At 35.2% G+C, this 72,089-nt stretch overlaps 3 protein-coding genes, 2 long non-coding RNA genes and 1 pseudogene across 7 annotated transcripts; 2 read left to right on the top strand and 4 right to left on the bottom strand.

The window, feature by feature from the left end:
• Nucleotides 1-2,309: 2,309 nt before the first annotated feature.
• LOC101250754 (protein FLOWERING LOCUS D-like) lies at nucleotides 2,310-3,537 on the bottom strand (annotated as a pseudogene).
• A 2,853-nt stretch (nucleotides 3,538-6,390) lies between these two features.
• On the bottom strand, nucleotides 6,391-8,092 carry LOC104645567 (uncharacterized). Of its 2 annotated transcripts, none has more exons than XM_019212162.3 (2): nucleotides 7,620-8,092; nucleotides 6,391-7,286 (listed from the first exon to the last, which is right to left on the bottom strand). In XM_019212162.3, the coding sequence occupies exon 2, from the start codon at nucleotides 7,256-7,258 to the stop codon at nucleotides 6,653-6,655; it is 606 nt and encodes a 201-aa protein (XP_019067707.2). In that variant the 5' UTR covers nucleotides 7,259-7,286; nucleotides 7,620-8,092; the 3' UTR covers nucleotides 6,391-6,652. The 2 variants fall into 2 exon arrangements, with proteins under 2 accessions (XP_019067707.2, XP_019067706.2); XM_019212161.3 differs by having other exon boundaries at nucleotides 7,611-8,073.
• Nucleotides 8,093-8,280: 188 nt separating this feature from the next.
• Nucleotides 8,281-11,977, top strand: LOC101250461 (uncharacterized). Its single transcript, XM_004231647.5, has 8 exons — nucleotides 8,281-8,511; nucleotides 9,120-9,193; nucleotides 9,607-9,648; nucleotides 10,227-10,268; nucleotides 10,417-10,500; nucleotides 10,853-10,940; nucleotides 11,526-11,623; nucleotides 11,818-11,977. Exons 1-8 carry the CDS (start codon nucleotides 8,328-8,330, stop codon nucleotides 11,836-11,838), a joined length of 633 nt encoding a protein of 210 aa, XP_004231695.1. The 5' UTR covers nucleotides 8,281-8,327; the 3' UTR covers nucleotides 11,839-11,977.
• Nucleotides 11,978-26,578: 14,601 nt separating this feature from the next.
• On the bottom strand, nucleotides 26,579-29,400 carry LOC104645619 (SNF2 domain-containing protein CLASSY 3-like). The gene is made up of 2 exons (XM_069294275.1): nucleotides 28,525-29,400; nucleotides 26,579-28,402 (listed from the first exon to the last, which is right to left on the bottom strand). The coding sequence occupies exons 1-2, from the start codon at nucleotides 29,398-29,400 to the stop codon at nucleotides 26,579-26,581; spliced, it is 2,700 nt and encodes an 899-aa protein (XP_069150376.1).
• A 3,883-nt stretch (nucleotides 29,401-33,283) lies between these two features.
• On the bottom strand, nucleotides 33,284-37,098 carry LOC112940909 (uncharacterized). 2 transcript variants are annotated; one of them, XR_011214571.1, is made up of 3 exons: nucleotides 36,899-37,098; nucleotides 33,969-34,072; nucleotides 33,284-33,599 (listed from the first exon to the last, which is right to left on the bottom strand). It is a non-coding gene; the product is annotated as an uncharacterized lncRNA (long non-coding RNA). The 2 variants fall into 2 exon arrangements; XR_003245189.2 differs by lacking the exon at nucleotides 36,899-37,098 and adding an exon at nucleotides 35,825-36,301.
• A 25,498-nt stretch (nucleotides 37,099-62,596) lies between these two features.
• Nucleotides 62,597-63,796, top strand: LOC104645565 (uncharacterized). The gene is made up of 2 exons (XR_739441.4): nucleotides 62,597-62,737; nucleotides 63,007-63,796. It is a non-coding gene; the product is annotated as an uncharacterized lncRNA (long non-coding RNA).
• The last annotated feature ends 8,293 nt before the right edge of the window (nucleotides 63,797-72,089 follow it).

Genomic DNA, 72,089 nt, shown 5'->3' with positions numbered 1-72,089 from the left:
AATAGGGGAGAAATGAAAAAAAAGTAATGAAACACTTAAATTGAGACAAATGGAGTATTACTATATCTTTACACTGTCAATACACATAAATATTTTTGCGAATAACATATGTTATGATGAAATTTGTAGGTGGAAGCAAAATGCAGAAAGATTGCTGAGATGAAGCGAAAGCGCAAGAGGAAGGAAATTCCTCACAGAGCTCCTTTAAAATAAACATGCTTTGCTTTAATTTGATCATTTTAAAATACTTTGCTTTAAGAATTTTCAAGAGTGTGCTTTTATGTTGCTATTTCAAAAACGTATATGCTTTCAACTATTTATACTTTTAATTAAGACTTTTGGAACCTATACTTTGTTGAATGCTTTGTTATTGTGGTTAAAAGTATATGTGGCCGCATAACCACTCTTCTAAAGCGCCTCTTATTTATAATTAAGGTAGTGTTCAAGAAAAATCAAGTTTTTTTTAAAGTTGTTAAAGTTTTCAATCTAGTAGCTTCATAGTTGTCGTATCAGAAAAAGCTGATTCATGTCATTATTTGTAACTCTGATTTTGTAAAACAATATTTTTACCTCAAAAAGAACCCAAGTTGTTCGGTTCTAAAGATATCAAGAGGTCATGTGGAAGCGTACAGTTGCAAATAGTATTTATGATAATTAGATGGCAAATATTTATACTAAAAACCTAATATTATTATATGCTTTGACCAATTGACATATATATGAAAACTAATATACAAAAAAAAAACTTTATTAGGTGAATAATCTCCCCATAAGCAAAAACTTTTAAATGACTACATTGTGGATTCAGATTTTGTTCTTGAAATAAAATAATTTCATCATAAAAAATCACATACTAAATTCAGTCATTGCATACATAACATATCAATAAATCGTTACATGAACTGAAGATCATGAATGCCCAAGAGGAAAGATTGAGTAATAAATAGCTGCTAGAATGCATTAATAAGTGACGTTCTTTTTATGAAAAACGTGCAATACAGAGTATCCCAATGTAACTATGTGAAGCATAGTACTTTCTTAAATTATGAGACAATTAGTTTAATCAATGAGAATACGTTACAAAAACATGATCTCCTTGTGCTAATGAAAGTTATTCGGACGAAGATAGTGAACAATTTTTTTTATGAAAACCACCGAGAGCAAAAGTTTTCTCATTTTAGGAATCAGATAACATTGGTTTTCTAATTATTTAGTTGCTCTATAATTATGAACATTGAATAGCTCTTAAATAACTATTTTAGGTCTTGTAATAGAAATTTTTAGTTGACATAAATTTATATCAACCAACTTCAAAAGGTATCAACAAAATGTGACATGCAATCAACGAGCAAATGTAAATCTTGTTCTACACACAATGAAATACCATCAACGCATTACAATGAATAGTAAAACCAAAGAAAGTCTATCCTTCTTCATTGCAACACGTGCAATCAGCAGGGAGTGGATTCATTGTTCCAAACATCAACATTTCCTGAAAGTGCACATAAGAGTTAACAAAACATTACTCACTTTATCAAGAACAAAAAGTCGGCAAAAATCAGTTTAATTAGAAATCTTAAGCTTGTTTAAGCAAAAAGATTAGATCTATTTATCTCCTAAAAATTCATAATTTTTTACCCCACACCCCGCTTAAGATCAAAATAAATTTTCTTTAAAAAAATGTTGTATCCTTACAAGGAACCAAAGGTTATGTCAACATCATTGACAAAGTGAAAAAAACTGAACCTTTGATTGACCAGAGAAGTAAAACAAAGGGAAGATATCTTAAAGGAAATATTCGGTTAGATATTACCAACATGAAAAGCACTAGATTTAGTGTAGACAAAAATAAAAATTCTCTATTTAGCAACAAGGAAAAGTAAAAAAATTATAGATACTACGTTGGGCCTTAACCATTGTTCCACAATAGTTGTGGTTCCTCCTTTTCCCCTACTAAATTATTATTGAAGAAGCGTACTGTATCAGACAACAACCCTACCATGGGCTATACCTAGGTGTTATTGGCACATTCACCTGCCATGATATCCATGTTCCTTGTGCTCTCCCTTAAGATTTTGGGACCAAGATGACCCCTATGATATGGGAGGGGATCACTGCTTGTTGCTCGGTGGAAATGGAAGATTAATTCATGCATTGGCCGAAAATGTGCCTATTAGTTTTGAAAAAACTGTGCATACCATTCGTTACGGTAGAGATAGAGTTACATTGTCCAAAACCCAATCTTCTTACGGGAATAACAATGCAACTTCTTAAGGGAATAACAATGCATTGTCCAAAACCAAATCTTCTTACGGGAATAACAATGCAACTTTGTTTAATAGTCCAAAACCCAATCTTCTTATTGTATCTAGCTTTCGTTGAGGAAACTCTGGAAAGAACCTGATAGAACCACGCTTTAGAACTCCGAGAGGAGCCGTGCACAATACCATATCTCCCTCAAATACTTGTCCCGCAGTAATCACCTTCACTCTATCTCTACCGTAACGAATGGTATGCACAGTTTTTTCAAAACTAATAGGCACATTTTCGGCCAATGCATGAATTAATCTTCCATTTCCACCGGGCAAGAAGTGGTGATCCCCTCCCATATCATAGGAGTCATCTTGGTCCCAAAATGCTAAGGAAAGCTTTGAAAGCAAACTTGCATTTGCATACTCTAGATTTGCCAAATGCCAGTTAAACAAGTTCATCTCCTCATCATTCATCGAAACACTAGAATCCTTTCGCAAAGTTTCCAATGCCTCTCCAAGAGAAATAATCGGAGATAAGTCTTGTCTTACCTTGTTTGCCTTGTCCAAAAGTTCATTATAAGCAACCTCCACTTTTTTTATCCAAATACTCGTCTACGGGCGTTCCGTCAGCATGATAGAGTGGACATTGGTCTCTCACCGTATGAAGTGTATATGACAATTGTCGAGCCAACACACCCAGCGGATTCCCTAATGTACCTGTCAAAACACTCTCTCCTAAGTCAGAGGCTGCTATTTTATTCCCTCCTTCCATCTTTTTTGTATACACCCTTCCACCTACACGCTTTCGTCCCTCCAAAACAATTACCTCAAATCCAAATAACATCAGTTGCCTTGCAGCCGCCAACCCAGCAAGACCTGCCCCGATAACGATCACTCTTCCCTTACTTGGACTAGTTGGAATCTTATCCTTGATTGCCAATGTCACCCCACAATTAACATACCCGTATGATAACATTTAGTAATATGCAGAATCTAATAAGCCACTATATTGTTGAGGTATAACGTCAACAAACATATCCTTTGTCAGCCAGATAGACATATTTTCACGCCATTTCGTGATAATGTGGTTCCTAATTAAAATTTAGTTGTACACTTCTGTCCCTCAATCTTCACTAACAACTCCAGCTTCGATTTCTTCATCCTTTAACGAGTCAGATGGAAATCCGGCCGTTAACGCAACTAAAGCCTCAGGATATGACTCGTTGTTTATACAAATAATTTCATCTGAAACAAGCTTCTTTTTTGAAATCCTACTTTTAACCATTTTAGGCTGAACATCTATGAGCAAAATTAGAACTTTTTCCTCGAGTTTTGCTAATTTTACCTGACGAAGATGTAGCCACCAATGCAGATTGTTTCTCGTTAGTATTACCGAAAAAATCACTGGATACGTGATTTAAACACCATTTACTTTCTGATCTACCTCCTCTTCTATTCATCGCATGAGATGGAAATGATTCAGAATCAAACCGGATTTGGGAGTAGGGTTAGAATTTGGAACTGAACTGAAACTGGAAGTGAAATTTTTGGGTTTAAGTTAGGCAAATGGATTGGGAATCAGAGAGGAATTTTGTTGACTCAAATTCGAGCATTGGTGATAAGTTTCGGATTGGTGTCACTGGCTCTACTTCTACTATTGGCTGGTGGGAGCACTATCCATGCTTCAAATACTTCTGAAGATAGCACAGGTACATGCGCTTCGTCTTCCGGTGCAAATCATGGTGGTTGGTAAAAGACGTTATGGTAGAAGCACAAACTTTATATTTCTTGGCTCTTCTACGGTAATTATCTTTATGTTATTTATCTCTTTCCACAATCAAATCTTACAGCTTTTAAGCTTCTATATAATATCTGTTGTATGATTGTGTTCTAATAGCCCGTCTTAAAACCACCTAGATTTATGACAGTGTGATTACAGTTAACATAGATCTGATTATCGACCTTGATGTTGTGTCTTGCAGGTGATTGGAATCCGTTGTTGGTGTCTATCAACTCTTTTGCTTATTGTGCAGGAACTGTATATTTGAGCAGCTCTTTCGTTATCTTAAGACGAAAGAATTATGTACTGTATTGTTGTGTGCTATTGTGCATGTATTGTCATGAGAAAGATTTCACTAGTGCTAGCAGAGTAAGCGCCTTTTACATAAGTAAGCAATTTGAAAATTTTGATTATTTTGATCTTTTCTGCATTGAATTGAATGTGTTGTAACACCTCATTACTTACTTATTAGAGATCTTTTTGTCTCAGATGTACTCGAGCAGTTGCGTTAAGCCAAGTAAGTGTGCAGGTTCAGATTTTCTTGGTTTATTTCTGAGCATTTCTCAGATGATAAAAGCTTCAAACCTCTGTTTGATTGCTTCCATATCATGCGTGAACATTCTGCCTCAGCATAACATCTATCTTTGAACATTCTGCCTCAGCATAACATCTATCTTTGTTGATATCTTCAAAGGATCTTTATCCTCATTGTGTAAGTGAACTTGAAGTTTTACTCAGAATGATCGGTTGACAAACATTAATGTTGCTGGGATCTTTAGTTTATCTGAAAGCATTATACTATCACAGAACAACAGCTTGTCAAGTTCCTTCAATCTGTTCGATGTTAATTTAGTGCTATTAGCACCCGTGCTTTGTAAAATATAGTGAGATTTTTGTTAATGCTAAGTGACACAGATACAATATATAATTCTCACTGTTTGTGTTTGTATTTGTGTTTGTGTTTGTATGTGTGATCAACTGTACATGTATGTATGTGTTTTCGTCGCTGAAGCTGGATTAACTGTATGTGTTTTGAAAGCAGAAGTTGGATGTATGTGGAAACTGTACCTAAGTAATGTCAATTTTTCAGTGCCATTTCTTTGTCAACTAAGTTACTATTATTTGCCTGCAGTGAATGCTCACAAGTCCATATTTCTCAAATTGTTCATGAGATTCAGGATTGAAACCAACAATAGTCGCAGAAGCTTCCACTCCTGCAAGAAGGGATCGATTGATGATGTGCTAATTCCAATCGAGTCATACCATATGTATGATCTTTCTGTCACACGCATTAAGCATGAGACGGAACTCCAGCAGATGTAGAACTTTGCAGCCAAGCTGACAGTGTATTTAATTCTAAGGATTATCTTGTGCCGCTAGTTGTACAACTAATTACTGCTCTCTTTATGTTTTAGCTAGTCAATAGCAATAGTGATGTTTAGATAGTTATTTCTGTTCGTCACTTGAAGCAACTTATTTTAGTTATTCACTTCCTGTTACCTTGACGTAAGATGAGATATGGTTTCAGTTGTGGATTTGTACTTGAGACTATTTCGAGTTTTTCATCCCTCATATAAAATACAAAGTCTTCAACATTTGCAGGTTTCATGTCCCAACCTGAAAAGGCTATATATCATTGGGCCTAACGGCATAAGTGCTCTATGCTCTCACCAACTGCCTATTTTCGCGAACTTCAAATGAGTGACAGTATCAGATTCTGGAAAATTGATGTCTCCATCAGTGACCAGAGGTGCTTTGAATCTCCGAATACTAAACTCCGGTGCTCTTTTCGTCTTAACTTAATAGTAATATTCAGATACTTATTTATGTTTGTCAAGTGAAGCAACTTCCTTGTACAATATTATCAATTAGAAATCTGAAGCATCACTATTCTCTGCACCCAGGAACAAAAAGCTAGTCAAGGAACTACCAATGGTGAGGTGTTTGACTCCAGAAAATCGCAAGAGGATGATATCGTGGCAGCTTTGAAGTATGTATGTAGGCTGATAACTCACAAGTATAAGACTATGATGAAGCTAGACATTGTGCTCACTGAAAATGAAGAGAGTTGCCTAGTCGCGTAAGGTTCCTCAAGTATATGCCTGTGATGAGGCTAGACATTGTTCTCCCTGAAAGTGAAGAAAGTTGTCTAGTCGCTTAAGGTTCCTTTACTAGTTGTTCTACGTAGGTTAACGTGCACTGTGTTTGCGTTATAAAGATGTATAAAAGTCTGGAAATGTGACTTTCATTATATTGTTCATTGAGTGACTAACTATTGAGGCTGCAGTCTTTGTTTTGCCTCCTGTAATTTGAGGATCAGGGAACCCATTTCAACTAATAAAAGTTCAACACAATTGCTATATTGTGTAAGATTGAAGCTTCCTCTTTCCTTGTCCTTTGAACACGTATGATGATCTCTCGTTTCTATGTTTCATGTTCTAGTACAAAGATCCATCAAAACATGGTACATGTAAAATCGCGTCCAAACAAAAAGAATTGTCAAAGCTACATCAAGCTTGCTTCTCAGGACAAAATTTGATCATGGGACATGGTTTCATTTACCTATACGCAGTCGTCTTGTAGAACATCTTTAGTTTGGCTTGAGAACAGTAACGTCTCATCATTGTTGACCTCTGGTGCAAGAGCTGTCATCTGCTGGTAATGTCGTGTCATCATTAGAACAGATTACAGATGGCTCATCATTCTTGGCTGGTTTAGATTCTATGGCATCCATCTGAGGCCATCTGAAGCTACTAGCTTTTTCTTTTGCCGACTTGAAAACATTTGAGACATAATCAGCATTCCTCTCACCATCTGGTTCTGGACCTGTTTTTCGACCCCAAGTAGCAGGATTCCACGAGATAGTTCTTTCAATACGAAAACTTGAACTTTGTCTTCTTATAGATCCAATTCTGAGCTGCTTCTCAGACACAACGGCTAGAGAATGTCTGAGATTTTTCATCATTTCGTTAGCAATTGAGAATCCACACTCTTTCATTGACCTGACCATGAAGATAGAATCCTCTGAATCTGCTGTGTGCAAAGTCACTTGACGAGATTTTCCCTCTGTTTTGCTAGTGAGACTGATGAGGTTGGGCACTGCAGTGTGCGTATGTTGTTGAACATAGAAAATCCCCGCTGAGGGCTCGTTTGCAATGAACTTTATCATGTCCATCAACGACTCGGTTATCTCTACAAATCCATCCACTGTTGAAAACACATGCATTTTCTTGATCGCGAAAGGTTCTTCATCACTGGTAGCGCAAGAAAACAAATGCAGACAAATATAAGTTGAACTTACAATAAACAAAGCTAATTAGTTTAAATATTGACACATATGCCATCATCTCCATGTTTCCAAACAATCGAGTTAAATACTACAACAACATACTTAGTGTAATCTCACAAGAATCAAGATAAATACATTATGTACGAAACCGTTTGCTATATGTAACAGTATCAGGAAGTCCTTGTCATTTTTAAAGGCAACAGAATGCTAATTTAAGGTCACACATTGAAAACCTGCACCAAATGAACTAAATCTAGTATTTTAAGTGGAGAAGGATAGAGGGGCAGACCCTTCATACCCGAGCTTCGAGGGCTGTGATTGGTCCAAAGTGTCGTTTCCAGATAGATTTTCCGACCATTAAACATTTACCTGAAATAATTTATTCAGAACCTAAAATTCTAGATCCACAACCTATTTCTTGAAAAAAAAACATCCTCAATTTCTCCAAAAATCCAAAATATTGAACAAAAGTTCAGTGAGTAAATGTAAATATTCATCAAAAAACAAGAACCCCATTTCTCAAAATCAAATCTTTAGCTCATTTTCACAATTAATGATACTGTTAACCAAAAAAATATCATAATCAAAATTTACCCTTTTCCCTAAATCTACAATAAAGATACAGAGATCAATCTAGAAAAGAAAAATAATCAAATTTGGTAACCATCAGCTGATTTGAAGCTTTCTTCTGTATTTTGCATGGATTTTGAAAAAAAGATCAACTTTTTAGGAGAAAAAACACAAATTACCCTAAAAATTATTTGTCATTTCACTAATACTAATATTATTGAATATTTTTATTATTTCTTTTTATTAACTCATTTATTATTGATATATAAAATTGGTTATTTTGCAATTGTTTGGTACATAAAAATTGACCCCTACCTCCCCCCCCCCCCCCCCCCACAAAAAGAAAAGGACAGTAAACAGATAATGTTTTCAATTGTAAATAGTGTACTATTATTTGTATTAATAAGCAAAATAGATAAGAGGAAAAGGATAAGTGATGCCTTTTTCTTCTTCAATCAGCTTAAGCTATGGAAAGTTGTGTTCTGGATTTCACTATAATAAGCAACCAATTTTATCAAAATATTTCAAGAATTCACATTTCTCAGTTTTTTTATCTACCCAAAATGGACACCATTTGAAGCTTAAGGTACAATATCCCAGAGCATCTTTTGATACTGAAGGTTTGTTCTTGTTAAAATTTCACTTTTTTAATGTTAAAAATTTGATCTTTATTTGTTTCTTCATGTTTAAAAGTTCAAGATTGTTGCTTTATAAGATAAATGAATAATGGGGTTCTGCTTTTTTGTTGTCTTTACTTAGAATTCTTGTACTTCTGTAATTTGGTTAAAGTAGTAATCTTTATTTGGTTCTTCATGTTTAAGATTTGATAAGATCCTCAGTCCTAGCAAACTTGAATTGTCTACAAGAACCTACGTTGTTTTACTCGCTCCGTTTTAATTTGTTTGTCTGATTTCAAGTTGGCGCGAAGTTTAACATAGTTAAGAAGAGTATTGGATTTTGTGGTATGTACTGACATACTGTTTAATCTTGGTGTTGTTAAACGTGTCATGTGGAAAGTTAATTGTCAAAAAGTAAAGAGGTATTGTTTTTGAAACGGACTAAAGTAAGGCGAACAGATTTGAAAGGGACGGACTAACATGTTTTTATTATTCTTGATGATGTTCTGAAGCCACTGTTCATTTGAACCATTTTTGCCTATTAGGCATCTGATTTGTTTTTCATGCAATTTCTACTGATCAGTTTGTTATTCGCGGTGACCCTATTGCAGGCCTTCCCTCTGAGATTACTGAGGATTCTAAGTTTGTTTCTATAAACGCCGAAGACCCAAAATATGGTCCACCTGTAAGTTCTGGTTAGTTATTTTACAGTAGCATCAGTCATTGTATTCCTATACTCATTTTGGTGTTCAATGTGGGAACTACTATGAATCAAAATTTTAGAGAACTCAAATTTACCGGCATTTCTGAAGTAGCTGAAATTTTCGAGATTTTGTGACTCATAAGATGTATTAGAAGTAACTCTTGGTCTGATTAAGAAGCTACGGCGAAGGGAATAAGGATATCATGTTTTAACGACTGCATACAATGTTGTATGAAAGTTAATACCAGATAATGGCGGTTTTTGGATGGCCTTCAAATGTTTTCTTTTCAAGCTAAAAGATTCTTGAAAGATTAGCACATGTTAGGTGTTTTTTCTGATACACTTCGCTCGATCGTTTTTATCTTAAATGAAAGCCTCAATGACCCCTTTTACAGGCTTTGTTGTTGCTGGGCTTCGAAGTGGACGAAGCAGCAAAGGTAATTTCTAGACTGATTACCTTTTACATGTTCATGTTTGGCTGTGCTGAGAGTTTTGTGTGTTATAACATTACCATTGGTGAATCGGTGTGTCAGATGGTACTCGGAAAGAAACAAGAATCCTCTTAATGCTATATATCTTAGTATTAGGATAAGAAGGTAAAACAAATAGAGTAACCATATCTGATAGATAGCAGTAATTTTGAGGTCAGTGAAACGTGCTCCTTGGAATATAAACTTAAGACAATAGCAAGAAGGCATAACACGTAGATAGACACCTTAACTTGGCCTCAACTCTAGACACCTCAACTCGTCATCATTGTGTCCGTTGAACACTCCAACGTACAAAATAATCATCTAGACACCTTCAAAATTTGTGTGTTATGCCAGTGTCGGTTGTCCACGAAACACATAGGGGACAAGTTGGGGTACCTAGATGTGAATTTTCAAAGTTGGAGTGTTTAGCTACGAGTTGAGCCCAAGTTAAGGTGTCTATCTATTATTATGCTTAACTAAAACTGCATCGTCGGCATACATTTACATCGATAACTGATCCCTCTATGTTTATCTTGTTGCAGATACAACAGCTTTTGAAGGAGATGGATGGTGAATTCCTCCAGGTAAATTTTACTAGACTTCTCCACCGCTAATTAGTGGATGATATTATCTGAAGCCAGAGAGCCTGTATAATTAACTATATGCTTTTTCTGTACTAAATGAGTAAATGCCATTTTCTTGAAGTTACGTCTAATACAACGTATGCTGCAGGTCATCTTTTGTACCGAAGACATGATTTCTCGTTCACTATGGGAAGCAGTGAACACAAAACAGACCAATTTAGATGCTTCAAAGGTCAGATAACAGAACTATCTCTACACTTCTACACACACAAGACTGTTGGTGCATCTACATTAGATCGAACATTTTTTTTTAAGAGTCTGTTTAGTCTGCTGAGAGATTCGTAAGTCAGTAGAAAATGAAGAGAAACCTCTGGTGTTAGAGAACCAAGAGTATTGTCATATTAAAATGAAATGGTTCCAATGGCCCTTTTTGTTTTAATAATATATGCTTATCCTCCGAGTCGTTTACACTTCTACTCAGTTAATTAAATGTTAATGAAGTGTCGTCTTAAGCATCGTGAAGTTGGTTGTATAAACGACAAATTCATCGTAACTTACTCTAATGTGGAGGTATCATTATGCAGATTGCTAAACAGCTCCTGCGAATTTGCTTCCTGTCTGGCCTTACCGGAGAGGAGATGATGATGTTTCTTGACGCATTTGAAGAAAGTGGTAAATAACTTTTTGATATTCTGCATTCACAGCCAAAAATCTTTTATCTTTTCGTCTGTGTTCATAGCCGCTGATCGTAAAATTAACAAAAGATTATGTCTAAACAGAGAAAACTCATTAAAGACAGAGAAATACAGGACTATCTTGAGATATTAGTAGGAAAAACAGATTATTATAGAACTTTTATTAGTAAAACACATTAGTATTAGAATGTTCTCTTTGTTCACCAGAGACGGAGTCATGATTTGACGTTTATGGTTTGAGATTCTATTCCCTTTATACATGTTCATTACATTTACATCGTTCTCTTTCGTGATCTTCTTTCCATATCAATGATAAACAAGGCATTAGACCGATACAATAACAACTGATTTCATTTCTATCATTTATGAACTTTTTTTTGAGTTCAATGTGGCCTGTGATATCGATGATCTTCTACATGGTCATACTCGTTGACCATTGTACTTTTGAAATTATGACTTCAGAATTCAGTATTTTTTGAAAATTTTATGTTTTTCACATATATATTTATGTTCTGTGTCGAAAATACTGGATTCAGTTGAACACATATATAACTATGTGCAGGACTTGAAGACCCCGTCTTTGCTGCTCTTGTTCCAAACAGCGCGGAGAAGCCATTACAAGAATTAATCGATGAGATTATGGGAAATCATGAACTACTTGTAAGCTTAGTTCACTTCCTTTTACCAATACATACTACAATTAAACATGCATTATCAACGAAATTTTGTTGTTTAGCTACAAAATTACGTTACTCATGTCTAACTAATTCCGATTCGTTGTTTTTTCTACAAGTATATATTATATCAACATGTTTTTTTTCAGTATGGCTGATATTTTCTTTATATTTTTGCAGTCTGCCAAAAATTCAAGCTAGAGGGGGTAAAAATGTATTTTTCTTTTTTATAATTAGCACTGATTATAAATTTTGTTATTTAATGTCCTTCACCAAATTAAAATATTATAACACATCAAATTATTTGAATATTAAATGCACATACAACATTCATTAACTATTTTTTATCTTAAGAAAAACTGAAAAAGAAATTAAATGTGGAATTAGAGAGTTCATGTATCTATTTCATTTGTACTACATTATCAAAAATCATGATATTTTAAAAGAAAAAGAAAATGAAACTTTATTTCTAAGTGACAAACAATGAAGAAGTTGGAAAGTCATTACTAATTGATAAATTACCATTAAGAAAATAACTTTTTACAATAAATAATAAATGGTGCATGTCCTATGCATAATATATATATATATATATATATATATATATATATATATATATATATATATATTCAAAAGCTCTATAGTAATTAAATGTAGACTAATTTAATTTAATACATACAATCAATAAATTTGTTAAAGGAATTCCAAAGAACATCAAAGAAAATTGTTTCCATTTTTCTCATGGACATATTTCAGTTGAGTAGGATTTCTTTAATCTTTATTTTTGACTTCTTTTTCATCATTTGTCCCTTTTCTTTAAAGCAACATTTGCATGAAATAATAGATGGTGAAGTATGTAGATTTAATGAATATATAATGGAATCAAAGAATTGCCAAATTCAAACTTTGTGGGATGATATATGAAGATTACCATTTCCATCATCAACATTAGCAAGATTCATGAGGTATGAAAGAAAGAAGATTGGTTTCTTTAAAAGACTGATTTTATAATTTTCATTAATTGTATTTTCTTTATAGTTTCTTATGATTATATTATTTATAGATGAAAAACAATGTGTACGATTTAATATGTTATCACTACTGAAGAAGTGTATAGTGTATTTGTTGGGAGTCTTAAATGATATATTGCTTAATTATTTTCATTTAAATAATTTCTAAAATTTTGTTCCATGTCATTATTTACTAAGGTTTAACAGATCTTTATTTTGAATTTTATTATGATTATAAATATCGATAAATTAGAGTGTTAATGCAATTTTACTATACTAGATGAATTGTTGATCTTGAAAGAAATAAAAAATAAATGAAATTGACACTAAAATTATTTTTAAAAACTCAAAGGGAAGCTTCAAAAGCTTAGATAATTGATTTCTCCGGTATACTGATTTTGTTAGTTAAGTTAATTGGTTCATTACTTATAGTTTATTATAATTACTTTTTTTAATAGATGAAATACAATATTGTTTATTCTTTTTATTTAATTAATTTCTAAAATTTGTTTCCTGTCATTTTACCAAGGTTCAATAGATCTTTAGTTTTGAAATCAATTATTGTGGTGATGGAAAAATAAAGCTAAAAAGTTAAGTAAGCAATTTAAAATTATTTTCTAAGATGCACTTGACATTGGATAACACGTGTGATGCACGTGTCCAGAAACTAGTAGGTTATAAATAAGTCTTACCTTTTTCTTAGTTTGTCTTTGTAGTTGAAGTAGTACAAAATCGATATATACTTACTTTACAATCAATAAAATGCATTGTTCCTTTCACTCTACTGGCAACTTTATACTCTATATGGTTTCAAGAGTCAATTAACCTTCACGAGTAAATCTATGGACAGGAACCCTCCCACCCTTTCCATAAAAATGTCCCCAAACATCACTGTAACAAACTCTGATGCCAGTACAACTATTGTTCAGGTTAATCCTATCACTCGGTTACGAATCAAATTAACTGGCAGCAAAAAATTTTCCCTTTGGAAATCACAAATGTCCATTGAAGGAATATTGATTGTATTGAAGTGTTAACCTAATAAGGGAATACATGGGAGATATATATAGGAGATATAGGAAGGAGTACTAATCCTAATAGGACTAGGATTAAGGAGTACTAATCCTAATAGGACTAGGATTAGTACACAATAAATACTAATATTATTTAATACTATTTATTTAATACTATCTGTTATTATCCCCCCTCAAGCTGAGCTGAGCAGAAGCGAACGAGAGCTTGGAACCGAGGTAATCGTGCTGTCGGCTAGGGAGAGGCTTGGTCAGAATATCAGCCGGTTGTTCTTAAGTGGGTACATACTACACAGTCATGGTGCCGGCCTGAACTTCATCGCGAACAAAGAGACAATCAGTATCAACATGCTTCATTCTGGTGTGTAGGACGGAATTCTTGGCCACACAGATGGTTGATTTGTTGTCACAAAAGAGAGCAGGAACTGTGTGAGTGGCGCGGAGTTCGCGAAGAATATATGTGACCCACATGGTCTCAGCAGCAAGAAGAGCAAGGGCACGGTATTCAGCTTCAGTCGAGGACCGAGAGACCTTGGGTTATTTTTTTGTACACCAGGAGATCAGGTTCGGCCCCAAAAAAATGAGAAACCCCGATGTAGATTTTTTGTCATTTTTATCATTCGCCCAATATGAATCTGAGAAACCCCGAAGCTCCAAGTCCCCGGGTCGAATGAGTAAACCACGACCAAGAGTGCCAAAAATGTACCTGAGAATGCGTTTTAGACAATGGTAATCATGTTCACTTAGTTGATACATGCGCTGAGCAACTCGGTTGACAGCAAACTGGATGTCAGGACGGGTAATGACCAGATACTGTAGAGCCCCAATGAGGCTGCGGAAGTGGGTAATATCGGCAAAGGGGGTGTCGGCTCCATTCATAGACGAAGAGACTGCCATCGGTGCTGGTTGACTGGTGCATTTTTCCAGTCCAGCTTTTTGCAACAGATCTCGAGCATATTTTGACTGATGAAGAAACAAGCCGTTGCCTGTCCGAGAAACCTCTATTCCCAGAAAATAATGTAACGGGCCAAGGTCCTTCATTTTGAAGGTAGTATGCATAGCCCGAGTGACATCCTGAATGAGAGCTACAGTAGAGCCTGTAATAATGATATCATCTACATAGACAAGAAGAATGACTGTACAGTGTGCTGAATGTCGAGTAAACAGACTCGTATCGTGTACGAAACACGTGAAGCTGAGTCCCTGGAGGAACGTTTTCAGACGTGTGTACCACGCACGGAGGGCTTGCTTGAGCCCATGCAGAGACTTCTGGAGTTTGCAAACATGTTGAGGAAAGCGGGGATCAACATAGCCCGGTGGTTGCATCATGTAGATAGTTTCATCAAGCATGCCATGAAGAAAAGCATTGGAAACATCAAACTGATTGATGAGCCAATTGTTGCGCACGGCGAGTGACAGTACCAGGCGAATGGTTTCCTGCCGAATAACAGGACTGAATGTCTCGGAGTAATCAAGCCCATACTCCTGATTGTAGCCTTTACCAACCAAACGAGCCTTGTACCTGGAAATACTGCCATCTGCATTGTGTTTAATTTTGTACACCCATTTACAGCCCACTGGGTGCCGCCCATGGGGCTTAGGTACAAGAACCCAAGTTTTCTGATAAGTCAAAGCCTTAAACTCGTCATCCATAGCATGACGCCAATAAGCATTTTTTGAGGCAACAGAGTAGGTTGTTGGTTCACTATCGGGAAGGGGTGTATTTGGTAGTATGGTAGCCTAAAAGGTTTAGGGTTTAAAGATACCGGCTTTGCCACGGGTTAACATGGGATGAGTATTGGGGGGTGGCACGGGCGGTGGTGATTCGGGGTTGGCCGGGAAGGACCCAAAACGGATCGGGCTGGAGATGTTGTGGGTATGGGGTGGTTCGGGTTGGTTGTGAGTGTGGGTGGTGGTTGCGGGTGTATTGTGGGTGACGGTCGAAGGGGTGATGAGGGATGGTTGGGTAGTGCGTGGAGGTGTGGGGGAAGGTGGTGAGGGACCTTGTGAGTATGTTGGAAAAAGGGGAAGGACGCCAATAAATGATGTATTTGTGGAGGAGGAAATAGACTCGTAGGGAAACTCATTTTCGACAAATTTGACATGACGAGATATGTAGACTTTATGAGTTTGTGGGTCACGACAGCGATAACCCTTGGAGGTAGGATGATAGCCCAAAAAAATACAAGGACGGGATCGGGGTTGTAATTTGTGAGTAATATGAGGGCGTAGCCAAGGGTAGGCAAGACACCCAAAGACACGGAGGTTGGTATAATTAGGAAGTTCTTGGTAAAGGAGTTGATAGGGTGATTTGTTGGAGAGGGTGTGACTGGGATTCTGTTAATGAGGTAGTTTGCGGTGGCTAGAGCTTTTACCCAAAAGGAGATAGGGAGATGAGATTGATGTAGAAGAGTAACCACTGTTTCAATGAGATGGCGATGCTTACGCTCAGCCACCCATTCTGTTCGGGAGTGTATGGACAATAGGTTTGATGTATAATTCCCAGGGATTGCAGAAACTGGACAAAGATGTTATTTACATATTCCTTTCCATTGTCACTTCAAAATAGTTTAACATGAGAATTGAATTGTGTTTTGACCATTTTTTCAAAAGTGACAAAGGTGGTGTATGCCTGTGATTTGTGTTTTAGTGGGTACAACCAAGTGTATTTTGTAAAATCATCCACAAAACAAATATAATAGCGAAAACCAGCAAATGAAGGAACAGCAGTAGGACCCCATAGGTCAGAATGAATAAGTTGAAAAGGTGCAGTTGTACGCTTCTCAGATAAAGTAAAAGGTAATTTATGAGATTTAGCAATTGAACAGGAGTCACAATTGTTTACATGAATGGAAGGAAAACCTAATTGAGACATTAAAGAATTTATTACTTGAGTAGACGGGTGACCCAGACGACTATGCCACAACAGACTGTGGCCATCAGCCGAAAGAGCCACCGGAGCCGCAGGAACGCTTTCTGAAACTGGGTGGGCAGACGAACTTGTGCCAGGAAGAACGTACAGACCATGCTCACAGGGGCCCTAATAAATCACCCTCTTGGTAGTATTGTCTAGGATCTGAAAATAATTAGAGGTGAACAAGAGTGAGCAATTATTATCTTTTGTGAATTGGTGAACTGAAAGGAGATTGGTTTTAATAGAAGGGGCGTGGGTAAGGTTACCTAGGTGAAAGATAGCGGTGGGGGTTTTAATGGTACCCGTGCCAGTGTGAGAAATATTAAGGGACTCACCGTTGCCAACAGTAATACCATTGGATCCATGATATGGATTTGGAGCGTTAAGCTTGGATAGATCAGAAGTAACGTGCATGTTGGCCCTAGTATCCAACAGCCATTCAGAGGAAGGGCCGGCTTGAGATGCATAATTGGCACGGTTATCACTATTTCGGCTCTCCTCATACCGAAACCAGCAACGAACAGCGGTGTGTCCTATTTTCTGACAGATTTGACAAGTTGGACGATCCCGCTCGTAAGTGCCCTGTCCGCCGCTGGAAGATGACTGCCCGCCGCTGCCGAAGGAGTGCAGGCTGTTGTTGCTGCCGTGTTGCTGACCATCGTACGACGGACGACTGCCTTGCCGACCGCCGCGCCCGCAGCCTCCGCTGTTTCTGTCGTAGCCGCCGTGGCTCCCCTGCCGGCCGCCACTACGCCTCCCGCGATAGTTCTGGCTTGCGGTGAGGGCGGTGGCCGGCTCCATAACAGCGGCTTCTCGGAGAAGAAGTTTTCTCTCCATGAAGGAATATTGATTGTATTGAAGTGTTAACCTAATAAGGGAATACATGGGAGATATATATAGGAGATATAGGAAGGAGTACTAATCCTAATAGGACTAGGATTAAGGAGTACTAATCCTAATAGGACTAGGATTAGTACACAGTAAATACTAATATTATTTAATACTATTTATTTAATACTATCTGTTATTATCCATGCTTATGCGTGGTCACAACCTTATTGGCCATCTTGACGGTTCTCGCCCAGACTTTGCTCGTACAATGGCTCAAAATAATCAAGACGTCAAAAATCCTGCATTTTTTTCATGGTATCGCAAAGATCAATTGATTCAAAATGCCATCTTTGCCTCGATCCAACTCTTGCTGCTACAGTTGTTGTTGCATCCACTTTTCAGGCTGCTTGGGATGCTTTGCACACTGCGTATGCCAATAAATTGAAAACAAGAATCTTTAGTTTGCGCGATCATCTCGCTCGTATTGCAAAATAAACCCTTCCTGTCATTGATTATCTACACCATGTTCGATCTCTCTGTGATGAACTTTCCACTGGTGGAGCTCCTGTGTCCAATGAGGAATTGATTGTCAAAATCCGCACTGGACTTGGACCTGAATTCCGTGAAATACCAGCTGCTATCCGTGCAAGAGATTCTACTAATCTCTTATCCAGAACTTTATGAGAAGTTACTTTTTTCATTAAGCATGAAGAAGCAAAGAAGCCACTCTCAACACCCATTAATGTTGCTATTGCATAGCAAACAAGCATGCATACTCGCCCCGGAAACACCTATAATCGTCGTTCAAATGCAAATTCCCCCAACACCAACCAGTCAAGTCCTGTCTAACCATGGCGTGCTGGCAACAATAACCAACAACAGTTTCATGATCACACTCTGAAGTACCAGTTGTGTGACCGTCCTGGTCATTCTGCTAAGGTTTGCAGATCACAATCACACAATCAACTACAAGCCCGGACAAACTATGTTGCTCGATCTCCAATTCAACAGGATCATTCAGGCGCCACTCATCATATGGCCTCTAATGCGCAAAAATTCACTGATGTGCCCACCTACAATGGTCCAGAGGAGATAGCAGTAGGGAACGGCAACACCATTCAAATATCTCATACCATAATACTAACTTAAGTGCATCGAATTAGCAATTTAAGCTTCTTAATACTTTATGTTCTCATTCTATAAAAAAAAATAAACTTATTTCTGTATCCAAATCATGCCACAATAACCATACGTTCATTGAATTCTTTCCTTTTTCTTATTATGTGAAGGATATGAGTACGGGGGCACCTCAGTTTCGCGGACAAAATCGAGATGGGATATATGAGTGGTTGTCGGGCAGTGCACATCATACCCCTCAATGCAATATTGTCGTTCCTATACACGTTGTTTAGGCCATCCTAATCGTCGTACTTTAAACACGATTTTACATCAATTTTCTCTTCCAATTTCACATTCTAGAACTGCTTCCATTTTCAATTCGTGTTATTCTAGGTTACCTTTTTCTAAAAACTCATTACACAGACAACGACCATTGCAAATAATTTATACTGATTTATGGGGGAATCTATTGTTTTTTCAATTGATCACAAGAGATATTATGTCTTATTTGTTGACCAATACTCGAAATACATTTGGTTGTTCACTATAAAATAAATAAAAAGAAGTTCTTGATGTCTTTCAAGCTTTACATCCCTTACTTGAGCATCGGTTCCAAATCAAAATTATCTCTCTATACTGATGGTGGTGTTGAGTTCCAAGGTTTATCCTGATATCTCTAAACTCATGGTATTAAACTCTTAGTGACACCGCCATACACGCCTAAAAGAGTTGCATCAGTTGAACGCGGACACATTAGTTGAGACTGCCAAAACCTTGTTGCATCAAGCCTCCTTGCCCTCATCTTTTTGGAGTTTTGCCTGCCACCAAAGCAGTCAACCTTGTAAACCATCTACCCACTCCAAATTTACAAAATAAATGTCCTTATGAAATTTTATTTCATGAGGCTCCAAAGTATGAATCACTTAGAGTTTTTGGTTGTTAATGTTACCTCGGCTTAAACCATATGCCAAAAATAAGTTAGAGCCAAAATCGACTCCTTGTGTATATATAGGATTTTATAATAAACATACTGTGACCAATATTTTGATCCAATAAAAAAATAAATTGCATTTATCTAGGTATATTCAGTTTTTGGAAGACACCTATCCTTTTCATAATACTAGTTTTTGAACACGTGCTTTGCACGTGTGTTTCATTTGAATTTTTATAGATATGTTAGAATGACTAAAATGCAATGAAAACATTTATTATGTAAACAACATGTAATGAATAATATAATGCAAAAATTGTAAATAAAACATTAATAATATAACCAAAAAAAAAACCAAAATGAGGGACACATTTTGATGTTTTAAATTAATTCTTTTTAAGCAATCTACTATAACTTTTGAACTTTCATTAATAGTTAGCAAACTTTCAATAAAGTCACAAATGGCTAATTTGAGCTTAAATAAGTATTTAGACTTACGACAATAAAGCATTCATAGAAAACTAAATTAAGAAGTCTAATAGAGAAGAGAAAAAAACCCAAAAAAAATAGAGAAGGAAAAAGAATACAATGTATACATGCTTTATAAGACTTTGATCGATAATAATATAGATAGAAAAATAAATACAAAATTAGTACATAATATTTTGAGTTCTTGTCGACCCTTTCTCTCATATCCTATCAAAATTCAAGAGTCTTCCTCATGATATACGTAGATAATATAAAGTATTTGAACACACATCAATTGGAAAATATCTCAATTTTTAAAAAGTAGTTTATTGATTATGAAGTTGAAATCTAAATAAAAAATAATATTAAAGGAGAAGTAAACATAAATTGTAAAAAAACAAAATATCTAGCAAAATCATGCATGAATAATCATTAAAGCTACAAAAATCTCAATAAGAAGAATGAGTTACTCCATCAATAACTATCAATTTTTTGTATGTGTCCCTACAATCCACATTGATAAAAGAAGTAGAACAATGTATATTATGATAATCCATAAGATGATGTAATATGAATAAGAAAAAAATGATATTCTACATGGCAAAGAACAACATACAAATATAAGATTCCAAATAAATTCAAGAATTCATAAAACAATAATCTAGCTGGAAAAAAATTCATCTAAAGTGATAATGATAAAAGTAAGAAACAAAATTTCATTATTAAAATCTTATATAATATTATTATTACTAAACAAAAAAAATAACATAAATGGTACCTGAAAATCACCGAAATAATCTCATAAAAAGAAAGTAATTGGTGAAAAAAAAATATTCTTCCATTAGTTAGAGATTTATAGGAATTATGAATGGAAACCATAACTTTACCTCTACAATTGATATTAAGATTGGAAATTAAAGACGATTAATGTCAAACCCATAACTGAGTATAATTAATACTTAAAAGAGAAGATGAAAAGTTGAAGAACTTGCATATTTAATGAAAGAATCATGATCTTAGACGTGGGGGAGATGGAGGGTTGTTTTTTTTACTAATTAATTTAATATAGTTTAATTTAATCATACTAGTCATCCCATGGTCACACGCTCCAAAACAAATATCCTCAAACCCAAGCAATTTAGTGTCAGTGTTCAACTCTCTCCGTCCTTTGTTCCTTATACATACAAACAAGCATGTCCTCACCCTCATTGGAAAGAAGCGATGCAAGCTGAATTTGATGCACTTGTTAGGAATCGGACATGGGATTTGATTCCAGTTACTCCTTTGATTAATGTGGTTGAGTGCAAGTGGTTGTTTCGTATAAAATATAAATTTGATGGTTCCACTGACAGGTTTAAATCTCGTCTTGTTGCAAAGGGATTTACCAGCGTCCAAGCGTTGACTTCCATTTCACATTCAGCCTAGTAGCCAAACCAGTAACTATTCTGTTGGGGCTTCCAATTGCGACACAGTAAAACTGGATAATCTATTAGATTGATGTCAATAATGCATTCTTGCAAGGACGCCTTGAAGAAGAAGTTTATATGAGGCACCATCAGGCTTTGAAGATCAAAGTCTCTCCACCCATTTGAATAACACAATTTATGGCTTGAAACAAGCCCCCCTGCTTGGCAGAATGAGCTTAAAAGTTATTTGCTAACTGTTGAATTTGTCAAGTCCCAATCTGATTCTTCTTTATTTATTTTACATAATTTTGGATTCACTGTTTATGATATAATCAGATTCGTCGGGTTCATCATGATATAATTGATGGTCTTTCCACTCATTTCTCTTTAAAGACCTTGGGCAACTCTATTATTTTTTGGGTGTTGAGGTTATCTCTTCTACTGCTGGTCTTTTTTTGTCACAACACAAGTACATCATGGATCGTTTAGAGGATGTTGGCATCCTAGACGGTAAAGGAGCTCCTACACCTATAACATCAACTACCATTTTGACAGCTTCAGTGAATGATCCTCCAGCTGATGGTACTCTTTATAGGCGGGTAATTGGAAAGTTGCACTACTTATCCTTTACGCGTCCTGACATTTCCTTCACAGTTAGAAAGCTCTCTCAATTTATGCAAAATCCACGTCACTCTTACTGGAAAGCAATCAAGCGATTACTTCGTTATCTTCGTCGCACCCGCCAATACGGCATATAGATTGTCAAAGCTCCATATTCTCGTTTGGTTGTTTATTCATATTCAGATTGGGCTAGTGATCAAAATGATTTTACTTCTACCTCTGGCTATTCAGATTGGGCTTGTGATCAAAATGATTCACACCAATTTCATGGTCCTTCGAGAAACAACACTCAATATCTTGATCCTCTACAGAAGCTGGTATAGAGTTGTAAAGCATGTCGCCATTGATTTCATGGGCCTTCAAGAAACAACGCTCAATTTCACGGGTTTTTTGTGACAACATCAGCACCACTTACATTTGTTCCAGTCATGTCTTTCATAGTTGGATGAAGCATGTCGCCATTGATTTTCACTTTGTTCGTGAATAAGTTCAGAACAAGGAAATTGAAGTTCACCAGCTTCACTCAAATGATCAAGTGACATACTCACAAAACCTCTTCCCAGAGCTTCTTTTGTCCAACAATTTTCCAAGTTGGATGTTGTTGACACCACCAACTTGCGGGGGGGCATAATAACGATCAAATTTAGTAGTGTCTTCTCTTTAAGATTCTACTGTAACTTTCTCCTAATATATAGGTCATAGATAAGTTAACATTTTTCTTAAGTTTATTTCTTTGCTATAGAAGTTGTACAGAATCTATATATACTTAGTTTACAATCAATAAAATGCATTGTTCCTTTCATTCTACTGGCAACTTATACTTTATAGGTTGAACTTCAAATTCCATTTGTGTTGAGGAAATTTGAGAAGAACATTTTTATGTTTTTCTATGTTTTCTGAAAATATTTTCTTATTGTACCCGGAAAAATATTCTATATAGTTTTTTCAAAAACTAATCATTTTCTTTTTTGTAATAGCTTTAAACTTAGCATGTTCATTAAGTATCACTCCATCAATTATTTTTCCTTTAAATTAGTAAATTTCAGGATAATGTACAAGTACCCCTCAATCTATGCCCGAAATTTTAGAGACACACTTATACTATACTAAGGTCCTATTACCGCCTAAACTTATTTTATTAATAATTTTCTACCTCTTTTTGGCCTATATGGCACTATCTTGTGGGACTAACGCTGGTTGACTTTTTTTTTCAAGCGTTGGGTTATTGGGTTAAAATAAGAAATAGTTTTTTTTAAAAAAAAAAAATTGGGTCAATCCATCTAATGGAGGGTAAATTTGGTGAAATTAGTAATGATAGGGGTAAAATTAACTTCATTTTAATAGCGAGGGTAAATTTAAACAATGGAACAAAGTTTGTGGTATTTTTAAACCTTTTTTCTTAAATTAAATGTGAACTCAATAGAGCTATGCATTATATATTTTGATTTTAAAATTTTTGGTGTACTCATTTGTAAGAAAAGAATAATTAATTACTCAATGTTTGAATATCCTTCGTAAAATTTCTGACTATGTCACTGCTGGAAATTTATCGCAAAAAGGGGTCAAACTAAGCTTTCATTGAAAATGTTTCACATATAGCTAGTAATCTTTGAAAATCTAATCGAGTAAAAAAATTAACTTCCAAGGTCAATATCATTATTATTTTCTATTAAAAAATTATCGATCTCTAAGGTTGATTTTTAAACTATACAATAATATGCACCATCTCGAGTTTGAACCCCCCCCCCCCCCCCTACTATGATAGGAAGCAATGGTGTAGTCACATGGTGGTTTGGGGTGTCCAATTGAACACCCTTCGTCGAAAAAAAATATTATATATACAAGTAACATATTACACGAAATGATTAACTAACATATTTTTAACACCTTTAACACATGATTTCACCTCCTTGAATTGAGATAGTACTCGTGTACGAATCTCATTAGTCGGTTTAATATTTTCCATTTTCTTGTTTATACTCAACAAATATATTTACTTTTGCAAACTATTAACCTCAGGAGGTCAATTTTGCTAAAACAAAATAATAAATTAAAATATTTCACATCTTTTTTTGGGTTTTGACCTTTTTTTGGTAGTGTTTATTTCCAATGCAAAAGCTAGAATAGACAAACTGATCACCCACAGGATCATTAGGAAGATAATATTGATGTAAAATCTTAGTTCAAGACTCCTTTAACACGATACTCCTTCGAAACACACACATGGGCATGCATTCTCTTATAGTTACAAAACATGCAAAGATCACTTCTCAAACATAAAATGAACTTGTTGCACAACATCACTATTCAGACTATATTTTGAAATTAACAAGATGTGAATTGTCATAACTCAAATTTTGGAAACCTGACGCTTTTTTATAATCATCATGAAGCTCATCATATCCAAAAGGCCTATCCAGAAGCACACATGAATTTGAAACCCCTATCTCATGGACTTAGAGTCTCACTAATGATCCGTGCGACACTTGACAATTTACTCACTAATTTTTTAAGATCTTGTAAGCTCAATTAAGTTTTTAAGACTACGATCGCTAAAAGAATGTAAAGAAAGACTTGAGAAGATTGGAAGAAAGCTTTTATATTACTTGGAAGATTGCTTACAACTTGGATAAATGATTTATAAATAAGAGTCTCCCTATTTATACTACTTCTTAGGAGGCTAAAGTATAAATAAAATTACTTTACAAGTCCCTACTTATTTACACTCTAAAATTGGCGAGATGTGACACATAACTCTCTAGAGATGAGGAATTTCTCGAATTTCCTTATGGATTCCACATAAACAGATGTCTTTCTTTAATAAAATGACAAATCCATACAAACATGTCTACTTGTAAGTTGAATGATATAGATGTCAAGTGAGATCAAATTATAAGGGCACGTTTATCTATTATGCCTTTTTTTCACAGACATGATAGTTTAAATATTGATTCTTGCAGAAGTAACGATGACTTCCCTGTGAGGTGTCATTCCATGAAATAGGTAAGTTTGTAAAAAAGAAGCTTCATTGGAATAATAATGCTAGTCTCATCTCATTTCAAGTACGTTATCATAATTTATAGCAACAAAATGACAATGAACCAGAAAAATGACAACAAAATAGCGTTAGGACCTTAATGCAACTTTATATCTTTAGGAGCCAAAAACAAGAAACAGTAAAAACAGAGAAAAGACATCTTTCCTTCATCATTGCAATCCTTTCAGATAAGTAGTAGATTAGTTGTTCCTAGCATCAGCATTCACGTCCTGAAAGTTCAATAGTACCATATCAGTAAATAATTCTCACGCAAACATCACTTTCGTTAGAACTGATGTGTTATTTAAGCAAAGAGACAAGTTCCATTGTCAAAGTTGCTTCCGTTCAACTTTTAAGCAATGGACACAAAACAAACATAGCATTGTTAACTAATCTGGCGTCTAGATGAAAAATGATGCAACATCAAGCGGTTGTCATGCTGATCGTACTACATATTATGCTGCCAATAAAAGGGTAACGAGTTGAGTTAGAGCAACCAACTTAACCAATCAAGCTCCAGTAAATCTACTCGTCAAGAATTTGAACAACACATTGCAGGCCAATAAGTTGCTTGGTCTTCACTACATTTCTCTCCTGCTTCCTCAATTTCTAATCAACAACGACGTAAATCAACAAATTAAATCACAGTATAACTTAATGCATGTCTATTGAATTCTTGACATTGTTACTGACAAGGATTAGCTAATTTTTCCTCGTTATAGCTTGGCTACAATGACTTGGTTTGTTTTCAAAGTACCATGATAGATTGTTGATTGCACAACAAGTATTGATTAGAAATGCTTTAAACTGAGGTTTGCATCAATCAATTACTGATACATGAGCATCACACATATTTTCACTTTAATATGTGAAAGACGAACAGAATGTACAACACTTATTTGTTTTAAACTAGGAAGTCAGATTATAGATACTCGAGCACAAGAAAGAATTCAATATTGTAGGAAGGAAAAATATCTGTGAAGAAAACAGATGGAAAAAATTGTATTTCCGTTTATTTTACAATAGCCAGTGTCCTCATCCCCGCACCATTTTCTCCTACATTACCCTGTTTTTTGATACCCCACCGCACTATCATGACAACAATAGCTAAATTTGCATCCTAAAATACTTTACCCTTGAAATTTACCACACTTAACATCGCTGCCAAAGTGAAAGACGATTCTGACTTTGATTGACCAATAAGTCAAAGAATGAGAAGATAGTCTAAAAGTCAAATTACAGCTAGGTATTAGAAGCACAAACAACTCCAAACTAATGCTGAAGATAACAAGAGATTTAATATTAGAAACAAGGTAAGTACCTACAGTGAACACTATGTCAAACCTTAAGGTTGCTCCAGAAGTCTTGTGTTTCCGCCTTTTCCCCTATTAAGTTACTAGTTTTTTTCTTGGCACCACAATTGGCATACAATTAAGTTTTTCAGTCCTTCAAGCCTTATCGTGCTTACAAGAAAATGTCTCGCAGCAACAGCATCCTAGCCTTACAAGAAAGAGATAAAACATTTGAGCCATTTTACAAAGTTAACGAAATACACTAAAACAAGTCGGACGACCTAACTGCTCCCTTTTGAAGGTTGGCTACCAAAATAAAAGCATGTTGAAGGCACCACACGAGGTGCATGAGATAGCTTTTCAAAAATATGACGGAGGCCGTCATGCTTAACCATGCATTCTAGTATGATATCCTCTGACACAGAACATGAAGTGTTCTCTTCATTCCTGGACAGTATTACATCTGAATGATATCTCTTTCTTGTTTGTTGTTCGATCTTGTCAACCTCCCATTTCGATGTCACTGGACAGTAAACATGAACAAATTTTGTCTGACCATTCCTGTATGCTCGATTGATGGCTTGCTGTTCTACCGAGGGATTCCAGAGAACGTCAAGCAAAACCACTCTTGAGGCCCCTATTAGACTTATCCCTTCTGAGCAGGCTTTTGTCGATGCAAGAAGCACTTTGACATCACTCTTAGGGTCATTAAGAGAATTTATTGATATCTGCCGCTGGTTTACATCAAGTTTCCCATCCTTATAGAGAATCTCTCGGCCTAAAGTCCAGCTAAAGAGAGAATTGAGCTGCTCCTTGATCAGGTTTAGAGGATCTAGTAACTGGCTAAATATTATAACCCTCTCCTTCAATCCACCACATAGTCTGATCAGTTCAATAACAAATTTCATTTTTACCCCAATATCAGGATCCAACCGACACCTTCTTTCCTTGAGCTGACTTTCTAACTCAGAGAACTCCTTCCTATTTGCCACTAATGAAGGATGAACAGAGATCAGAGACATCAGATTTTGTTCATAAAAGGATCCCGGATTCTCAGGAACTCTTTTAAGTAACTCCTCCTGCAATTCTGTGGGTTTCAAATGTATTACTGTATCCCGTATACCTGGAAGGCTTACGTTCTTTACATTTTCGCTACATTTATGGACAAGGGGTGAAAGAATGTCCCTAAGCTCTTCCAACGCTCGGGCATTCTTGTCAATTGAACTGCTAAGAGAAGCCCATTTCTGCTCCAAATCAGCAGCAAACTTTGGACTGACTACACAGAGAGTGTTGTACAGTTCTTTGATGTTATTCTGGAACGGAGTTCCAGAAAGAAGTATGCGCTTCTCTGTTTCAACCTTCTTCAGTGCTTTCCACACAAGGTTGTGCTCATTCCGAGCAGTGTGCCCCTCTTCAAGGACCAGCAGACTAGGAAACTTTAGGAGTATTTCTCTAAGCTCTTTGTTATAACCTTCTCCATCTTCACCTGTGAGAATCCTGAACAAATCGTAACTAATTCCCAAAACACTCTTACTTTTCGCCCAGGATTTCAGCTTCACCATCCGTATAAGATGTGGATTTTTTTTCGCAGCACCGGATAAACAGTGAAAGACACCAACAGTACCTTCATCTTCCTTTAAAGAGAAGTTCTTGCTGTTCAAATTGTGGAAGGGAATATCCATCGCCCATTTTTGGAACTCCGCTTCCCAGTTAAGAAGTAAATTTGACGGAGCTATGACTACTGGCCGACACTTCGGGAACAGCTTCAGATACGACTGAAGAAACACTATGGTCAGTCGTGTTTTTCCGGTGCTAGGTGGGTGTGAGATAATGCACCCTCCCTTACTATGCGATAGGGGCTCTCTCAACCTTTCAATCATTGTATCTCCAGCAATGTTGTTCCACATGAACTCGAACCCTCCACGTTGATGAGGATACATAGTATCTTTGGAACTTTGGGGAACCAAATCCCACACGGTTCCTTCTCCAAAAATGGAAGAATCCTCAGTTGCTGAAGAATCAGGAACTCTGAAGCCGTCAACATCCAAGACTGATGGGGATTCTCCAAAGCGTTTTCTTTCGTACCTCCCTTGAGTTCTTCGAGCCTGCAGATGACACATAAATTGAAGAATTTAAGAGTAAAATAATAAATAAATTGGATGGAAGATGTATTTACAAAAATATTTGAAAAGAAAAGGGCTTGAAAGAACAAAACTCGTATACTTACAAAATCAGGGAAGATGTATTTCATCTCCAAATGGACATATGAACATACTGAACAGAAGAGTCCTATTTGTTCATCTAGCTTAAGCTTGTGGTTCCCCATTTGACATTCACTTAATTCTCCACTCTGCATCGGCGAAACTGATAGATTCGTAAATCCAATATTTGATTCCAAGATGCACATGTTCATCTCAGAGAAAAGATCTTCTATTTCCTTTTCCCATTCTTCTTTCTCAGGGGGAAGAGGTTCCTCGTCTTTAAATCGGAATACTAAAGGAAGTGTTTCTTTGACAGAAACATGTTCCTTCTCTTCTGAAGGAGGGAATTCCTTGCAATCATCGACATTTTTTATTGAATCAACAATGAATTTAAGAAATTCAGACTCTTCAAGAATCTTCTTTGGATTCTTTCGAAGAGCATCAGTTGAAGATTCGACTTCCGACTTAAAGTATGAGGTTGCATCAGGATCAGTCTCCTCATCCTCCTCCAACTCCTCCTCTTCCTCCTCCGCAACGATAACAACATCAGGATCATTGCCCTCCTCCTCCTCAACAATATCAACATCAACATCAGGATCAGGACCAGTCTCCTCCGATGACGAATCATCATCATCAGATACTTCCTCAACGAAACTCTGCTTTGTTAAGTACTCAGAATTTCCTTGACTGAACTTCCTCCTCCCATTGTTTTCCACTCCAGAAGTCTCCATCTTTTTCCTTTTCCTTCCATTCGTAGAATCCCCACTTTGACTCAACTCCTTCCTCTTTTCAACAATCTCCACCATATGTTTTAAAGATTGTTGTCTAGTTCTCCTCTTTGAAACAGAGTCGTCCCCTGAATCCATCTTCCTCACCTGAATCAAAAGTACATCTTTTGTCATTAATCAAAATTTAAAAAAAATACCATATACAAAAACTAAACTAAACTGCATTTACAAATACCATTTTCTACCAGAAAATCAAAAATAGATCGCTACTGTAAAAGAAAAACAGAGTAATATACAGTTATGAATGAATTGAATGCATAGACACACACAGCTATATATAGAGAGTAAGAGCACAAACAAAGCGTGAGTTAAGAGAAAGGCCTTTTAGCGTGACAGAAAAAACTTAAGTAAAGTGCGTGCATTTTGTGATACAATATTTCAAACGATGTAAAGCGTGAATGTTAACTCTTCCAACTGAGTCACATGAATTGTCAATAAAGAATTGTCTTTCTTTAGAAAAGATATTTTGGGAAAAAAAATAATGGTTTTTTTGTTTCCACTTCAATTTAATTAGTGAATTTTTTTAAAAAAATTATAGTTTTAACTCATATCCTTTTGTTAAATATTGTCGCTCTTATTTGTGTAAATTTTTATAATTATTTCGAGTAAAAAATTGACGATCGATTAAGAAAAATATTTCATTTATGGACATCATCATCTGCGACTCCCTCATATTAGGTTTTTGGCGAAAAAAAAAGAATGAGATTGATGATTATAGACCACTGATCTAAAAGGTTTCGGGTTTGTTTATAACCCTCGAAAAAGTAAATTAATAACGATACAACTTTGAAAAATAATTGTTCATCATAACAACCAAACCTATTTTGATATGAACTATAAAGAGAAACCATTACAGCACAACTGACGAAAACCACTAATGATCATTAGACCATTAAATAAAAACTTTTTCGTTGCAGATCGTAATATTGCGACATTGCAAGCATATCTCACTAAATCGCTCACTATAATAAGAAGATAAAAACAAAGACTTAAAGTAAAGGAACCAACCATTAAAACCTCAATTTAAACACTTAGAAAATGATATTCAATATAACTCGCCGGTGTGGTAGTAGTGACAGTGAATCAATGAGAGATAACACATCTTTGAAATATTTTTGTGAAATTCTTATGTCAACTATAAAATGATTGTAAATCCTAAAGGCTAAATGTGTCTAAGGCCTTAACTCATATAAATGTAATTGATTAAACTTCTTATCGAATTATCTGGCACCGAATTAAAAATATGGCTGAATCGAAATTCTAACCGATAAGCCGATTAGAAGTTTATGGTAAACTGAGATTCAAACTGTTAAGCCATTAACATGAACTGTTGATCCAAATAATATCGGTTCGGATTCTCGATTTCGATTTTGAACAACCCTAATAACGGGTGGTAGGCCATAAAATGATTTCACTTGACAACGTCTTCTGAGTCATGTTCTTTGCACCGAAAGCCTAATACAATTAATATTTCTGGTGTGATTGGTGATTTACTGCATAAAAATGAGTTTATATAGTTCGTATATGAAGAATAGCGGGGTGGGTGACCAATAGTGTGAAACTCTATTCTGACCAAAATTTCATAATTCAAAATTAATTACAAAGGCTATTATTGCATGTTTGGTATTTGCGTAGGTAATAAATTTTGATTTTATAAACCCTAGTATTTGTATAATATACAATTATCTAACCGATATACATATACAATTCACCTTTCTCCCACTATTTTCCCTCTCTCGCATCTCTCTTCTATCTCAGAGTCTCGCTCGCCTCTATCCTCCATATAACATGTAGCTGTGAATTGTAATTATCAAACTATAGAGAGCAATTAGATTTTATTTAAGTGGATATATGCGGAAGTTTCCCTTTATATATCATGAAAAGCTCATTTGGGCAGATTAATAAGCTTCGTAATGACAAGCCTATTACAAAAAAGTCAACCTAATCAAGCGATAATTAGAGTTTGCGTCAAAAGCGAATAATAAGGGTTCAATTATAAATAAGAGAAAGTCAGAGACAATAACAATAGTATTTTGGAGTTAGCGCGTGGGATTTGGAAGTTTGAAAGAGATTTGCACCAAAAAGGCAAGAATCAACCGTACTAATTGAGGTATGTTGTTTGTTACAATCTGAAGTAATTGCAATTCATTTATGTTACATTACAATTGAAAGACTACATAAATGGGCCACAAAACATAAAGTAATTACAATTTTATAGTCCAACCCAAATTAATTCAGTAAATACTAGTGACCCAAAATATTAATCTCCATAAATTACAGCCTATGCCTCCTTTAGTTTAGGACGAATTTCTCTTCAATCCTTTTTAAATTTAGGCCCAATTTCACCTCCAACCTTTTAAAATGGGCAACTTTCACATATAGCAAACAAAAAATTCATATTTGTATGCTATAGCAAACTTTGCGTAATTGCGCTCCATAGCAAACATAAAACTGTATAATTTGCTATACATATACAATTGTATAATTCCCTGGCCTATTTCGCTGCAATTGTATAATTTGTTTTGCATACAGTTGAATCGAATTAAAATGTATGTATATTGCATAATTATAAGTGTATAGCAAGAAGATATATATTTTTCTCGCTTTATACAAAAACAGAAACACAATATATACAATTCTGTTGTATAAAGGTAGAGAAAATTCTATTTCACTGCAATTGTATAATTCACAATTGTATAATTCGTTGGCCTTTTTCTCTGCAATATTTGAAGTAAAATGTTTGTAAATTGTATAATTAAGTGTATAACACGAAGATATACATTTTTACATGTGTATATACAATTTTCTCTCGCTTTATACAAAACAGAAACAAAATTATACACTTCTGTGTATAAAGCGAGAGAGGCGAGCGAGAATGGAGAGTGGCGAGATGCTGGCAAATTTTAGCTAATGTTTGCTATGGAGCACAATTAAATCAAACCCTAGCTATTCCATTTAATTTAGGTGATTAGTTTGCTATTATATACAATTTTCCCTTTTAAAATTTAGGTTCAATTCACCCGACCCAATACTTTTATCCTATTATTAATAATTTTCATTTTTTTCTTATTTATTATTTATTTTATCATTAATACTTTATTCTTTCTCATTAATTATTTTATTTACTCTTTTATTCTTTCTCATTTATTATTTTTGTTTTTATTTCATCTTATATTTTAGTAGAGTTACAATTTGGTAAATTTTTTGTTTATTTATTTATTTTGGTTAGTTTATCTTCTTTTTATTTTTTCTCTATTTCTATATTTTTACCTTTTTAAGAAAATAAAATAAATTACTTGTGTTCTTTCCTTATTTATTATTTTTATTTTCTCTTTCATTCTTTTATCATTTATTATTTTTATTCTTGTTCATGTTATCCAATTGGGTAACAATTTTATTTTTACTTTTTTCTATATCATTTTTCATTTTATCCTTTATTAGAGATATCATTTGGTAATACTCATTATTTATCTCTTTGTTCTTCTTTTTTATTTTCTTTTTTTCCTTTATTAGAGATATATCACATTTTGATAATATATACTTTTATAGTATCATTTACTAATGAATAATTTATATCCAAGATACATAAATGATATCATGATATATGTGTGTGTGTGTATATATATATATATACTAGTTTCTGACAACGTGCGTTGCACGTTTATTTTTTACTATTGTTATATAATTTAAAATTGTGCTATCAAATAGAAAATGTTTAAATCAACAATATTAATTTTACCAATCATATTTCATGTATCAACAAAAATAAATAAAAAGGGATTGTGCATTTGACATCAAGCAAAAAGTATGTGAAATTAATTAATATAATATAGTCTCCTTTAACTTTGTATGAGTCTTTTTTATGATCTAAATATCAGTGATAACCTTTTATAGCCATAAATGGATATTAAAAATACATGCACACTTATTGATAAGATTGCCTATTTTATTTTAATGAGAAACGATAGAGTGAAATATTTATATTATTTAAGTAAGGTTCTAAAATTAAAAGACAGTACTATCAAAATTATACAAGATTAAAAGTAATTACATTTAAAATATAAATTGACAGATATATATAATTTAAACACTGAACTTCATACATACATCTATTTCAAAAGCTCATAATAATACCTAAAATATTACAACACCACAATGAGTTTATAGAAATGCAAAAGAAATTAGAAACAACAATAATCTTCGTGATGGAGAATATATATAGAAAGAGATATGAGGACTTAGGCATGTCTAAAAAGAAGTCTTCAAGTTCTTCTCTCCACCTCATGTATTCTATTTTTTCATGTCTTTTTGACCTATCATAGATGAAATAGTTTTTTGATTATCAGTTGAATGACAATTTCTTTCATTTTTCAATAGTTATCACCTAGTTCTTAAATAGTAGTGAAAATGTCTGTTTAAATTCTATATTTTTCAATTCTAAATAATAGTCTTTAATATATAGATAGATGGAGAGATTTACTGTCTTACATCCCATATTCTGTGACAGTCTTGGCTAATTAGAGTCAATTAAAGCTAAATTGGATCAATTTAACTCACTACTATAAAATTAAAATATAAATATTTGAAAAATTATACAAGAAGTAACATATTAATTAAAGTTCATATGATTTAATATTCAAGAAATGAAAAATATCAGACTAATTGAAGCGGAGAAACTATACCTTTTCAAGTTTCTGTGAATTATTAGAACAATTTAGTATTTGATATAGTAACATTCTTCTATTCTACCTACCAGATTATTGTGAAAGCTCTTGTGAATCTTGTTCTGCAATCAAATAGGTTTTACAATTGTAATAAGAAGAAAACATGAATAATGATGAAATATGAAAAAAGTAATGAAAATTATAAACCCAACACACATTCAATATGAGTTGTAGAGGAAAAATTCATTTATAAATCAATAGAGAAATAGTAGCAGTTACATGAAACTTTCACACTTCTTCCATAAAGTTTATAACCATCAATTGTGGGTTCAGTTTTGTTTTGATAGAAACTTTTAGTATTCTTCAATAAGGTGCTATTAAAATATATTTTTAACCGATGCAGTTCTTAAGTTATAGGTCTTTTTTTGAAATTTATACAAATAAGATATAAAGCAAAATAATAGGAAGAACAATGAAAAAAAAGAAGAGAAACTAAATAAATAAAAAACCTAGCTTTTAAGAGAGTGTATTTATATTTTTTCCATAAATATATAAGAATATTGTTTAATAGAAAATAATAGTATTTATTTATAATAAATGTGTACATTTTTGTTCATCAATATAATGACATTATAAGGACATTTTGGTAATTCAACTTTTGACTTGGAGGCTTCCCACTTATAATATAATATGATTAGCTAAATAAGATTATTGGGAAGCCCCCTATATCAAACAATAACCCTAGCAAGTGCTCCACCTAGGTGTTATTGTCGCATTTCACCTGCCATGGAATGCACTGTTAACTTCTCTGATGTCTAAGATGGACCTTGGTGCAACTTAAGCAGTACATGGTCTACTATAAATACCAAAAAGAATTAAAAAGCAAAGAATAAATTACAAGCATCAATCATTCTTGTCCAATATTTTATGCTACAAAAATTGGCAAATTAAGCTGATTTAGAGCTGGATATCAAGTAGAAACAACCCCCTCCTCTCTAGCTCCACTAAATCTAACTCAGAAAGAAATTACACATTTTGGCTTCATTCCCTTTTTTCTCCTTCATATCATTTCACTAATGCACAGCAATAAGCTATCTCAATTTAATGGGTCACAAAGGACACAAATCAACAAAATGAACCTCAATTAAGTTGATATGCAAGTCTATCAAATTATTGGCATTATTTTCTTTACAAGGACTGGCTAATTTTCTTCCTATAGCTTGGGTAATTGACATTGATCAATTTTTAGATGCTTCGTTATAGGTTGGTTATAGGATAACAAGTGGATGTTTGAACTTAGAATTTTTTTAAGCCAGGCTTTTATCTCTCACTTGGTGATAAATAACCTCGCACATATTTGAACTTTAATATTGTAAAATATATCGCAGAACATAGAAAAGTTATTTTCTTAAAGTCGAGATTAGATAATGTGAACATGATAAAAGCATTAACTATTGTATGAAGAATTGATGTTCAAAGTAACAACAATGACAAAATTGTATTTGCATCTAATTATGACTAGAGGGGACCTTCTTAAATAAATCAAATTCCAGTATCTTCTCCTAATTTACCCTATCCGTTGGTACCCCGCCGCATTCTCATGACCACAACAGCTAAAGTCACTTCCTACAATGCTCAACCATGCAATGTGACATTGCTAAGTCTCAAAGTTACTTTTTGATGAAGATCTCAACAACGTTACTGCCAGAGTGGATGTTGATTCAGTCTTTGACTGACCAAATAAGTAAGGAATGAGAAGATAGTCGAAAAAACTCCAAGCTGGTGCAGAAGAAGATAAGAAAGTAATATCTCGTTCTATATTTGAAAGGAAACAGAGTATAACAACACTTGAGGAATATACAGAGAAGTCTTACTACTAATCAGATAATTGTCCTCATCAGAGCTATTTCAACCTCCTCCTCTGTTGCATCCTTGATTTCTTCCGTTGAAAGAAAGGCCAAACTAGGCTTTCTATATAGATGCTTGCCTCATAATTATAGCCAGTAACCTCTAGATGAGGGCTTCAATGGGTGATTGAGTGATCCTTTGGATTATAAATCATGAAAGTTGAGCCAAAATGAAACAAAACTTCACCTTTATTTGACATGCAAAAGAATTGAAAAACTTATAACTCATCCTAGGATCACAAGGAATATCGATGGTAAACATCTTTATCCAAGATTCTTTAACCCCACACTCCTTCAAAACCCACACCTCAGCCTGAATTCTTCGATAATTACAAAACACTGAAAGATCACTTCCCAAAACTCCCAGGGTCAAACCAAAATCTCCTTCTGCATAGTAAGGTTGCTCCACTTCTCCCCGTGTACTATCAGCCAAATCAACAGAAATGATATCCCAACCAGACCGACGATAAGCACTATTAGCCCAATGAAGTTTCCCATTCACAAACACACCCGACTCAGTTCCTAGCACCCCACTATCAAAATCCTCTAAACTTGTCCAAGAATCACTATTCAGACTATACATTTTAACCTTAACAAGAAATGAATAGCTGTAACCCTCATTATTACCCTACCACTACCTTATAATCCCCATGAACCTCATCATATCCAAAACCATACAAGAAATGGTGACCAAAGCAAAATTCATCTCTACATTCAGGCAATTTCTTGAATTTCCTAATGGATGGATTCCAGATTAAAAAGTATTTTTTCGCAATGACAAGACATATTAACCCATGGACTGAACCCACAACCTCAACAGATCTACGGATTTCTTTTGTAGGATACTCCAAATCCAATGCCTCAGCAGCAGAGTCATAAAGCAAAGAACTAGCAGAACAGTCCTTAAGATTATACTTAGGTAGAGAAATAGTCAGCATAAACCTATGATGAGTGAAATCCTTGTTATTTGCAGATTTGCTGAGATGGGTGTTGATAAATTCAGGGTTTGAGATTAAACCAAGCCAAGATTTTGAAACTGACCTGAATTTCAAAAGGGATTTCACCGGAAGCCGTAACAGGATTTGAGTGACGACCTCTTCTGGCAGAACAGGGATTCTGTTAAAGATTGAATCTTTAACTGAAGAGGAAGGCAATTGAGCAGAGTTACGGGTTTTTTTTCGCTTTGAGTGTAGATTGGAAGCTTCATTTCTCTTAGATTCCATTAGGATTTCAAGAAGTCTGTCTTCTCGGGAGGTTTTTGATGTTTATAAGGTTTTAAAGGGAAGGCGGGAGGATTTTCCATTTTCCCTCCTTGTGTTGAAATTTTTTAAGAAGCGACGTCGTTTTCGCATGCTTAAGGAATTACTTATGTAAGGGGTCGTGTTTAATTGGGAACAAGATCCCTATATAACTTATCTTACTATGTATATGAGAAAACTTATTTCATTAATATGATATAAATTGTGGCATAAATTATCTCAAACATAATAATCTAAAAAGATACAATAATTTATTCTATGACTATTTTCATATTCATTAATATTTATTTTTACTCCTCACACCAGATGACCCATCGAATTGATAGCCATGCATACAATTGGTTTGAACTTGAGTTAAAGGTCATATGAAACAACCTTTCTTACTTTTATGAGATGGAATAAGATTTGTATATATTTTATTCTACCTAAATTTTATTTATAGGATATCACTAGGTATTTATTATTGTTGTTGTAACAAGTCATGCATAGGGTTGACTCTTCGACCCAAAATAATTTTTCTTTTACCCAAAATGATTTTTATTCTAGCCGTTTTAATTTATGTAATATAGTTTGATTTGACACGATATTTAATAAAGAAATTATTATTCCCTTCGTTCCAAGCTTGTGTCTAAAATAAACTATAATTATTTATGTCATTATAAATAATTTCATTCAGAGATAAAATAAATATTTTAAAATAAAATTGTTATCTATCAAAAGAAAAATTATTAATTGTAGTTAAAAGGGTAAAAAAAACATACATATATTATCTCATTTTTTAAAAAAAAACATATTATTTTGTTTTAATAAATTGTCCCTGGGGTCTTTGATTTAAAAATGAGTTCTCTATTCAAATTATCATCTAATAGTTAGCGAAACGAAACTCAAGTAATTTCTCATAATATGTATAAACTTTCTCTTTTGTTTAAGAGTTCTGTCACACAACAGTACTCTGTGGAAAAATAATTTCATCCTAGAAAATCTAAATAAATCAATAAGGCTAAAGTTAAACTATCATCATATAAATTAGGAAAATTACATAAGTACCTTTTCCATTATGACCAAAATTCTAGAGACACATCTAAACTTTACTAGTGTTATATTACCCCCTAAACTAATTTAAGATGAAATAAGTACACCGTAAATGCTGACATGTCATAGAGTGTGCGCACATTCTTTTGAAGGCAAGTAATAAGTGCACAATTTGGACACATGTCATTTTTTAATTGTTAACTTTATAACTGTCACGACCCAAATCGAGCCGCGAGTGACACCCACACTTATCCTACTATGTGAGCGAACCAACCAATCTAAACCCCAACATTTCAATACAATATAAACGGGAAAGTAATGCGGAAGACTTAAACTCATTAATAAAAATCGATTAAATAACTTCTAAAACTCAATACTTATTATTCCCAAAATCTGGAAGTCATCACCACAAGAACATCTATCCTCAAATTACTAAATCTAAGAGTATCTAGGAAGCTAGAATAAATAAAAAGCTAGTCCATGCCGAAACTTCAAGGCATCAAGACATGAAGGAGAAGATCCAGTCCAAGCTAGAAGCATTAGCTCACCCTGAAATCTGGTGCGATGAAGACTAGCTAGAGTTGCGGTTGAGTTGAAGACGACGGTACGTTTGCTGCACTCCACAAATAACAAAGAAAGAAACATACAAGTAGGGGCCAGTACAAAACACAAGTACTGAGTAGGTATCATCAGCCAACTCAAAATAGAAAACAGTATATATCAGATAATATCATAAAATCAACTACAATGCTCAACAGGTGATAACAACAATTACCATGACCCTTGGTCACAACACCAAGCACATCTATGAGGACTCAAGCCTCCACACCATACTCATTTGGGAAACAGGTTCTTTAGATTGAGTATATTAGCATATTTCAAGATTCATTCTCTTTACTATCCTGGTGTCGGAACGTGACACTCCGATCCTCATCATACTATCCTGGTGTCGGAACGTGACACCCGATCTATATACTATCCTGGTGTCGGAATGTGACACTCTGGTCCATATTCTATCCTGGTGCCGGAACGTGACACCTGATCCATATACTATCCTGGTGCCGGAACGTGACACCCGATCCTCTATTACTATCCTGGTGCCGGAACGTGACACCCGATGCTCTATTACTATCCTGGCGCCGGAACGTGACACCCGATCCTCTAACCTCATTCTTTTAGTTCATCAAGCCTTCTTTTATACCAAGGCATCATCATTAACAAAGAGGTTTTCAAGATTTAGGATTCAATAGCCTCATCATGCTTATTTTATCACAATTATATAATCACATCATGCAAACACACAATTAAGCATATAGAAGGGTTTACAATACTACCCAATACATATCATTCGCTATGAAATAGCATAAACCATAACCTACCTCAACCGAAGAATTGTGATCAAACAATCTAATTCTCCAAAATCTTTGCTATCCTCTTCGTTTCCCTCTTCTTTCGATCGTTCTCCCTCTCTTTCTGTTCTTTCTCTTTTTCTTATTCAAACCTTTTTTCTTTTACCCTAATTAGCATATAATTAAGTATAAAAGATGATAAAATAACCCACTATTTGATTCAAGGTTATCTTTTTTAACCCCCAGTAATTGAATTATTAACATTAACCCAATAACTTTATAATTATAAACATGAATAGTCCAAAACGCCCCTTAAAACATTTAACAGAAATCCGACCCAGTCAGGGTCACGCAGCCTGTGACGGCCCGTCGTGCCTGCGACGGTCCGTCCTGCTACCTTCGTCACAAAGTTCAGAGACTAAATTTCACTAAAGGGTCTGTGACGGCCCGTCATGCCTGTGACGGTCCGTCCTGCCATTCCGTCACGAAGTTCAGAGAGTCGATCTCAGTACCCAATTTTCAGAATTTTAAGTGTTTTGGAACGAGACCCCCTCGACGGTCCGTCGTGCCCATGATAGTCCGTCGTGGGATCTGTCGACTCAGACAGTTTTTACCAGAAAATACTCTACTGCTCAAAACGACTAAACAGGTCCTTACAATAGATACCAATTTACCCATCGTTCGTCCTCGAACGATCACAAGAAGAAAAACAAGGGCGAAAAGGAGTACCTGAATCTGTAAACAGATGTGGGTATCTTTCTTGCATATCAGTCTCCTTCTCCCAAGTGGACTCTTCAACCGGCCGATTCTTCCATTGGACCTTGATGGATGCAATCTCCCTTGACCTCAACTTGCGAACTTCTCTATCTAAAATAGCGACAGGCTCCTCCTCATAAGACAAATTCTCATCAAGCAGAACTGAATCCCAACGGATGATGTAGTTTCCATCTCCATGGTATCTTTTCAACATAGACACATGAAATACCGAATGCACTCCTGACAGTCCTGGGGGCAAGGCTAATTCATAAGCTACCTCCCCCACACGCTTCAGAACTTCAAAGGGACCAATATACCTCGGACTAAGCTTACCTAGCTTACCAAACCACATCACCCCTTTCATAGGCGAAACCTTCAGCAAAACTTGCTCACCCTCCATAAACTCCAAGTCCCTAACCTTTCGATCTGCATATTCTTTTTGTCTACTTTGAGCCGCTAAAAGCTTTTCTTGAATGCATTTCACTTTATCTAACGATTCCCTCAGAAGGTCAGTACCCCAAGGTCTGACCTCAAATGCATCAAACCACCCAATGGGAGATCTACATCTTCTCCCATACAGTGCCTCAAATGGGGCCATATCAATACTTGAGTGATAACTATTATTGTATGAAAACTCTGCTAAAGGTAAGAAATTATCCCAATGGCCACCAAATTCTATCACACACGCACGAAGCATATCCTCCAACACTTGAATCGTTCGCTCAGACTGACCATCGGTCTGAGGGTGAAATGCGGTACTAAGATCCAACCTAGTACCTAATTTAGCATGCAATGTTTTCCAAAACTTAGAAGTAAACTGCGTACCTCTATCTGATATGATGGAAAGTGGAACTCCATGCAATCGAACAATTTCTGAGATGTAAAGTTTGGCTAACCTCTCTGCATTGTAAGTCACCTTGACCGGAATGAAGTGAGCATACTTAGTTAACCTATCAACAATTACCCAAATGGAGTCATACTTACCCATTGTCTTGGGAAGACCAACCACGAAGTCTATTGCAATTCTCTCCCACTTCCATTCAAGAATGGGCATTCTTTGAAGTGTCCCTCCAGGCCTCTGGTGTTCATACTTTACTTGCTGACAATTCGGGCATTGAGCAACAAACTCAACAATGTCACGCTTCATTCTACTCCACCAAAAATGTTGCTTTAGGTCGCGATACATCTTGGTTGCACCAGGATGTATAGAATACCTTGAACTATGAGCCTCTGTAAGAATAGTGTGAATCAAATCATCGACGCGGGGTACACATACCCTTCCCTTAATTCTCAAAACACCTTCCTCATCGATTTGTGCTTCCTTAGCCTCTCCTCGCAACACCTTATCTCGAATTCGAATTAGCTTCTCATCATTAAACTGCTTTTCCTTAATCTTGTCAAGAAAGGAAGATCTTACCTCCACACAGGCCAAAAATCCTCCCTTCTCATTTACTTCTAGTCTCACCAAGTCATTAGCCAGAGTCTGAACCTCTCTAGCCAATGGGCGTCTGGAAACCTGTAAGTGAGCTAGGCTTCCCATGCTCCCTGCTTTTCTACTTAAGGCGTCTGCCACAACATTAGCCTTTCCTGGGTGATACAAGATAGTAATATCGTAGTCCTTCAGTAGTTCCATCCATCTCCTCTGTCTCAGATTCAAATCTTTCTGAGTAAAGACATACTGTAGGCTACGATGATCCGTATAGACTTCACACTTAACCCCATATAGATAGTGTCTCCATTGCTTTAATGCAAACACTACCGCAGCCAACTCCAAATCATGGGTCGGATAGTTACGTTCATGCACTTTTAATTGCCTCGAAGCATAAGCAATTACATTCTTCTCTTGCATTAGCACTGCACCCAAACCAGAATAAGATGCATCACAATAAACAATGAAGTTCTTGCCTTCCACTTGCAAGGTAAGAATTGGTGCAGTCGTCAACAAGGTCTTGAGCTTCTGAAAGCTTTCTTCGCACTCGTCCGACCATACAAATGGAACACTTTGCTTGGTCAAATTTGTCAATCGGGAAGCAACAGAGGAAAATCCCTTGACAAATCGACGGTAGTAGCTAGCTAAACCAACAAATCTCCTTACCTCTGTAACTTTAGTAGGTCGCTCCCAATTCTTCACTGCTTCAATCTTAGATGGATCCACCATCACTCCATCCTTAGACACTACGTGCCCCAAGAAGGACACTGAATCTAGCCAAAACTCACACTTGGAGAATTTGACGTAAAGCTTTTACTCCCTCAACATTTCCAATACAATTCTCAAGTGCTCCTCATGTTCTTTCTTGCTCTTTGAGTATACCAGTATATCATCAATGAATACAATGACAAAGAGATCCAGATATGGCTTAAAAATCCCATTCATCAAACTCATGAAAGCGGCAGGGGCATTCGTAAGCCCAAAAGACATTACTAAGAACTCATAATGCCCATACCTGGTCCGAAAAGCAGTCTTGGGAACATCCGTTGCCCGTATTTTCAATTGATGATAACCAGATCTCAGATCGATTTTTGAGAAGGTACAAGCACCTTGTAACTGATCGAACAGATCATCGATGCGAGGAAGAGGATACTTGTTCTTAACCGTTACCTTATTCAGTTGTCTGTAGTCTATGCACATCCGAAAACTCCCATCCTTCTTCTTCACAAACAAAACAGGAGCACCCCAAGGGGATGCACTTGGTCTAATGAAGCCTTTTCCTAACAATTCTTGAAGTTGAGCCCTTAACTCTCTTAACTCCGCGGGAGCCATTCTATAAGGGGGTATAGAAATGGGGCGAGTACCCGGTTCCTGATTAATGCAAAAGTCAATATCCCTATCTGGTGGCATACCAGGAAGATCTGCAGGGAACACATCCAGAAACTTACGGACTATCGAAACCGACTCAATTGAAGGTACTTGGATAGTATCATCCCTGAGGTGTGCCAAGAAAGCTAAACAACCTTACTAACCATTCTCTTAGCACGAAGGAAGGAGATGATACGAACTGGAGTGGAAGTGTAGTCACCCTCCCACACTAACAGATCTGTTCCAGGATTGGTCAATGTCACAGTTTTGGCATTACAATCTAAGATTGCAAAATTTGGAGAAAGCCAAGTCATACCCAAAATTACATCGAAGTCAACCATTTCTAGGATAACCAAGTCTACATAAGTGTTGCTCCCCACAAAAGTCACCAGACCAGACCTATATACCTTTTCAACTATTACAGACTCACCCACCGGAGTAGAAACACGAATAGGCATGTCAAGCAATTCACAAGGTAAATTAAGACTAGTAGCAAATGAAGAAGATACATATGAAAATGTGGAGCCGAGATCAAATAATACAGAAGCCACGCAATCACAAACCAAAAGATTACATGTGATAACAGCATCAGATGTCTCCGCTTCAGACCACCCGGTGAAAACGTAACAATGGGCCCTATCGCTTGTATGCCCATTGCCCCTACCATGTTGTGCTGTAGTGGCTCCAGTTTGCCCGTCACCCCGACCGTTTTGGTGACCACCATTACCTCGACCACCACGTTCTCCAGAATGACGGCCCCTTCCATGACCACCTCTACCTCTAACTATTGGAGGTCTGTAACTCTGTTTTGGACAATACCTCTTAATGTGTCCAGTCTTCCCACATCCATAACACTCTCTGGATTCAAGCATAGGTCTCTGTGAGAATGACGAAGTCTGTGGATAACCTCCAAACTCAGAGAAATGCTGACCGGTCTGCGGTGGACCCCCAGCTACAGCCTGTAGTGAAGACTGAATTGGTCGGACTGGGTAACCTCCTGAACCCTGTCCTCAGGAGTAAGAACCATTAAACTCACCTCCTTTACGAAACCTTTTTGATGTCGATGCCATGGTGAAGTCATCTGGCTTCACTCCCTCCACCTCTATCACGAAATCCACCACTTCCTGAAAGGATTTTGCTGTAACCGCTACCTGTAAGGCTGAAATCCGCAACTCTGACCTCAACCCCTTCACAAAACGGCGAATCCGCTCTTGTGGACTGAAACAAAGCTGGGTGGAATACCTGGATAATGCACGAAACTTAGCCTCGTACGCAGTAACTGACATCCTACCTTGCTCTAGGCTCAAGAACTCATCTCTCCTCCTATCCCTCAAGGTCCGGGGGATATACTTCTCCATAAATAAGCTAGAGAATGACGCCCAAGTCTTAGGTGGTGCCTGTGCGGGTTGACACTCAACATGTGACCGCCACCACATTTTGGCATTTCCCTGAAACTGATAGGTTACAAACTCCACGCCAAATCGTTCCACTATGCCCATTTTATGTAGTAACTCATGACAATCAACCAGAAAATCGTAGGCATCTCAGATTCAGCACCCTTGAAGACTGGAGGTTTCAATTTCAAGAACTTACTGAAAAGTTCGTGCTGATCACTTGTCATTATAGGCCCTGTAGTCAGCCGAGGAAACGTGCCTATTTCCAATGAGGCATCCATGCGGTGAGCCACAATAGTTGCATGTTGTACTTCCGGAACCTGAGGTGCTGGTGCAGAAAACACTGGAGGTGTCTGGCCTTGATCAGATAACCCGCTAAGATAAGCAAGAACCTGATTGATCATCTCTGGGGTAGGTTGGGGTGGTAATTCCTCATTCTGCACTTGCTCATTTTCCCCGTCCTCACCCTCTCTTATCACTTCCTCAGTCGGTGGAGGAGTCACCGCCCTAGTATTAGTTGGGCTAGGTGCTTGTCCTCTTACCCTAGAGGACGTCCTCCCACGACCTCTACCACGGCCTCTTGCCACTACTCCTCTTCGAGCTACAGCCCCAGTGGCTGGCTCAGACACATCTTGTCTTGCCGGTGTCGGTGTTGGCGCAGTTGTTGCTCAAGTTCTAACCATCTGCGAAATAGAGTGAAGATGGTCAGATACCAATTTGTATCACCTAGATACCAATTGGATCCAAGTAATAGCACGAAAGAAAGAAGAAAGAATAGAATTTTCCTAAAGTCTTATAGCCTCTCAAAGAAAAGTAAAGGCGTCCCCCTACCGTTCCTTAAGACTCTACTAGACTCGTTCTTGTGTAATGAGACCAACGAACCTCATGCTCTGATACCAAGTTTGTCACGACCCAAATCGAGCCGCGAGTGACACCCACACTTATCCTACTATGTGAGCGAACAAACCAATCTAAACCCCAACATTTCAATACAATATAAACGGGAAAGTAATGCGGAAGACTTAAACTCATTAATAAAAATCGATTAAATAACTTCTAAAACTCAATACTTATTATTCCCAAAATCTGAAAGTCATCACCACAAGAACATCTATCCTCAAATTACTAAATCTAAGAGTATCTAGGAAGCTAGAATAAATAAAAAGCTAGTCCATGCCGAAACTTCAAGGCATCAAGACATGAAGGAGAAGATCCAGTCCAAGCTAGAAGCATTAGCTCACCCTGAAATCTGGTGCGATGAAGACTGGCTAGAGTTGTGGTTGAGTTGAAGACGACGGTACGTTTGCTGCACTCCACAAATAACAAAGGAAGAAACATACAAGTAGGGGCCAGTACAAAACACAAGTACTGAGTAGGTATCATCAGCCAACTCAAAATAGAAAACAGTATATATCAGATAATATCATAAAATCAACTACAATGCTCAACAGGTGATAACAACAATTACCATGACCCTTGGTCACAACACCAAGCACATCTATGAGGACTCAAGCCTCCACACCATACTCATTTGGGAAACAGGTTCTTTAGATTGAGTATATTAGCATATTTCAAGATTCATTCTCTTTACTATCCTGGTGTCGGAACGTGACACTCCGATCCTCATCATACTATCCTGGTGTCGGAACGTGACACCCGATCCATATACTATCCTGGTGTCGGAACGTGACACTCCGATCCATATTCTATCCTGGTGCCGGAATGTGACACCCGATCCATATACTATCCTGGTGCCGGAACGTGACACCCGATCCTCTATTACTATCCTGGTGCCGGAACGTGACACCCGATGCTCTATTACTATCCTGGTGCCGGAACGTGACACCCGATCCTCTAACCTCATTCTTTTAGTTCATCAAGCCTTCTTTTATACCAAGGCATCATCATTAACAAAGAGGTTTTCAAGATTCAGGATTCAATAGCCTCATCATGCTTATTTTATCACAATTATATAATCACATCATGCAAACACACAATTAAGCATATAGAAGGGTTTACAATACTACCCAATACATATCATTCGCTATTAAGAGTTCACTATGAAATAGCATAAACCATAACCTACCTCCACTGAAGAATTGTGATCAAGCAATCTAATTCTCCAAAATCTTTGCTATCCTCTTCGTTTCCCTCTTCTTTCGATCGTTCTCCCTCTCTTTCTGTTCTTTCTCTTTTTCTTATTCAAACCCTTTTTCTTTTACCCTAATTAGCATATAATTAAGTATAAAAGATGATAAAATAACCCACTATTTGATTCAAGGTTATCTCTTTTAACCCCCAAGTAATTGAACTATTAACATTAACCCACTAACTTTATAATTATAAACATGAATAGTCCAAAACGCCCCTTAAAACATTTAACAGAAATCCGACTCAGTCAGGGTCACGCAGCCTGTGACAGCTCGTCGTGCCTGCGACGGTCCGTCCTGCTGCCTTCGTCACAATGTTCAGAGACTAAATTTCACTAAATGGTCTGTGCCGGCCCGTCATGTCTGTGACGGTCCGTCCTGCCATTCCGTCACGAAGTTCAGAGAGTCGATCTCAGTACCCAATTTTCAGAATTCTAAGTGTTTTGGAACGAGACCCCCTCTACGGTCCGTCGTGCCCATGACGGTCCGTCGTGGGATCCGTCGACTCAGACAGTTTTTACAGAAAATACTCTACTGCTTAAAACGACTAAACAGGTCGTTACAATAATTAGTTAGTACACATATTTATTGATAATAAAACTTACACATATTTAATTATTTCTGTTTATTTCTTTGTAAAATATTTATTCTAATTTCTTTCCACTTTAATTATTTTTAATTAATGTATTTTCTTTTCACTTTTAATTATTTTAATAGACTGTGTGTATTTAAAAAAAATTTTTAAAAGTTTCCTTTAATTTTAATTTTTTAATATTTATATGTTCCTTTAATCTTAATTTTTTAATATTTTTATGTTTTATTTGAATTTATTCACTTATTTTATTTTTTTTTCAAAATTTACTTATTTTAAATACAACACATTTGAAATCAAATAAAAAAGAAAGACAAAGAAAATAAATTCAATAGAAAAATAAAAGAGAAAAAAATGAATGCAAGTAAAAAAATGTGTATGAACTTAATTTATGTACAAGATAAAAAAAATAAGAATATTTTTTTTAAAAAATTACGAAATATATTTTTAAAAAATTATGAAATATTCTTTAAAAATTAATTATTAATTAAAAAATAGTTTACACACATGGCGAGCGAGTGTGTACAAACACAACTAACTTGAGTGGTTGAAGGTGTCACATCGACACAAAAGATGCATACAAATACGAATAAAATGAGTTCAAGGGAATAATAAGATCTAGGCTAAATTTAGGTGTGTCTCTGAGATTTCGACCATAGAATAGGGGATACTTATGCATTATAATTATAAGGGAAAATACCCAAGTACCCCCTCAACCTATGCCCGAAATCCAGAGACACACTTATACTATACTAAGGTCCTATTACCCCGCTGAACTTATTTCATATGTAATTTTCTACCCCTTTTTAGCCTACGTGGCACTAGTTCGAAAAAAAAATCAACCATCGTTGGGCCCACAAGATAGTGCCACGTAAGCTAAAAAGGGGTAAAAAATTATTAATAAAATAAGTTCAGGGGGTAATAGGACCTTAATATAGTATAAGTGTGTCTCTGAGATTTCGGGCATAGGTTCAGGGGGTACTTGGGCATTATCCCTAATTATAAATTAATCTATCCCAATAGGAATATATTCACAATCTTCTCTTCCATCTTCTTAGTCAAGGTTTCATTCTTTGTTATGATAGTGATATCTCTGACTTAAAAAAAGAAAGTTTAAGATTTTAATAAATTCAGTTAAAATACATTTTAAAAATTAATATGTCAATAAATAAAAAATTATATATATTATGTGGAATAAAATTTTATAGATAAACGTCTAGATATGTTTGCTAACTATTAAGTATGGTTCAAGTAAGAAATTCACGTTTTTACTACTTTAATTTAGATATGAAACTCAATAAAGGATAATCATATAATTATATAAAAGAGAATCTTAGGCTCGCCTATGTTGCTCCACCACAAGCAAGAATTCCCTTTTGAATTAATTTATTTCCAAACTAGCCTTCCTCTTTGATGAAAAGATGTGACTTATATGAAAACTTGTGATTTTAATGAAGAGTTGAGACTTTTATCAAAAGTTGTGACTTTGATGAAAAATTGTGATTTTTATCAAAAGTGATTTTTATCAAAAGTTGTGACTTTTGTGAAATTAATTTATTTCCAAAACTAGCATTTTTATTTAATGAAAAGATGTGACTTTTATAAAAAAATTGTGACTTTAACGAAGAGTTGCAACTTTTATTAAAAGTTGTGACTTTTATGAAAAATTGTTACTTTAATGAAGAGTTTCGACTTTTATCAAAAACTATGACTTTTATCAAAAGTTGCGACTTTTATGAAAAGTTGAGACTTTAATGAAGAGTTGTGACATTATAAAAAGTTGTGAAATTTATAAAAGATTGTGAACTTTCTGAAGGGTTTTACCTTTTAAAAATATTTGTAATTAATCTTTATGATAAGACACAGTAAAAATCTATTCACACTAACTTTTGTTTTCTATAAATAGATGGATTTCCTCTTATTTTAAAACAACAACAAATTTGATTTTCTTCTTCTACTTTCGCAAAATCAAATATATGTGTACTGTTCTCCTGTTGAATGACTTACTGACACCACTATTTTTGTATCAATACAGTTAGTGAATAAATTCTTTAAAACTCTGGTATTGGAGTATAATCGTTTTCTTAAGGGGACATTGTGTATTCAATGAACTCAATTTTTTCTTTTCTATTTCATTCTATTTTTACATATCCAGGTATTTTTATTTTACACTCAATAATATATGCTTATGATATAATTGTTGTTTTTGAGTACATGTTTTAAACTCTGCTGTTTATGTTTCTGCAAAGTTATTGTCTCCGACTATATTGAACATATACACATATAATATGTATGTTCATTGTGCAAAAAAATAATTATTGTACTCAATTATAAGAATTCATGTTTTGATATTCTATATTAAATTATATAACTTAAAAGTACTATATATAAGCTTACATATATCTATTTTTACATAGATATGAAATTTCTCACTTATCAATTGAAGAAATTCATATGCAAGTTCAAAAGTAATAATTGCTTTCATATTCAAGAGTCATTTGTTTTTTTGAATATGTTAAAAAAAATTTAAAATTTTCTCCTAAGACATTATCACAATTGTAGAATTCATGCAACTTAAAAGTTTTTTTTTTAATTACGAAATGCCTTTGTCTATATACTCTTATTTTATTTTTTATTTTTCTTTTAGTGTTGATTAAAGGACCAGTGATTTATTATTTCATGAATAATTCATTTATTAGAGGTTCTTGAGTTATGTGATAATGACAAATAATCAAAATCATGTTGGAATATTGCTAATATTTTTTTAAAAACCTGTTTTCCCATCATTTTTAATGTATGAGTATTAGTAAAAATTAGTTGCAAGTTCAATGCAATTATTATTTATTTTTTCTCGGGCAAATTACCTCGTTTAAATGTAAAGTAATAGCTTAAGAACAAACACAAGGTGCTTTACTCTTTACTGGTACAAACCCTTCCGTAGCAATAGTTGAACTTGAAGAGCTTAAGTTTCTGCACCCCAAATGGATACCAAGGAAGATGGAGCCTCCTATATGTACCCATGTTAAGATTCAATATCTTCCATGAAAATATATGAAATTGCAGAGATAAGATGAATCCGATTGAAGAAGATTGGAGAGAAAATGTGAACTTCTTTTCAATATAATACCACAATTATACATCATAATTGTGTGTTATCAACTATATATAATCAGTAGCTATTAATCATAATCAACAAACTAACTAGCAACTGTACATAGATATAACCGACTTACTAGTTAATTGAAAGTTAGTTACAGTAGGCAATGTAACAGTGCTTCAATGCACAGTGAGACAATTTGTTAATTCCTCAACACCCTCCTGAAGCTAGGAGCAATGAAGATGTTTTGCATTCCTAGCTTGGAAAGTATGTAAGAATGTTGACAGACAGTGAGATCCTTGGTTAGGATATCTTCTTGCTGCTCAGAGGTGCACAAGTATAGAAGAGAAATCAACCCTACTTGCACCTTTTCTCGAATAAAATGACAATCAATATCAATGTGTTTTGTACGCTCATGAAATACGGGATTAGAAGCAATATAAATGGCAGACTTGCTGTCAATGTAAAGGCACTGGGAGAGATACAATAACATTCAACTTAGCAAATAGGCCAACTAACCACACAAGTTCAGCTACAGTGGAAGCAAGACAACGATATTCAGCCTCAGCTAAACTGCGAGAAATAGTGGGTTGCTTCTTGGACTTCCAGGAAATGGAAGAGGACCCAAACTTGATGAGATATCCAGTAACAGATCGACGAGTGTTTGGGCAAGATGCCCAATCTTCATCACAAAAAGCAGACAAAATGGAAGTGGAATTTGATGTTTGAAGGACACCAAGGCCGGGAGACTTTTTTTATATAGTTGACTACTTTTGTGGCAGCAATCATGTGAGAAACTTTAGGCAAATGCATAAACTGACTTAAAGATTGTACAACAAATGAGATACCAGGCCGCGTGTGAGTCAAATATAACAATATTCCAATTAGTCATTGATAAGAACTCACATCATCGAGTGGAGGGTCATTATCCACCTCTATAATACAATCCAATTCTGCAGTAGTGAGTTTTATATGTAATTCAAGGGGAGTACCAACTGGTTTGGCTCCTGCTAAGCCCAAATCAGAAATAAGGTCAAGTGCATACTTCCTCTGATACATGACTATCCGTGATGCAATCTTAGAAAATTCTATTCCAAGAAAAAACTTGAGATCCCCAAGGTCTTTAATCTTGAAACTAGACTGTAAGCAAGCTTTGGTGTCTTGGATCATACCCAAATCATCCCCAGTTTTTTAAAAGATCATCAACATATACAAGAATTATTACAATCTTCCCTTTTGAATTCTTAGTAAAAGAGAAGTCCAAGTGAATTTGGGAGAAACCAAAAGAAACTAAGACTGTAGTAAACTTCAAATTCCACTGTCGAAAGGCCTATTCAAGGCCATAAAGGGACTAAAGCAATCTGCATACATGGTTAGATTGATGATAAGCAGTTTAGCCCTGTGGCATAGTCATATACACCTCTTTATATAGGTATCCTTGCAAAAAAGCATTGTATACTACCATTTGATGAATATGCCAATGCTTAGTAGCAGCCAAAGAAATTACAGCCCTTACAGTGACCATTTTAACCACCGAAGAAAAAGTTTCCTAATAATCAAGCCCTTTTTGTTGGTTATACCCTTTGGCAACCAATTGAGCCTTAAACCTCTCAACCTCTCCATTTGCTTGATATTTAATCTTGTAAACTCATTTACAACCAATAACTCTCTTATCAAAATGTAAGGCCACAACTTCCCATGTATTGTTATACTCTAGAGCTTTGACCTCCATTTCCATGGCCTCAACCCACCTAGGATCTTTAGCACTTTGCACATGTGACTTAGGCTCTATATCAGCAGAAAATTTAGTAATGGAGCTTTGGTAGGAAGGAGATGAGGAATCATAGTGCAACACATCTCCTAACGAATACAAGCAAGTATTGTTAGATGGACCATGAGCCTGTGTAGGAATAATGAAGTCTTTCATCCATATAGGAGGTTTGGATTGTCTAGTGGATCTTCTAGAAGTCTGTGAAGGTAATGTAGGATCAAATAAGGGGAGTGAATCATTTCGGGAATTAGATAGACTGGCAATAGGAGAAGGAGGATGAGTGTGATCAGGTTGAATGGTTTCTGATGTAGTAGGGACAGAGATAGTAACTGAAGTGGGAGAATCAATGATGAGAAATGGATTAGGATTACTTGAGATGGTTGTAGTATCTTTTGTAACAAAAGGAAACACAGTTTCATGAAAGACATCTCTGCTAAGGAAAACTTGATTCTGGCAGGATCATATACTTTATACCTTTTTTGATATAGACCATATCCAAGCAAAATACATTTTTTCACTGCTCTGCCATTAAATTTATCCTATATGGGTAACATGGTGACATAACAAAGGCTACAAATCATCGTTAAATGAGACAAGGCATGCATTTTATTATAAAGCATTTCAAAAAATTATTTGTTTCCCAACACATTTAATGGGACTCTATTAATGATGTAAACAACAACTTCAACACTACATCCCCAAAACCTCGAGGGCAAATTATCTTGAAATTTTATAGATCTAGCAGTTTCCAAAATATGCCCGTTTCATCTTTCCACCACTCCATTCTTTTGTTGAGTGTATGGACAAGAACTTTGATGCAAAATTCCATGATCTCTGAATAATTCATCACATGTGCTGTTAAAGAATTCTGAGCTATTATCAGATCTGAAGACTTTGATATGTTTTTCAAAGTGGTTTAGGACCATAACAACAAAAGTTTTAAGTACACTGGATACATCATACTTAAGTCTTAACACAAACAACCAAGTCCATCTAGAGTAGTCATCCTCTAAAGTGAGAAAGTAATTCCATTATAAGTCGGAACTTTATAAGGCCCCCAAACATTAATATGAACCAAATCAAAACATGCAATAGCTCTAATATTACTATGCTGAAAAGGAAGTCTAACTTTCTTAGCCATAGGACATATATCACAGTGACTTAAATAGCTACTACAACTACTACTTTTACAAGATTTTTTTTTCAAAACTGTCATGGGCACATGTCCCATTCTTTTATGCCATAAGTCGAAATCTGGTGTCTCCTGTGCTGCTAGAGAATTAATAGTGTTGGAGCATTCAATGTTCCTTTTTCCTTCGACATATAAAGTCCTCCCTGCTCTTTACCAATCACTGTCACCCTCCCAATAGAGAGGTCCTGAAAGATGCGAAAAATCAAGATAAAATGAGGCACAATAATTTAGTTGCTTTGTAGCCTTAGATACGGATAACAAGTTGAATTTGAATTATGGAACACATAAAACATCTTTGAGGAAATCACCTCCTGTCAAGTGACTACTTCATACATGTGTGATCTGAGTTGATTCTCCATTCGACAGTTGTACACTACCTGTATTCCTACTTTAGTGCCATGACCATATGATTAGTGGCACCTGTGTCAATTGTCCAAGTAGGATTATTAACAGGAGTATGAAGAGAAGTACCTGCCAAGTTAACACTAGCCTGGTGGTTAGGAGCATTATTAAGCATGCCCATCAGTTGTGCATATTGAATAGCAGTAAACATAGGGCTGTAAGAGGTGAAACATATGATACAGATGTTGAAATATGATCTTCTGCGGCCTACACCATGTTTCCACCAGCAATAAAATCTTTTCTCTTTGACTTAAAAATCAGCTGGATAACCAACTAACTTATTACAGTTCTCTTTCATGTGGCCATTGAGATGACAATGACTGCATTTATGTAGCTTAAAACATTGGCTCTTGGTGTGACCCCTCAGATGAAAAAATTCACATACGATACCATAATTCTTATTAGATTTGGATCCTGTGGATCGAGCAGTAAAAAGAGCAGGAAGATCCATACCTCTCCCTGAAGCAGCTAATTTTTGGCTTTCATCTTGTAAAATCATAGCATTTTCTTGATTAAAATTAGGAATATTTGACTTCATCAGAATTTGAATTCTCGCAAGATTATAACCATCATTAAGTTCCATAAGGAACTGAAGTAGTCGCTGATAGTGCAGATGAGTAGCATAATCTTTGGATCTGGCACAGTCACAGCATGGTGGAGGCATCAACAATTCGTATTCGTCCCAGAGATCCTTTAGCTTAGAGTAATAAGTAGACACAGAAAGAGTTCCTTGTGTTAGTGCGAAGATCTATTTGTGCAACAAGAACATGTGTGATGCTATGACCTTATCGAATTGCTCTCACAAGTCCTCCCAAATCACATGTGTAGTAGATCAAAACAGAACTCCATTGATCAGATCACAACTAAAATTATGCATAATCCACAATTTTATGATTGTGTTGCAACGATCCCATAACAGCTCGTGGTTTTTTCCAAAAGTATCACAAGTAATACATCCATCCACGAATCCTAATTTGTTGCGAGTGAGGAGAGAAAGTTGCATAGCCTCTTGCCAGAGATAGTAATTTTCCATGCCAAGTTGAGGCATATTAATGGACATCGAGCTTGGAGCATCAGATGCATGGAGAAACAACGGATGATGATAATCAATACTATGTACACTTTGAGAACAAGTGGAATCAGACACAGAAGGTGTGAGAAGATCATAAGGAAGAACAACATTAACCTCCATTAGAAACAGATTCGAAGAAGAGAAAAAATGAAATTGATATGAGAGAAAAAGATGAACCTTTTGATTTTTTCGACAATCCTTGAAGAAAATCCCTGGAATCGCTCAATCGATGCTCTGATACCATGTTAAGATTCAATATCTTCCATAGAAATATATGAAAATGCAGAGATAAGATGAATTCAATTGAAGATGACTGGGAGAGAAAACGTGAACTTCTTTTCAATATAATACCACAATTATACATCACAATAGCGTGTTATCAACTATATATTCTAATCAGTAGATATTAATCACAATTAACAAATAACTAGCCAACTATACATAGCTATAGCCGACTAACTAGTTAACTGAAAGTTAGTTACAATAGGTAGTGTAACAGTGCTTCAGTGCACAGTCAGACAATTTGTCAATTCCTCAACAACCCAAAACCCCTCATAAATCATTCTCAATTTCCTTCAACTTCAATGAAAAATTCAGTCTTGACGACAATATATATGTTGCCAGGCGCCAACATGATTTATCATTGTAATCCTGTCAAGGCTACTAGTGAAATCCGTCTTGAAATTTAGGTGTGTTTCGAATCTTGGCTAGCTTTGATCTATATCCTTGAATTGTCAACATCCATCTCACTTTATCCACTAATAATAACAAGGATTACACCCACCATTTGCTTATGATGAATCATCATTCTGCTATACAAATGGTCTTTACAAATATACTCTTCAAGATTTAACAACTAGTTATTTACTTTATGAGTCAGTAACTGAGGCATTTGAATTGGATTAATCCTACAAGAAATTGCATAATCGTTTTCTTGTAGTTTATGTCAATGGGTTGATTTATCTTGGTTTAAGGAATATGACTTTGTTCTCTGGAATTCCAATTAGGAAGTACAAAAAATTGCTCGATTCTAAACCTACATTAGTGAGGAAAGATTGTTGGCTTTTATATGGTTCTGAATATGATGATGATACATGAGTTACGTGATGATTATAAAGTAGAGGCTACTTATTTTAAATATAGCAACCGGGATCGAGTTGAGATCAAAAGATACAGTTTACAGAGTGATTCTTAGAAATGTATTGATGAATGTTTGTGTAAGAAGCTACTAAATATTTCAGGTAAGTTTGTGATATGGAAAACTTTATTTGGTTACTCATTGCCCTAATATGTTTAGTATGTATAAAGATGGGAACATCATTTCTATTGATTTGAATTATGAGAATTGGGAGAGGTGGAGGTGCCCTCCCATGGAATAGGTCATTTTTCTTTGATTCTTGGAGTGTTCGGATGTGGTTTTTCTATCTTCTGTGATAATATGGTGACTCATGTAGATGTTTGGGTTGTCAAGGTGTATGGGATTAAAGAATCTTGGATAAAGATGTTAATTATTGAATATCCTAAAGATCCTTTTGTGGATTATGATTATATGCTCTTTCCACCCTCTTTCATATCAAATAAATGTGGAATTTGGGTTTGTTTTAGATCTAGCAAAGTCAAGACATATTCTACTTCACTTTATCAAATAAAGGTGGAACTTTGGTTTGTATTAGATCTACTAAAGTCATGACATAGTTGATACAAAATGGTTTCAGCGAGTGGTATTGTGCCAATGAAAATTGTTTTGGTGAGTGCTTGACAGTTGTGATTTGATGAACTTGATGCTTATGATTGATATAATAGATACTTGATGTTTAGTGATTGACATACCTGATACTCATTATTGATTAACTTAATACTTGTTGATTGTTGAACTATGACTATCATATGATGATTGTTAAGCTATCCTTGTGAGTTGTGTATTGTAAGTTGTTAGGTTGAACTAATTTTTATGCAGGTTGTAGTTATGGAGGTTCAATTAGGATGAACTTAAGAAAGTATGAATTCCTTGAGTTACTGAAGGACTATGATATCACCATCTTGTATCACCTGGGGAAGAACAATATGGTTGTTGATAATTAGAGTAGGAAGACTTCAACTATGGGGAGGCTTGTCGCGATCAGTGTTTACAAGAGACTGTTGGCTAGAGATGTTTAAATGTTATCCAACAATTTTTTTAAATGTAAATTTCTGAGGCAAGTGGTGGTTTACTTTCTGTTAAAAAGGCTCGGTCTTCCTCAGTTGAGTAGATCCGTGAGCGCTAGTTCGATGATGATAAGTTGTATCTCATTTGAGACAAGGTGTTGAGAGGGGAAGCTAAAGAGGTTTCTTTGATTCTGACAGTGTCTTGAGGATCGGAGACAGAATTTGTATGCCCATGGTCAGCAAGTTGATCAGATTGATTCTAGAGAAGGTTCACTGCTCTTGATATTCTATCCATCCGAAAGTGGAACAAGTGTATCATGATCTAAGTCAACATTACTAGTAGTGTGAAATGAAAAAGGCTATTGCATATTTTGTGTTTAGATGCTTGACTTTCACGCATGTGAAGTATGAGCACCAACATCCTAGAGGTGTATCTCAAAGGATATATATTCCTACTCGAAAGAGGGAACACATTACCATGGACTTTGTTGTTGGTTTGCCTACCACCATGGGTGGTCACGACTCTATTTGTAGGGTCGTTGATAGAAGGACCAAGACCGCCTATTTTATCTCTCATTGGGGGAGGGGAGTATATGATTGAGAATTTTATAGTCATATATTGTGACTTCCTAGTGTTCCTATTTCTATTGTCTCTAATCGAAGAACACTGTCCACTTCTCACTTTTTGAGGGAGTTACAACATGGTCTGTGTACTCAGTTATATATGAGTACAACTTTTAACTCTTAGATAAATGGTTAGTCATAGTTGACAATTCAGGTGTTAAAGGATATTCTCTAAGCTTTTATGATTAATTTTGGTGCTAGATGGGATCAACATTTGCCCTTAGTAGAGTTTATCTACAACAATAATTATCACTCTTGTATTCATATGGGCCCATTTGAGGCATTTCATGTCAAATGGTGTAGATCATTGATTGTTTGGTTTGGTTCAATTGAAATGAACTCTTTAGATACCGACTTGTTTTGAGATTCTATGGAGCTGGTTTGTATGATTTTTGATAGACTATTGACAGCCTAGAGTTGACTAAAGAGTTATGCAAACCATAGAATTTGGGTCTTAGTACTCATGGAAGGTGATTATGTTTGGCTTCGTGTGTCACCCATAAAGGGTATGGTGAGATCCAGGAAGAAGGGAAAACTTAGCCTTAATTTGTTGGCCTTTTTGAGATTTTAAGTCGAGTGGGAGAGGTAGCCTCTATGTTGGCCTTACCATATAGCTTGTCAATTGTGCATCTTGTGTTTCATGTCTCAATGCTTTAAAAGTACGTGTCAGAAGAGTATGATGTGCTTTCGTTTGATTTGGTAATGTTGGGTTCATACTTTTCTTTTAAGGAGGAGCCTATTACCATCTTGGATAGGCAGGTTTGAAAGCTTAGGCCCCAGGAAATTGCTTCGTTGAAAGTATAGTGGAAGCTCCATTTAGTTGGTGAGGCGGCTAGGGAGATAGAGTATGCCATGTGTTCCAGATATCCCCAAATTTTTGAGAATTTAGATACTTCTTTTATTTTATATTTGAAACAAACGTGATTTTTAGTGGTGGATAATGTAATGACCCATAAAGTCATTTTTGAAATTCTCATAAAATTATCATTGTATCCCTTTCGATTTTGACCCCGAGTGAAATCTGATTGGATTTTGAATTTGGTTTTGACTTTTGAGTGAAAAATTAATAATTAGGGAATCTTTTTGAAAGTTTAAAAGGCTCAAGTTGATAAAAGAAGTGGTTTTCGGTGTCTTATGGAGTTTTGAGATACTTGATGCTTGTGATTGACATACTTGATACTCATGATTTATTAATTTGATACTTGTTGATCGTTGAACTACAATGGTTGGACTGTGATTGTTAATCTTTCTGAGTTGTGTATTGTAAACTATTAGGTCGTGTTGATTTCTCTACAGGTTGTAGTTGAGGCAGTATCGTTGGAATGGAAGGAGTACTCTATTCTAGTTTAGTTTTACCTTGTTTAGTGGTATCATGTTGTTTGGTACTCAGTACTTGCTTCTACATTTGTGTAGGTATTAAGCCGAGGCTTTTAGAAGATTTTGAGAGGTAGCTGCTTGTCATCCTGACAGTCCCTCTTGCTCCTTATTTTAGGTTTTGTTCTACTTGAGAAACATTGAGACTTGTATTTATCTTCAATTCCTTCTCTTTTTTTTTTTGAGGATTGTACACGTGACAACCAAAGTTTGGGGGAGTTCATCATTTTGGTTAAGTTTTCCGCACTTATGCTATTGTTAATTTATTTTCCGCATTTCTTTCATATTGTTGGATTTTAGGTTGACTTCTTTTGATGGTTTAGATGAGTGTCATCATGTCCATTTTTTGAATTGTGACAAACTTTTCTTCATAACTCTAAAAACATTTAAGGAATTGCAATTAATACCACAATATAATATGGTCTATACCCATTTACCCAAAACATATATTGTAATTTAAATGTTCATTATTTATTAGTATCTTTAATAATGAATACTTTTACATACACAGTCGAAATAAGAGAATTGAAATTAGAATATACGACAATAAAGGGAATTTCTCTTAATAAGGGCTTATTCTTCTCTTGTTTCTCTCCCTTCCTCCTTCCACTCTCCGCCCCCTCTATTTCTCCTTTCTCTCTTACCCTTCTTTTCTTCTACTTCTTGGTTGGAGTCAAGCATCGTAAATTGCTCCTTTACTTCTTTGTCTATCTATTTCCTCCTCTCTCACTTTGTGTATGTGTGTGGTTTGTGTATGCAAAGAAACATGTATGGTAAAATCAAACCCTTTTTGACGATAAGTTTTGAGGTAACCCAGTTTCCAATCCGCAGCTTGATAAGCTTCAATGGTTTTGACACCATCGGATCATTTTTCATCATTTGAACGACCCTCGATTACATCCAGGTTCTATCATTCTTGTTTTGATATTTTATTTCGATATGTTTTCACTTTTGCCTAATTACTTTAGTATTCTTGAATTGTCATTTAATGTTTTAGTAGGTATTCTTAATTAAATTTTATTGAATTCATTGTACTTGGAGTGCGAGTGCAAGTTCACTGATAACCCGTAAGTTGGAGGTGAAAAAGAAGATTAAGGACTAGTCATACTCAAGACTTTAAATATCTTTGGAAAATAATTTAAGGAGATGTGTTGATTAACGTACTGGAGTGGGGTAGATAGAATGAGAGTTAACCTCTAGCATACTATGCTATAAAAATATGTCTCTAAGGCTTAATCATAGGTTATATACTGTGGCGGTTAAGCCAACACTATTGTATGAGGCAGTGAAGATGAAAATATTCAAATGAATATGTTGGCATTCTATGAGAGAGATTATTAAGAATGATGTGATACTTCACAAGGTGTGAGTAACCTCCATGTTAGACACAATGAGAGAAGCGAGATTGATATGGTTTAGACATGTGAATAGGAAGTGTGAGGATGTAATAGTGAGGATGTACGAGAGGTTGGTCGTACGTAATGAGTTAGGCAAGGTATATGCAGGTCCAAAAAGAATTAGGGGGATTTGATTTTATACAACATGATACAACTTCATCCGACTAAGGACATGACCTTTTGTAAGAAGGTATGATGGTCGAGGATTAGGATAGAAAACTAATAGATAGTTGAATGCTGTCCTACTTCACGATTTAAGAATTGAATAGTTTCTCTTTCTCCACGATGCATTAATATTTGTTTCTACACTTATTCACACATTTTTATTTTGTTTTCTCTTTTTCTTTCTTACTTTCATGTCCCATATGCATATCTTTTGAGATAGATAAAGGCTATGTATATTCATTCCTTTCCAAACTCAACTTGTGGAGTGTAGGGTTACACGGATTGTTATATCTAAGATGTAGGATTTCTTCAAAAAAAAAAAGAGATTAAGGATGAAGTAAAATTTCATCCAAATCACTTACAACAATTGATCATAATTACACATTAAAAGAATCATATGAAGAGATGAGTTACCCAAATATTAGGATGAAAATGAGGTAGTTATGAAGAAAATATAAGAAATAAAGAATGGAATTTTGAATCATAAATATGACCCATTTCTAAACACTCAAAATTAAGATCAAGAATTCATTTTTTCCAACAAACCCATAAGATAAACTACAATCAATCCTATTTTCTTAGTAAAAATTAATAATTGATGAAGTAAAACATTATAGAAATCACTTGCAACAATTAATCATAATGAAGGGTACAAAATTATACAAAGAGTGAGTTACCCAAGTATAAGATGACCCGAGTAGTATCAATACAAGAGAGAATATGAGTAAGGCAACATAGATGAATGTAATTCTAGGTCATTAATAATGGCCCATTTTCAAGGAGTTGAAACAAAAATCATAACCCAAGAATTCATTTGTTGCCGCTAAACATACACGATAAACTACAAACAACCCTCATTTTTTCAGAATTTTGAAGAAAAAAAAATGATTTGGGGTGAAGTAAAACTTTATACTCAATCACAATTTATACCATTTGTCCTCTTAAGAGAGATTTGAGGAGCTACAATTCTCACTTTATGTGCCTTTCTATGTCTTCCTAGCCCTTGATCGTTTTGTTTCTTCTAGATAATCTCAAGTCATTCGGGAGCAGCCCTGTCCTCCTAGACCTTGAGAGCTCTATTATGAAGTTGATCTTTTGGTTCCTTTGTTGTCCATGTTTAAATTGTACTATCATTTATTTTGGCCCCATCCTTTTGTACTTAGCAAGCTGCCCACGACACTGTTTTATTGGTTGCTCCAAATGCACCTCATGTCTAGGACCCTCCTCCTTTCACCTTTTGTTGTGGCTTTTTTTGCTTAATTGATGAATTTACCCTTCTTTCACACTTCCTTTTACTCTTTGAAGTCAAGTTCTCATTGTCATTAGGAAGTAAAATCGTCCCCCATCAATCGTAATGACTTATCCCTAATCAGATATCTTCTACAGATGAGAGTAGGGTCATCTGAGCCCTTGGCAAACTGTCATACTCTTTCTTGATAAACTCATATATTGAGTCTTCATAGAATACATTTCTTTATCCAATTGATGCAACCCCTTTTCAATCATCTATAACACAAGAAAATAGTGGATTAGACTATAAACTCACAAGGCCTGACCACAAGGATCTTAAGTTACATCGTTAACCAACAAAATTCCGAAGAGTTAACCCCTTTTCAAAAGGAAAACTATAACCCAAGAATTCCTTTTATTTTTTAATTATCAACATTAATTTTTTCAAAAGTTCAAAAAAAAAACAAACAAATATCTATGGGGTGAAAGAAAACTTGCTACAAATCAGTTAATTGTAATGAAAAGATACAAATTTGAGATGAAAAAGCTTAATTACTCAAATGTAAGAAGGATTGCCATGCGTAGTATGATTTATGGAGGACAAATAGAAAACGGTTAAGGTGTTTATGAAGATTTTGGTTATCAGATAATGGTACATTGTGTTCAATGTTTGAAATTTTCACAATTTCTTCTCTCAATTTCTCCATCTGTCTACTTAGTCTTGTTCTTCTGCTGCTGAAACTTAGGATTTTCAAAAGTTTTTTGGTGTGTTGATAGATACATCACTGTTGCTATTCCCTATTTAAATTTCTCAACAAAACAGCCCAAAAACTTCACTAAATAGGGAATACCAGCAGTGATGTATCTGTCAAAACACCAAAAAACTTGTGAAAACCCCAAGTTTCAGCAGCTGGAGAAAAAGATTGAGGAGATAGAATTAGAGAAATGAGAGGAGTTGTTAAAATCTCCAACAGTGAACCCAATGTGCCATTATTTTAGATCCAAAACTCGACTCTTCAACAACACCTTAACTAATTTTTGTCTAATCTTCATACTATTGGATGCATCTTCCTTATACTTGGGTAATTCATCTTTTCATCTAAATTTTGTATCTTTTTGTTAGAATTAATGATCTGTATTAAGTTTTGCTCAACCCCATTTATCTTTTTTGTTTTTTTTTTTTGAAAAAATTAGGGTTGATTGTTGGTGAAAAATTAATTATTTGGTTATAGTTTTCATTTCGAGGGGTTAGGTCTTCTGAACTTTGTTGATTAATGATGTAATTTACGATCCTTGTGCCCTAATCTTATGAGTTTATAGTCTAATTCAACGTTGTTGTTTTTAATCATAGATGATTGAAAAGGCGTTGCAGGATTGGATGAAAAAGGGGATTCTAGTGCAGACGCAATATCCCAGTTTATCAACAAAAGAGTATGACAATTTGCCAAGGGGTCATACAACCCTGCTGAAACATCATCTGCATAAGATGTGTGAAAAGATGAAGTCCTTATGATTGATGGAGGACAATTTTTGCTTCCTGCAGACAACGAAAGGTTGAATCCAATAAGAAAAGGGGGAGTTAATCAAATAAACAAAAGAAGCAACATCCAAAGGAAAAGGAGGAGGATCCTTGACATGAGGTGCATTTGGATCGACCAAAAAAATAGGGTCGTGGAGGGCTGCTAAGTTCAAGGAGGACGGGGGCAAAATAGATTATAGTACAACTTCAACATTGGCAATAAAGAAACCAAAAGATCAGCGTGAGAGGGCTCTCAAGGAATATGAGGACGGGGCTGATCCAGATACTATACTTCTGAAGGACTTGCGATTGTCTAGAAGAAGCAACACGATTAAGGACTAGCTAGAAAGGCGTTGAAGGCACAGTAAGGTGAGCACTCCCAGAAGTTCAAATGTTAGTGGATACATAGTAGCTTCTTGTACTCTATATATAATATATTAATTCAAACTAATAGTTTTGTTTATTTGAAAGAAGCTATATATATTATTAGTTACTAGTCGCTTGTAGTTTCCTCATCTTTAAGTTATGCTCTATACAATAGAATCTGTGTACTCTGTACAGGCTTAGCCTGTTAGTGCTGTGAATATTTATAAAATGTTGAAGTCTGAACCATTGTTGTGTACATTTCTTTAAAGATAGTCGATATATCTCTCCACTTCTTTTTGGGATTGACGTATGTATAGTTGATTGATCGATATATTTACTTGTCTAGTGTGATATTGATGCTTGAGTTCAATACTTGTGTGTATGGAGTTGATCCGAAAGAGTTTTCAAGTGAGAAAAACGGCAAAAAAAAGAAGAAAAAAAGAAAGGAGAATCTGAATCATAGACCATACCACTGTGAACCTGCATAGAGTTTCTGTTAATGTAGTATTGCGTTCCTCACCAAAGTTAAATTATATATGAAAAGGGAGATGTCATCCATAAAAAAGTGTTTCTGTTGAACTACTTGCCAATGAACAGTAAGTGCACTGAATATAGAAGCACTTTTTTCTTTTTTCAATGAAATAATCATACATATAACGTTTGACTGGTGCATGGTCGAGAATGTTACATTTTTGTTTGTTCTCAGCTGGTATTCATTATCTGTTGTGGGTCCAACGAAATTCATATTTGAGTCAGGAAATCTCACATTAAGGATCAATTCCCCTTCTGGAGAGCAGAGTACTTGTCTGGATCCCTCTTTGAATTTTGTTGTTGCTTGTAGGAGTTGTGAATTGTAATGGAAGTAAGAGGAAGGTAAAACTCATGTACATATGGTATAACTTGGTACAAGGAAAAAATGACATCCTAGTGGAAGGTTGTAATCTCACCATCATTGGTAAGTTCACTAGAATCTGGTCATCAGTTGAAAAAATTAAAAATGATTTCTTGTATACGGTTTCCACAAAAGGATTGGTCAAAATAGGGGCGTATAAAATACTTCATGTCTTTTTTGATTTTGACTCATAAGAAGACTATAGAAATGTCTATGGTAGGAACTTCCTATCTATATGTAATATGCCCCATTATTGTTACAGTTTTCTTATATGAGAAGTTCACTAAATATTTCAAGTTTCTGAATACTTGGCCAGACCCCAAGTTTCATGAAGTAGTTGAGAATGTTTGGAATGAAAAGTGCAATGGAAACCCCATGTGGGTTCTCCATCAAACATTTAAATAGACTACTGCTTGTCTTAGCTGATGGTCTGAAAGTACCTATGGAGGTGTCTACAATGAACCGAAGAGACTAAGCAAATAATGTCATTACTTTGGAACAGACTATGAAGACAAACAACAGTCCTGAAAAAAGTTCTAAGTATGTTTTATATCTGAAAGTGCAAGAGGATGTTCTCAAGCAAGTATGTACCAATTAACACAAGCTACTAAGTATTTAAGCGCTAGTTTTGATAATCTGTATTAACTCTCCTAAACTGAGTTATGTATGATTGGATCAATTTAGTTAGAGTGATTTTCATTTGAATTAGGTATATATAAGTTGATGGAGTGAATATCGATCATTGTACATGTACATTGCATGAGTAGTTCTCCAATATCGTCGATTGACTATTTGAGATGCACGGATATAGGGATGGATATAGTAACGTGTGTGCGCGCGCGCCTGTGTGTGTTATATAATAAAGGCTATGCGATAAAATATAAAATAGTGCAAGAATAATCTAAACAAGAAGAGAGGGAAGGGACAGAGTTTATTTCACTTCCTATTCATCTCTTTTCCACTACACTAAGGGGCTATTTATAAGCCAAAATATTTGGGCCTAAAGATATGTAGGACCCACATTCTTGGACACAAAGGAAAATCATGTGGATATCATATTTTCCAAAACTCCACCTTGATATATAAGAGAAACACGCATTGTTGGCTGCATCTCTAAAAACTGCTTGAAAGAAGCTACTTGTAAGTTGATTGTAAGAAACTACTTTCAGAGTTATTTGTAAATGGACAATAAGAACCCTCTGGCATAAGTTGCTTATAGGAACCTAATCGCGGAACTACTTGTAAGTTGCTTATAGAAACTTTCTTGCGGAGCTGTTTGTAAGTTAACTTCTTGATTTCAAGCTTATCTAAATAAATGTGTAATCAAAATCTACAATATGATGTATTTATTACTCTTTGGAGTTAGTTTAAAGATAATTTGCCTCGCTAAAATATTACTAGGAAGAATCATGTGGAATAAGTCTCAGTGAAGGAAAAAAGAGTAAACATATCTAGTAATACGAGCTGCCTTGTTAAGAACCTTATCAGGAAAACTTAGTGGGACGAAACCTTAGTCAAGGAAAAAAGAGTGCAACGCTTATTTACTCTCTCCGATTAAAACATCACTTAATACTTACAAAGGATGTCTCCCAATCTTATACTTAGCTTTCCAAATGTTGATATTGATTGTATCTTTGTGACCAAATCATATTCATGAAGAAATTGTATCCTTAAACATATATTGTTTTCTTGTCCCTTGGATATGTTGAGTTCAACCAATACATCCTTGACAATCACTTAGTTTGTGACCGGTGTAGATAAATTGCACATTCAACTTTTTTGTAGCAATAGCCAAGTGGTAGAGACTTTCATGATAATAAAATTAACTGTGTTGTAGAATTCTATAATATGACAATATTTTCATATGAAAACATATATCTCTATTGAGGTCAAGCTTCATATAAATCAAAGGATTTTCTGCAATTTTATAACCACTAAACCTTGACAAGATTGGTTTGAATAAACAATTTTATAACTTATATTTGATTAAATTTGATATCTCTATCGATAGGAGTAATGTTATATTTTGCATGCACGTCAATAAATTGTTATACAATAAGTAATAATCAAAGAATACATAAGTGCACCAATTGCATTATGACATGGTACTTTCTAACCATTTTAATGAAATCAAACTGATTTTTATGTCAAACTACCCCATAACAATTGGGGTGCTATTCAATGGAATCGTTTTAAAACCTTTTATATCATTTAATGATTTTCATCTTTATCTGTCTACCTAGACATGAAAATCATTTATCATTTCATAGTTTTTCATATATTGTCAGATTGAAAGAAATATCATTGCATCCACCACTGGAAACACACCTCCATATAATAATGTCATGACTTCTGCGAAATATCTTTATATCACAAGACACAAGTTGTACTTTATATCTTTCAACTAGGTAATTTTTTCGCGCTTCGCGCGGTCATAAAGAATAAATGCAACTTGCAAATAATTTTTTTACTAATATTCATACACTAGAAATAAAGAAGAATAAGTTCTTAAAAAATGTTAGCAATATTCCAACATGAATTTAATTATTTGTCATTATCACATAACTCAAGAAACTCTAATGAATGAATTATTCACGATAGAATAAATAATTGGTTCATTAATCAACATTGAATGAAAAATAAGAAGAAAATAAGAATGAATTTATATATATATATACACACACACACACACACACACACAACGGCATTTCGTGATAAAAAGAAACATTTAAGTTGCATAGATTATACAATTGTATATATGTCTAAGGCGAAAATTCAAAAAATTGTTAAAATATTCAAAAAAGAAATTATGCTTGCACATGAAAACAATTATAATTTTTGAACCTGCATAATTAATTTCTTCAATTTATAAGGGAGCAATTTCATATTTGTGTAAAAAAAGATATTAAGTAACCTTATATATAGTACTTTTAGAATTTAATATAGAATAACAAAATATGAATTTTTGAAACTAAGTAAAATATTTTTTTGAACAATAAATATACATACTATATGTGTATATATCCAATATAATTGGAGAAAATAATTTTGCATAAACATAAAAAACAAAGTTTAAAACATGTACTCGAAAACAACAATTAATATCATGAGTATAAATTAATGGGTGCAAAAAAAACATACCGGGATATGTATAAATACCATGAAATATAATGGAAAAAATCGAGTCCACTCGATACACAATGTCCCCTTAAGAAAATTATTCCCCTCCAGTATAAGAGGTTTAAAGAATTACATCTTCTTAGGATGAAACGATTTTATTCACCAACTTATTGGTAAAAAAATAGTGGTGTTAGTAATTCACTCAAAAGGAGCAAAGTACAAAAATATTTAATTTTGTGGAAGTAGAAGAAGAAGATCAGAATTTTTATTGTTTTAAAGTGGGAGAAATTTTTTGTATTTATAGACAACAAAGGGTATTGTGAACAAATGTTTAATGTGCCTCATCAGAAAGGTTACAACTATTTGAAATAGTTGCAACCCGTCGGAAAGTTCACAACCTTTCCTAAAAGTCGTAAACTTTTCATAAGGTCGCAAATTTTCATTAAAGTCGAAACTTTTCATATAAGTCACAACTTTTGATAAAAGTCACAACTCTTCATTAAAGTCACAACTTTTGATAAAAACGTTTTATTAAACTAACAATTTTTCATAGAAGTTACAACTTTTGATAAAGTTGCAACTCTTCGTTAAATTCACAACTTTAATTTTCATGAAAGTCAATCTTTTTAAGCAAGATGAAGGCTAGTTTTGGAAATAATTAAATTTAAAAGACAATTCTTTCTTGTGGTGGCGCCATGTAGGGGGACCTATGATTGTATTTTATATAAATATATAATATGATTTTACCTGTCGCACAATAAACTGTTTGTATTGTACTGACATTATATTCAAAACATCATTTTTTTCAAGTGAAATAAAATATACTTGAATTGTAAAATTTCTTTTATCAATCATTTGAAAATTTTAAAATCGAGATCCTCATTATTATTTATAATTTTGAGTGCTAAATTATATTTAAGATATCGTTGATGATTATTTAATATCGATTCTAATATGGCATACCCCTCGAGCTCTGTTTATTTTTTTCATCATTTTCATGTACCTAAACCTTTTCTAAGATTTAAGAAATGTTTTTGTTGTGGTGCTCTTTCTAAAACACTTGCCTCATTATTATGACCATCTTAGTCATTTGCTCCAGCTCCTATTTTTCTTCAAGAAGTACTATTTTTCGAATCAATTTATTTATATGTGTTGAAATATGTGCGTCCACTACCAGTCAATGGACCAGGTCCCTTGACACAACAAAAATAGTGCAGAAGATTAAACAATATGAAGAACACAACACAAGCAGTTTACATGGAAACCTCCTTGCTCAAGGGAGTAAAACCACGACCTGTTGCACAGGATTTACAACCGTCTTCACTAATCTTCTCAAGAAAAAGTGAAACCCGGTTACAATCAATGTGAGAAAAAGTTATTAATCTCACGATCAAGTAATCTACCTATTACTTGAAGAGCCTAAGCGAATACCACACCGCCCACTAAACCACCTAACTCTAGATGACTTAGAATTTGACTAAGCAACAAAACAATGTTGCCCACTAAATCAGTTAACCTTAACTGATTTAGACTTTTACAAACCCAAAACAAATATCTGAATCCTTTATAGATTAGGAACAGATTTACAATGTAAGTACATAGACACAAAGCTCTAAATACAACAAAGATTCTTTTTTACTCTATCAGGTCCTTCTGTTGAGTTGAGCAATGTTCTTCCTTGAAGATGGCCTTCTATTCAAGCTTGTGAATTTTCAGAGAAAATCCAAGTTTAATTTGCCAAGTCTTTTATTTGTGTTTGTTGGAAAGAGATAATATAATTTCCCACAAATTCGTTGAAGTCATCCCATTAGCTGAAGGCCTGCTGTTGGAAAAGCTGTGCACCTACCGCATCAGAGATGACAGCTTTTCTGACAGCTGTCTTTTCGTCTATTTCACGTCGCAGTCGTGCGGGTACCAGGTCCCTTGCTTTTGGGAACAAGGTCCCTTGCAAACTTCTATATGAGTTCTTGAAAAGGCTTGCTGGCTGACTTCCTTCTTTTGATGAATGAATATAATATGGTTTTTGTCATGCTAAAAGTATCAAACATAAAGAGTTATTATCCGTTGGACAAACACCCTCCTCCATTCTGATTGGTGTAGTACAGTGACGCCTTACCAACCTCTGACGTGACAGCTTTACAGCTGTAACCAATTATGTATCTGATGGAGGAAACTCTGCCAGGTACCAGGTCCCTGCATTTGTGAGATACTGAAACATACAATCTCGTCCGCTCTCTTATTGGTGTAGGATACTGCACGTTTCACCTACCACCTGACATGACAGCTTTTATGACTGTACCCCATTTGTATCTGGACGAGAGGACTCTGCCAGGAACCAGGTCCCCGCATTTGTGAGGATCATCAAAACACCTAGAATATAACATTTCCCCCTTTTTGATGATAGCACACAAATATACCTCACACTGAGTTTATCATTCATCTTATTGTCAGCAGTTCCAATAACAAGGATTTGGTTTCTTGTTAGATCAATAAGTTTGTTAAATCATTTCATATCAAGTTCGCGCTATCATCTTAACTCAGCTTCGAACTAACATTTTCCCCCTTTTTAATGATAACATACTTATTCACCAGTTCCCCCTATCAAAAAGAATTCTTAGGATAACTTGAGTTTCATCATCACGAAGTTTATCAACTCATCAAAATATCGACATAGCATATTCCTCCCTTTTAATGATGACATACATATTCATCAGTTCCCCCTATAAAAAAGAATTCTTGGGGTAATTGGAGTTTATCATACCTAAAGTTTGTCAAATCATCAAAACATCAACATATCATCTTCCCCCTTTTTGATGATGACAAACATCTTCTTCCGCCTATCGACAGGACCAGGTCCTCATCAGGTAGCAAGCAACAAGCATTTATTCCCCCCTATCAGTATGACCTATCTCTTCAAGTAGGTACCATTGATTCCTCCTATCGATGTGACTGTCTTCTTCAAGCAGTAATAACACTATTGATCTCATACCTTACCTTAACAACTTTCCCCCTTTTGACATCATAAAAAAGGGTTAAAGCAGTAAACCAAGTTGACAGAAATGCAGTTCTTGCAAATTCATGGCCACTTGGGCAACACCGAGCATGATTAAAAGGCATAAAGTAATGAGACAAGTCAGTAGAAACAAGACATTTAACATCCATAAACAAAAGATCAGTCATCAAAGCATTGCAAAATTGATTACAAATGAAAACCAAAACAATGGCCAAAGAGAGAAATGAGGACTGACATAGAGAGGTAGGAAGACAAAGGATGATTCAGAGGCAAGGGATTGAAAGAATAGAATTATTAGAGCATATCTCTTAGCATGAGATTTTCAGAATCTTCTCTTAACGTTCAGCATGTTGTGCAGCCCAACTTGTATGTTTAATCTTCAGGGCTGCCAATTTTCCCTTTTTTTTAATTATTATTTTTTGTTGGCACCTGGTCCCTCTGATAGTATTGTTTCAGAAGCTAGACTTTTAGACAACCCATTTCAGTATTCCAGTTAACACGAGCAACTGCCATAGCTTCCAACACCAGCCTGAGTTTCTCATAACAGAAAGATTGGTAACAGAAACAACTCAAGGCCTCCGAGATGAATGGATCAACAATTGAGGAACCAAGAAGATTTTCCCTTTTTTTTGAATTTTTTTTACACCTTCCTCTTCAGAAAACTTTGATTTCTTAGAATATCAACTATCTTTTTCACTTCTTCATTTTTCATGGAGGACCAGATCCCTCTTCATAGTTGAAACATTTTCATCAGAGAATTCTCCAGCAAGAATAAAGGGGTTAACAATTTGAAGTGTGTTTGAAAAGAAGAGAAAAAGAAAATTTTGAAGCACCTTGATATTTGGAAGGCAACTCAATTTGGGGAAATAGAAAGAAATATGGAATATATAAAAGAAAGAGAAATAAGGTATCATTTTGGCACTCAAAAGATGAGACAACAGTCAGATTCCTGAAGGACAGACATGTGGCAATTTCAATGGTTCTCATGCATAATTCAAATTGCAATGTTAAGATTGCTAACCTTCGAGAAAGGACAAGGTCCATCTCTGTAGTTTGAATGTCATTGCCTAGATTTATCCTCACCTACCTTTTTCTTCATCCCCTTTTCCATGTGTGTATACCTACAAAAGGTATGAAACTGAATTTGCTAAAACATACATAACCAAAAAGCAAGGATACCTGCTCCCTTTTCATAGTCATTAAAAGAGTTGATTGCTTCAGGTAGGATCCATTCAAGAAGGTTTTAGCATTTCCATCATCATCTTGATTAATTCAGCCAAATTTTTATGAGCTTCAAGATGTTTCCTGATCCACAAGAGTTGAATCCATCAAGCTGCACTTGCTACATTTATTGCCTCAATTGATGAAAGAGCAATTGAATCTTGCCTTTTAAGAAAGCTTCTCTTCACACAACACCTCGAAGATTGCCTCAAAGATGATATCATCAATATGTACCTGAATGATCAGCAGTTCCTTGCATATTGATTTCAAAGAGAAGAATTTTTGACATTTTTACCTCTCTTG

The sequence above is a fragment of the Solanum lycopersicum genome, chromosome 2 (assembly GCF_036512215.1).
Source record: "Solanum lycopersicum chromosome 2, SLM_r2.1".
NCBI classification, from domain to species: Eukaryota; Viridiplantae; Streptophyta; class Magnoliopsida; order Solanales; family Solanaceae; genus Solanum; species Solanum lycopersicum.
The sequence above is the reverse complement of the archived record's forward strand: the minus strand, read 5'-3'. Positions and strand labels throughout refer to the sequence as shown.

Coding starts and splice junctions, on each gene's coding strand:
- LOC104645567 (XM_019212162.3), bottom strand. CDS start 7,258: ATGCATGTGTTTTCAACAGTGGATGGATTTGTAGAGATAACCGAGTCG.
- LOC101250461 (XM_004231647.5), top strand. CDS start 8,328: ATGCCTTTTTCTTCTTCAATCAGCTTAAGCTATGGAAAGTTGTGTTCT. Junction 8,512..9,119: donor AGCATCTTTTGATACTGAAG/GTTTGTTCTTGT, acceptor ACCCTATTGCAG/GCCTTCCCTCTGAGATTACT. Junction 9,194..9,606: donor ACCCAAAATATGGTCCACCT/GTAAGTTCTGGT, acceptor CCCCTTTTACAG/GCTTTGTTGTTGCTGGGCTT.
- LOC104645619 (XM_069294275.1), bottom strand. CDS start 29,400: ATGACAAAAGATGTACTTTTGATTCAGGTGAGGAAGATGGATTCAGGG. Junction 28,403..28,524: donor AATACATCTTCCCTGATTTT/GTAAGTATACGA, acceptor TGTCATCTGCAG/GCTCGAAGAACTCAAGGGAG.